Below are 72,089 nucleotides of genomic sequence, written 5' to 3'. Positions count from 1 at the left end.
AATTCCCTAAGCCAACTAAAACAAATACCTGACATAAGAATGGAGCTAGTTCCACAGTGATTTCTACAGATCCCAAATTTATATTTGAACACTACAACCTGACAAACTCCTAAAGGTGTAAACCAGTGAGCTGAATAAAAGCTGGATTCTACAGCGAGAGCACGTGTATGCATTGTGTTAACCAGTTGTGTAAGTGCTCACCTCAGTGGAGACAGTCAGTTCCCTTGCCTTGTTCAGAAACTAAACTGTTGAAACTCTTTAGTTTTTATCTGCTGTATACGCACATGGAATATGTAGGGCTTAAATACGGAGGAATGACTGATTGGTCAAGGTTAACAGAGGACATTGGTTCAAATCTCAGCAGTGTCTCAAAAACAGTTTTTACGTATATTAAAATCTGAAAACTAAGGTATTTGGTGCTTTCAGAAATATCTAGATAGTCATTCCCGTATGAAGCTCAAGTAAACAGTTTACTTGTGATGTGCACACAGGGATGGGATGGCATGAAAATCTTTATCCCTAATTTAAGAGTTGGAGAACAGTCACACAACAGTTCTGCTACATAGTCATGGTTGACAAATCTCTTGACCCTTTAAAAGTCAGTATTTTCAGTCTTCTTTAGAGTGTCATTTGGAAAGACCGGTTAGGGGTTTTGGGAAAGTAGAGGATCTGTGATCATGGCAGGGACAACTGTTAATTGACTTATCCCAATAGCACGACTTCTGATGCCAAACAGATTCATCAATGTTCCCTCATCTGGGTCTTTGGTGTTTTGCCAGTCTTGTCACGTCAGATTCTCATGTGTGTTCCCTCTAGTTAGAAAGTTTCATAAATCATTACTGTGTTACTTCTCAAAGGAATAGGAAAAGTCATTCAAACCACCCATGGAAGAACTGTTTTTGAAGAGAGGTGGTCAGGAAATGTCTCTGCACACAAAAAAAAGTCTGAAATAAATGATATATCATGATAGCTTTAACCAGTGTTTGTCTGTTGTTTTCTCTTCTGTGCTGGCCCATTTCCTTTTGGGGCTCAGTGGAAGAAGCTGTGTTGTATGGGATACTCAGCACTGAGACAGTTCTGCTTTTCCTAAGGCTTAAAACAATCCAAGAAGAAGAGAAAACCCATTTTTAATTTCCTGAATCTGTGTGGGCGATCTGCACCCTAGGGGTATTGGACCATCTTCGGGAAAGCCAGCCTGGGTGTTTGAGAGGGCTGTAGGTTGCAGTTCTGAGGAACAGTGAGAGGGAGGTTTGCTTATCTGCACATTGCCCAAGGAGCGCATTATGCCAATGGTATGCATAAATTTGCTTTGCAGATTGTACACTTCTCATAATCTGTTGCAATTTCATGTCTCTTCAGGGGTTTTATGTGGTAGGGTTTTTTTATTTTATGGTTTTTGCAAGTTGAATGATACTGGTGGTTGCATGTATAATATTTACAATGTTTCCATGCTACAGATGTTTGAGATGGGGTGAGACTGGGAAAAGAGAGGAGATGGGCAGTTTACCAACTAGAAGAGCAATAACCATACTCTTGGTGCTCTGGGGAGGTTGTCTCAACGTCACGTAGGACTTGCTGTTGCTGAAGGAAGTTGTGAAGGCAGCCTGAAGACCATACAGCAGTAATACTCTGTATAGCAGTTTGAAAAGGCAGTAGCTTCTTTTCTGGTCCTTAAACTTTCAAGGGCTGTAACTGCAACAACTGAGTAAGGAGGGATTATACCCCATTAGTCAAGAGACCTGAATGAATAAATTTGATTTTCCATTAAACCACAATCTAAGTTTAGTTTACCTCCCCAGAGCATCAGAAAGATGTCAGAATGTGAGCTTTATAGAAGCTTAAGAAAATCTTCATCAAATAAGCCCTCATCTGCTTGTATGTTCAACAAGAGGACTTTAAAACATTAGATTATAATCTCCCTTATACTTCACAAAGTGCATAAATGCTGGTAATATTTTTCAAGTGCCTAGAAAGAACTCATGATGACATGTCCATGTTAATTGTGTCTTGAATTTAGGACAATTTTTACTAGTTACTAATCTACCATAGGAGGTATGAGAAGAGAAACATAAGATATTATATTTACAAATTGTGTAAGTTGACATGGGCTGCTGATATTTATCAAGACTTTTTCAGAAAGTCAGATTCATCATCATTATTTTTGGGAGTAAGTCCTTAATTAGAAGCTAGGGATCTCACGTCTTTAGAATAGGCCTGACGTAAGAAACATTAGCCTTATTGTACAAATAAAATCTGTACTACATAGATGAATTATTTTGTTTATCACCAATGTACATTTTAAGAACTGCATATAGCAAAACCATGCTTTTTTAGTATCAGGATAGGTGTATCTTAGGCAGTGACTAGGATTTAATGAGTTCTGTCAGGGTAAGAAGGACAAGCGGAATGGCTTTGTGTCCTGAGCTTTAAAGTTTGCTCAGTGTTCTTAAAATACATTAATGACACCAAAATCATATTTTATATTTTCAAGAATCATATATGTGAACTATCCTGTGCTTTTACTGTAACTGGTAATGCAGACGTCTTGGTATAAATCTGGCTTCTCAAGTTGAATGTACTGAAAATTCTGGAGAAGAATATTGATTCCTTTGTGTTAATAAACTTTCTGTGTTTTTTTTAATCAAATTCTTAAGGCCTCGGTGTTTCTCTTTCTACTTGCGTCCTCCTTTCCAGCAAAATCTGTCTTGAAAGCTCCTGTATGTGTCCATTACTAATTGCTGACTTCTGTCTAACCAGTGGAAAGATGTAATACTTCTTTCTGATAGACTTAAATAGGCGTAGTTTATGATGGACAAAGTAGGATATGGTCTGTTATTCTTTTCTAAGCACTTGAACTTTATTAAAAGATTTTTTTTTTTCTTTTGGCAGTTTATATAAATGGACTTGGGCTATTTAGTTTAGCTTTTGGGAAGGAAGTAAGGCTCTAATGAATTAGTTCACTGTCCACTGTAATGGAACCTTTCTTCAAGAAGAAAAGTAAGCTTCTTGCCAGCCATTCAGGATTCCCCCTTGTTCTGGTGGCAGAACAAGAATAACCCCTTGAGCAAAATGTAAGTGTTTCAGGATGATCGGAATTTACAGCATTAGAACGCTGCCAAAAAAGCAACTTCTAGCTGAGGCTATATTTGCCTAAATTGAAAAGTTTGCAAAGATCGTAATTGACTTTTTTCTTCATATGTTTCTATGCTTCCCATGACTTCATTGTCATATGCCTGCGGTGACTTCTTCCTGCTATTGCTCATGGTGACAGTAATGAATCTGAAGTATTTATAATTATCAAAAGATATTAAGACAGAGATTTTAACTACGGTTATTGGAGGAGGAAAATTTTGTAGCTTCAGGCAGGTGGAAAGATGTTCCTGGATGCTCGATTTTTATTTTTCTTCAGGCCCTTCTCTGCCCACTGACTTGGGAGTTAAGTTGTTAGCAGCAGTATTTCATTAGGTTAAAATCTTGAAAACTTAAGTATTTTTGGTATTTTGCTGTTGTCGTAGCTGCGTTACAAATACAGCTGCATGACGTATGGTGGCATCACAAAAGTAGTCCAAGTCTGATTAAACCAGTAACTGCCCTTTCCAAAATAAATTCTGTTCCTTCTCGGTGTTCAAGGGAATTAGGCTAAGTGAATTCCACTTGTTCTACTGTACTTAAAAGAATGATGAGTCTCTCTGCAGGGTGACAGGGGTTAGTACTGTGCTGAGGACAACTTGCTTCTCTCAGGGGGAGCTTCTTGCTGGAAACCTGAACCGAGATCCTATCTTCTTGTACAAGTAGGACTCCCAGGAAATAAGAAAACTTGAGACAACTTACACTCTGGCACAAATGATGCAAAATTACCTAAATAAAACTAATTACATCAGCAAGCATGCTCTTCCAATCCAAGCGAAACTCTTGGATTGCATTTTGCTGTCAAAAATGTTGTGGCATTACTTCAGAACATTAAATAAACCACTACCTGTTTAAAATCTTGAATTTGCGTGTTTGAAGGCTGTCCCTTACAGAGCATTTAAACTGCACCTGCAGGCCATACACATATGGGAATACTTACCTGCAGAAGCTTGCATTCAAACAGTATGTGTGCACCGGTAGTTATAGTTGGTATGTGAGTCTGCATGTTTTATAGCCTGCAGTCATGTTTTGTGTAATCTTCGCCCCCAAATTATAAAAACCTAGCAGACTTATAATAAGTCGAAAATGGAGGTTGGTCAGTGTCTGTTCCTAGACAGGTATGGTTGGGTTTCTTTTTTTTTTTGTTTGTGAGCAATGCATGTATCTCCTATTTGAGAAACTAATTTCTCAGTATTCTATTAGAAGATGTTGTGTTCATCCATTTTTGATCTATATATTCAGAAAAGCACTGTAGTTTAACTCACCTTTGAAGGACTTTTAATTCAGCTGTTAATCATCAAATGGGATCCTAAGAGTCTTTTGTGCTGTGTTATCACACAGTTAATTAAAATATGACATCTAACTGTTTCTGCATTCAAAGAGCATAAAAGTAACAAAAATAATTTAGAAGAAAATCCCAGAAAGTTTTTGCCACATTCCATTTGTCTCAGGGCCAATAACCTTGTTTGGAGATTGAAAACCCTATTGAAAAGCAAATTACTGAAATAACAAATACCAAACACTTTGTATTCCAGAAGGCAATAACATTTTTTAAATAGCCCTGCTGAATAAATGCTCCTCCCAAATTTGTGCGCTACATACTACAAGTCCTTAAGCAGTGGTGATTATCCTCTCTGATACCAGCCTTAGCTTTTATTTAATATTCTTGAGGTTTTCTCATTGTGAGTGTAAACTATGTATTGTGTGTGCAATGTTTTGTTTTAACCCTGACATGTCTTCCTAATATACACATGTGCACAGTTTTTAGTTTGAGGCTTTTGGTTTGTTTCGGGAAAAACTTCTGTCGAAGGACAATGCAGTTATAATTTTGTGTTCAGAATTGAGGGACTGGTTCCATCAGGTTGTCAGCTTTGAGAATTACGGTCTGAAATACAGAGTAGGTTTGTTCTAACTCACAATGTATGCAGATAAAAGTAAATGAATTGAGCTGTTTGCATTGCTAAGACTAAGAACCTGTGGATCGGGTGGTCTATGGTGACACTCCTTGGGAAGAAATAGCTCTGAGCTGTTGCCCATCCTCTGTACTGCTTCTGGGTTTGTGAATGAAAGCACGGCGGCAGGAAGAGGTAGTGCTCTTATGGGGCAGAAAGCAAGAATTTGAAGACTAGATATGCAATAGAAAGGTAGATTAGGGAGGCGATTGGGGGTTGAGGGCCTGGTTTGAGGAGGTGGGGCTATAGAAGATGGTGGGAGATGCAGCTTGGACTGGTCTTTTATTCCAGGTTAAACTTCTTAAGCAGGGAAAAAAAAGTCATTTGTGTCTACCTTTATATTCATCATGACCTCATATTTAGGTAAAGACTTTACACAGGAATATACTGACCATTTTAACTTGTTGATGTGCTACTTGCTAGCAGTGCTTACTAATACACAAGAAATTAAATTAGCAATGAAACACGGCAGTAGCCGTTCCAGGCTTCATTCAAGCAGCATGACTGTATCCAAGCTGGCCAACTCCAAGGGAGATTCTAGCAGCTGGAAATGACTAGAGTATAATGATTCCATCCTAGGAAACAAGGGAATTAACACAGCTCTGCACATCTTGAAGTTCCCTTTAAATCAAGGGATTTAATACAAAACTATTTAAGCTCTCTGGTTCCATATGCTTTGCATTTTTATTGGTGTAAAGCTGTGCAAACAGGACCATCAAACCTGTGCCATAAAAGCTAATGGCTGTGGGAAATGAGTCTCTTCTAATGATAATCAGAGTAAATTGTCCTCTATGGTTTTATTTCCAAGAGACAGAATAGGTTGGTTTCAGAAGCCAAATAGTCTTCAACTCATTGTTTGCAGGCATGGATTGCATCAACAAAATTTAACCATCTCCCATAAAAGCAGGAAGTTTCATAGAAAGGAGAGGCTACAAGTAAAGTTGGCCAAGAAACAAAAATTGTGTTGTGAAAAATTTCAAGGTTACATTGCTTGTTTTCATTCTGTATTGCGGCTTGGGAACAAAGTCAGTCTGGAGTAGTCAATAGCTCTGTCTCCCACAGTCAAGGTCATGTTTGAGGCTGTGGTTTGAATGTTGTGTTTGTGAGTCCTAACTGCTATACCAGTAGCTATATTGGGTAGTACCATTTCCAAAATGCCACTATATGCGTCTTTCTGACAAAAAAAAAAAATCCTCTAAATGGATATATATACATGAAAAACTTGAGTTTATATGCATCTGTGTGAGGCTTCTGTCCTCCAAGTTTTCCTCTTGAATGATGTGCAACAGCCATATAAGTGATGGAACTTTTCAGAGAGATGAGGCTAAGACAGGCACATGCAGGCTCAGAGAGGTGTCAGGAGTACCTCCCTGAAGCCTAGTGTCTGTATCATTCCCGAATTATGGAAGTGTCCATACATGCTTGGGAACTCTATCTCCATGTGCCATTACACAGGAGACTTCTGATACATTTGCTGTCCTCCAGCATCAGCTATGGCTGTCCTTTATCTGCCAGAGCTTTCCTAATGCTGTGTTGACAGAGGTGTCCCCCTTTTCCTCCTCTCCCTTTGCCTTTGCCTTGTTCAGCTGATATCCAGCATCAGTTCTCTTGACTGGCGCCACTCAGAGCTTGCACAATGTGCAAAAAAGGAAGATCTTGGATGTTTTGCTGCATAGTTTGCAAAGGCATGAACTCTCATACAATGAGGCAGACTGCTGCATTACGTTGCATTTTGATGGCTTTTTATATCATTTGTGTCGCTCTCAGTAATGCCGCCCATGTTCATAGGGTGCTGTGTTCATATGGTAATGCAGATTAATTGGGGAACCCCAAAAGTATCAGGGGGATATTGGCAGAGGTAGGAATGGGAGCCCATATCAGTCGTCAGGACTTGTTCGCTAGTGATGCTTCACTGCATTTATCCAAATGTACATGTACGCTTCTTATTTATGTCTCATTTATATCTCTTATCTTCTCTATAACCACATTATGGTTTATCTCTTCCAGTATACTCTATTTTAATTTTTAGGAACACTGTAACACTTGATTTTTTTTTTTTTTTTTTTTGAATGACTAGTAGAAAAAGAAGGTCTAGGGTGTTTTTCGGTTGGGGTTTTTTTTTTGTTTGCTTGTTTCTTTTAATGGAAAGGTGTTTTTACTCACTTGCCATGTTTACAGAAGTATTTTTCCTTTTACTGACTTGCCAAGTATACAGAAGTATTTTTCCAGGGCTCAGGATTTAACAGTGCCAGTCATGTTTTGCACCTTTCTTTTACACATCTTCTTTTTCTTAGCAAACACATGTGTCTCTTACATGCCGAGTTTTAGTTTACTGCTGCTTCTCTTGCTGGTAAAGGATTTTTTCAAATCAGTGTGCAGCTTAGCTCCTGTCTGAATAGTGAAACTAAAGTGGACAACCATTAATAGAGAAGTGAAACCAATTAACAAACCCAGTAGGTAATAGAAAAAAGGGAGAGGGGAAAAAAGTTGTCTGGTATTTTTGCACAAGTAATCTTAGGGATTTGTTATAAAGCATAATAGATGTACAGTTTTCAAGTTGAAATCTCCTTTTCTGGGCAAGGGTGAGGACCTTTTAAAGCTGAATCCGAGGTGTACCTTGCAACCCTCTTGGAAAAACTGGTGGTGACAAAGTGTGTTTTTAAAGCATGGCATTGTGCACAAAGGGTAGAGAGAATTATTGCTTGTTTGGAAAAACGGGGGAAAAAACCCTAATTCCAGGATTAGGTTTTAGGATTGGCAGTTAAAGCACAGGCACTCATTTTTTCCTTGTAATCTGAGCGAGTAAGTGTCAGACACAATAATCATGGAAAAAATTCCCCTTCTGTAACATTTTTACAATACTTTTCATTGTATCTGCACATTCAGCCAAAGTGGATTGAGAAGCTGTGTGTTCGCTGGGACAGTTACTGCCTGTCCCCTCTGCAGGAGCCCCCTTTAGCTCCTGAAAGAAGTCAGAAAGGTGATGATAACTGCAGTAGACGGCATAAAAGCTGCAACTTTCCTCAGAAGTGGTGCTACACGCAAGTTGTTGAAGGCCACACTGTCTGTGGAGAGGGACAGGCTGGCTGATTGCTGCCCTAGAACAAGATTGGATACAGAATTTAAGGGAAAAAAGCTCTGTAGAGGCTAGATAATTTCCTATCTTCTTGCTTTAACTAGTATTCAACAGTCTGAGGACCATGATCAGGGAGTATAAGCTGCTAGTTATATTTTGGCTTTCTCTTTTAAGAAAGCAAATGGTACACCTTCCAAAAACAGCACAAACGTGTACCAACAGTGAAGTTGATATAAATCCGAATTCTTGGCTGTATTTGAACAAAGTGCTGTCTCTTTGAAAACCTGTTTAACATCCCCTCTCAAATGCCAGTGTGCGTTACTGTTATTCCATCTCTGAGATAAATACCCTGTTCACGATAAAGTTATTTTCATGATAGGGAGGCAGGGTATGATTGTAACATATATGATATTTGTCTTTCCTTGATCCCTCTTGTTGCTGAGAGTTTAGGCTTGCCACACCTGGGATCACTGTAAATAGCTGCAGTCGTTGGAGCACGGTTGTATTTTGTGGAGGAGCTGGAGAAGTGCAGTTTAACCTGCTGCACTCACTTTTTATTATATGCATATGCCTGTGCAGTTCCCAGCACAAAATTTGGCCCTTGTTGAAAATACCTTTTGGCATACATCAGTTATAACTAAGCCAGTAGAAACTTGCCCTTAGCTTTGGCTGAACAGTAACTGAGTCTTGTCTGGACTCTGTTTTTGGTGAAGTGGCAGGAAAAATCTCAGTTCTTTTTTCAGCCAACTCATAAAAAAAAATGTTTCTTGCTTTAGCATATGATTTCTAGAAGAAACTGAGAAGTTTATACTAAATCAGTTATGGTTTTAGAGTAGGCTTATAACTAAATAATAAATATTTGGTGAATAAAAGCATGTCCATAAATGTTACTGCTATAAGGGACTATGTACTTAGGAACTACAGTAGTGATGTAGCCAGAATGTGTCTCAGGCATTAATAAACCTTTTTCAAGTTTCCCTTTAGTCCAATAAAATCAGGTTTTTGAGCCAATGGTACCAAGGTTGTCAATTGCCAGCCTGTGACTTCATGTTGTGAAAATGGGGCTTTTGAGACTGGAGAGTTATCAGCAAAGAGGTTTGCATCCAGCAACACTGTATATCTCATTTGTTAAAGCATTTCATCTGCCATGATCACATTGAAGATCCAAACTGGATTTTAAGATCTTCTGCCTTAGCAGTTTAGAAAGACACATTCCTCGCCACTCCCATATTTTACCACATGGGTTGTATTAATAAATTGAATCAAGCTTCAATAAATTCAGTACCTAAACTAACCATACAGAAAAAAAATTTGGGACAATTATTTTTCAGTCAGTTTTCCGGTGCATCTGGAAATATGGTACAGTTGTTCCAGTCATAGACACATACTATTTTTTTTTTTTTTAGCAAGTGCACGTTACAATAAGACATGAATGTTTTGTTACATGGTCAATGGCATTTAATTTTGGGAAATGTGTGTTATGCAGATAGGATACACATTTTAAGAAAAGAGTCTCAGAAATTACTGCAGGAAGTTAATTAGGCCAAACTCATTATTTGGTTTACTTTGGTTAACTGATTACAATGACCAGGAATTAATTTGGCTTATTCCTTGTCTGTATAGCTAGGTATATGAGCTAGATAGATGAGAGACCTCATTTCTTCCTGTCAACTATTTATTTTTATCAGAATAGCTCTGTCTCTTATGATGGATGTTACTTGATTGGTAACTTCAGAGTTCACATCATCTCCTCCCTGTTTTGTCCCATGGTGGTCTTTACCCACTGTTAGCTGCACATCAGCAATTCTTATCTTTCCTTGTCCTTTGACACTTTTACTGAATCCATCACTTTACTCTCTTTTTCTTGTAATGTCTTTCATCTCTGCTGTCTTTGGTATCCCGTTGAAGATGGGAGTGATGTTTCTGTGCCAAGAACAATTGCATTCCTTTTATTTTTACTCCTTCAACAACTTTTCATCCCGTGTCTTTGCGCTTAACCAATACTGTCTAGAAAGGGATCTGTGGCAAGCTCTACAACCCTGTGCATGTCGGTACCTACCTGGAATCCTCACCCTCGTTCTCCTCTCCGGCAGTTTGCGGTGACTTTTCCTATGGCCTCCAGGTCTGCTCTTTCAGACTGCAGAACATGAAGTGCTGTTGCCATCTTCTTATAAATGCAAAGAAGTTTTATTGTGTCAGTGCCGAATGAGCTTGCTCTCATTTCACATCCAAGTCAAACTTGCTGTGTTTGTTTTTATAACAAACAAACAAAAACCTTTTGGATTTTGTCTTGTTCTTTTCTCTCTCCTTAGCGACTCCTCCTTTATTTATCCGTGCCCACCTCTCCCACCCTTTAATCAGTTTTCCCTCTGTTCCAGCACCTTCCTGGGCTGCTTTTCAGCTTATTGTTTCTATTGTATCTGTAAGAGAGTTTCTCTCCTTTTCATATACGTTTCTTTTCTCACATTGCCTGCATGGAAAAAATTGTCAACAGCAGTTTATATGAAATAGACATATAGGTCTGACCTTTGAAATTAATGAAATTGCCACTAACCTATATATTATCAGTATAATGCTGCAATTGTGCTGTACTAGGCTTTTCTATCTTGTTAGTACTGATAATGGTATATATGTTGTTGATACTAATAACTTGCAAGCTGTGATTAGTTCCTTGGATCATCAGTTATTTAAAGTGACCTATTGAGGACCAGCTGCTCATGTGATATGGGCTCTCATCTTTGAATCCGTAGCTGAAATCAGTTAAATAAAGATTAAAAAGATATTTTAGTACGTGTTTTCCTAATACAACTTTTTACTGTGAGAAGTTGCTCTTATTACTCTTAAGAGAGAGATGGTTTGCATTATTGCAGGTTGGAAAGAAATAATCTGAGAGACAGTACGTGTAGCCAAAACTTTGGATGAAAACCAAACTTTCTTCAAACTGTTTTGGTATAGTGCTATGCACGTTATCATGATGGACCAATTAAGAGATGTAGCCTTTCCAATATGCAGCAATTCATTTTACTTTGTTTCCAGTATATTTTATAATCATATAATATGCCATGCTGAATATGCCACTAAGCAGTGTTGTTAAACAGCACTACTACTGTGCTGTGCACTGAAGAGTCATATTATGTGCCTGCCTCATAGCTCTTGGCAGGCGAATTCTGTCTCGTGTAGAGGCACACTGCTCTGCAAGAGCCTTGTGCTGAACGTGCTGGAAGGATACGCTAATGCTGACGTTCAAGTTGAGCTGACCTAGTCCCTTGAAAAGGCTATCTCTTCTTCTCAATTCCGACTGCCAAAGTTTCGTAGCAAAGAGTAGAAACTTAAGCAGTGACCTATAAAACAAGTGAAAAGGGTATAAAGGGCTTTGCTGATAGACCTGTTAGTAGACACAATTTTTGCAGTTGTTAGTACAGAATGATGTGTCTTCAATCTGTGACACACGTAATGTTGGATAAATTTGTATTCGCTTCTGAAAAAAAAAAAAATCTGCCTCTTCTGCAAAACTATTCATCCCAGAAAGTGCAGAGGGGGAATATTTATAGAAGGTGAGAAAATATTTTAGGTTCCTTGCAGAGTGAATAATGAATAACTCAGTCAAGTGTAAATGACTTAAAAGGAAAATTTCTATGAAGAGATAAGCTACCTGGTAAATTTTTTCTGTTAGGCAGTAAATCAGCAAGCCAAAGATAAACTTTCACTTCAAAATTATTCTAAATCAGGATCTTAAAAATTTGGCCTTGAGAATGGAGTTTATTCAATCTGTACATATCGTTCTAGACTGTAGGTAAAAAAAATGCTGCAAGTATTCCCTCACCGGGCTGCCTTTGTTCTGTTTTACTTCTGTTTGGATACGTTGTCATCACTCTTAATCTGGTGAAGTAATTTTTGAAATCTTGGTTTAAAATTAGGTATTTTACAATTCCCACATATTGTCATAAATCATAAATGTTTGGTTTTATATTTCGTTGCAGCGGAAAACAGATGTGCCACTTCAAATGCAGTAACATGCACAAAGTGTCTTGCTTTGGGTCCAGAGTGTGGATGGTGTGCTCAAGAGGTATGGCATTTTGCTTATTTACTTTTCACTTTATATTTTAGCTGCTTCTGATCTTTGTAAAGATAAAAGACTTCTAAACTGTGAAAATTATAGTGAGAAATAGCAAGAAAATCTTTAAATGACCTCTGGAGACAGAACCTGAGAAATCATGTGAAATATATTTTGTTTCCAAAGGAGAAAATACAATCTTTTATTTGGAAAATTGCAGTAATTTTAAATAAAGTGAGAACTTTTTAATGCATTCCATCTGCTTTGTAGACAGCTTTGGCAGACTTATAGTAGCCTTGAGAGTTCAACAGTTTTTGGCTTCAAAAGCAAAATTACTTATCAGTAATTTATATTAAGTCCTCATTATATATCTGAGCAAGTCTATACATATATGCCTATTGCATTTAGCAAAAGGTTTTACTAACAGCAGAGTTAACTTTGACTTCACCATATATTATGACCCTGTCACAAATGGAAAAAATGATACTTTTCTTATTTTGACACTTGAAACTATCAGTTCTGAGACTTATCACAGAAGATAGATCTTAGGTAGCAAGAATTATTCTGAAATGGTTATTGCTTTGCGAACTGTAAGAATATGGGAATTTCTGATTTTGTTTGACAGAAAAAAACCAGTTGATTACATGATTTCGAGTAAGGCTGGACCGTTTTAAGCACTTCAGAAGAGCAAGGTTTTTAAGAATATCAGTGGCAATTACAAACTCATATGCTCATGAAGGTGACATGCAAATTATCTGTAGTAGCTTTCATTAGCAGAGAAGGTGGATGAATTCCTAGGGTGTGCCTGGAAGAGATAAGGAGTGTAAGGCACTGGTATAACTTTATCCGAGATACTGTATCTTGGAATGATTAACTTAGTCTGAAACAAGTATAAGGAAAAGTAATGCAATAGAGGCATGGAGGGCTTGTTTTCCAAGAGGAGCCTTAGGGCACATGTAGATGGCACAATGGATTACAGTGTGGAGTGGTCCATTATCGTGGCCTGATGTCCTGTCTTACAAAGGGCACAGTTTTATCCTGCTACATCTGTATTTGTCACGGAACAGCACTTCTTAGCTTTCCAGTGCTATGGAGCTGCACTAGGTCTCCTAACTAGGTGCTCAGATTTGACCAGGTTTCACTTCTGCCCTGCTACTCTTGCTTCACTTCCCATGTCAATCCCGAGAGCTGTTCCTGGAAGCCAAGGGTTTGTCAAACCCTCTTAGACCATGCTTTGATAGCTGGTTCACCTATGCACCGTCCATGGTTGTGGAATGGCAAAACCCATATTAATGCAGATAGAAATTTCCCAGAGTAAAGTTACAGGAGCAGTTTTCAGCTTAGCATGCCTGCTTCATCTAAATAATGTTTTAAATGAGAAAATCAGCCCTGAGAAACACTTGAGATGCTTTGACTTTATACCTCCACACAGCAAATTTCAGAAAATGCTACATATCTATCAGTCATTAATGGTAACAATGAGAGTATCCAAGTTCTTTATACATTTAAAAATCTACCTTTTTGAAATGTATATACATCAAAAAGGGTATATAAATAGCAGTAACCTAAAAGTAGTCTCTGTTGTCTACATTAAAGAAGGTTATGGAAAAAATACCTCAGAGGTAGACTACAAAAACGAGTTGGAACTTGGAAAACAAGATACATGACTTGAGTCTCATTCTTCAGGGGCTTTCTCTGGTCTTTGCAGGGTATGGATGACTATTCTCTAATACACAGTTGGCTGTATGCAATTTTTGTTTATTTTCTCCATCTGCCTCTGAAATATCAGAGATTGTCCATTGTTTGGTCTCCAGCTGTGGCTGGGATGGACCAATGCTTTGAAAGAGTACAAAGGATCTTGTCTTCTTTTTCCTTGCATGATCAGGATCATGTTAATCTTCAGATTTGTGGTCAGGAAGGAATTTTGCGTTGGATCATCTTGGCACAATTTTGGCAACTTTGCCCTTTCGCTGCAACAAAGGATGTGCTGCTTCTGAGAGCATCCTACTGCTAATCACTTTTCTGTTGTTACAGGGGCTTTTTTATGTTGGTGGCATCTTAAACTGTCCAGTCTTGTGCTACATAGCTTCCTCTTTCTGGGGATTGAAATGATATAGACCAGCTGGTCTTTGGATTTGGTGTAGCGTAGGGGGTAAAACTTAAACATCTGTGATAGACAAATTCAGGTTAGATAAATCTAAAGCTGACTTCTGCTGCTACTTTTAAATATTAGCATAAGTAACATTACCAGTGGATTCCTCTGAAAACTAACCTGTTTTGATGTTGTGTGAATAACACTTTCTTGGTATAACTAACTCATAGCATAGCACAGAACTTTTTTAGTGAACATAGTGGCAGCACATAGTTTCCTTTTTATCCAAAGTCAGCTTGTTCTGATTGTGCAAGATCTCTTTCTCATACAAAAGTTTTGTCCTTTGTAGAAAAAAGTCATTGTGGCAATTAGGTTTAACTTCTAATTTAAATATTTTGTCATTGTCCTTATTAAAAACATATGGCTTCCATGAACTCGTTCTACAATTCATGCAATTATAGTACATATTTTATTGTTTCAATGCTATTATTTTGTTTTTCTCTTTCCTTTGAAGATATTACAGTTGTTTTTTTCAGCTCAGATTGTTTTGTACTTTTTGTCTCTTATAAAACAGGATTTCATGGCCGACGCAACACAGAAGGGACGCTGTGACACTGTTTTAAACTTAATGAAAAGAGGCTGCCAATCAGATTTTATAGAAAATCCCACAGTTCACGTCACAATACCCAGTGACCATGAAACAAATACACAAGTGACACCAGGAAAAGTTTCAGTCCAACTGCGTCCAGGTTGGGTTGTCTCTAACACATTGATATTATAGTCAATTTAAACTAAGTACAGTAATATTAAGTACAAATATTTTGTGAAGAAGCATCTGGAATAATTATTTTGAAGAATGATGCTATAACATTATATTGTAGGACTATGATGGTGTTGCTCCCATATTCAAGTATTGTCTTCAGCAAGAAGTGTTTTCTGTCAAACACAGCTGAACATCAGAATAATACAAGTAATAAGTGGAAAAGGGATTTTAGGTAGTCTTTTCTGTTGTGGTTTCTTGATTCTTTTTCTTTAGCCACTTACACAAATAGTTTTCCCTTACATGCGTATAAACTGTATTCCTTACTGAAAGTAAATTGGGTTAGAATTCCTAAATTCATCATTTGTTAAGCTTCTTGATTATTTGGTTACTTTTAAGTGCATTGACTAGACAACTATGAAGACACCAAAGCCAATATAGAAGAAAGGACTGGATTCCTAAAGGAGACTTAGGTATTCGCTGCCTAACATTTCATTTATAAAATGTGAGACACCTGGCTCTAATAGAATCTACAAGTCCCTTTATGGATCTGAGATTTTCTAGTATATCTCTATTTGCCCTCAGCTGAACTCGAGTTAAATCAATGTATGTTCTCTAAAAGAGCTGTAGCCAACAGCAGAAGTGGAAGGTGATATAAAGGGATGCAGGGCATGTTTCATATAATAAAATTTAATTTCTTTCTTTCTTTTGCAAACGATAGTTGGAGAAAGAAATATGTCATTTAAGAGGGATGAATCTTTTGTAGAAAAACATTAAATGAATAGGAAAAGTCTGAGTTATCGTAGTATCTTGCTGATCTTCACTGTGTAAAAGATAATTTTCTGTCAATTACAAGGGAAAAAGGAAGGATCTGCATGAGTGTAAAGCACAGCTCTGGTTTTCCATCTTGATAATAATAAAACTAAGCAAGGAACATCAGCACTTCCTCTCCTTTCCCCACTCTCCTTCCAAAGAAATGACTGATACTCTGTTTTGTACAGAGAAATGGTCTCAGGATCTGAGCTAGCTCTAGAAGTGTGTGTAATCACATTTATTTCCAAAGGCATACTGAATTCATAGAAGACACTTAGCTTTCTAAAATTTGGTTTAATGAACCTTTTTGCCAGTAAATAGTGAAATTAAGTTTGGGGTTCCATATGCTTTGCTGAAGCTCTTGCATTAGGGAGGCAGAAGACTGAAATTCTGAAGACTCCAGAAGAATAACTTTTGATATAAAGACATCCTGCCCGAATTTTATTCCCCAGGGAAATACACAGATATACAGCTATAGTTGTGCCTCAAAACAGAAATTTGATACAGTATAATCATGCAGAAAAAGATGTTTTTGTTTTGATACTGGGTTTTTTTTGTCACTGTTTACATATACCCAACTGTCAGGATTTATGTGGGAAAAAATAAAAGCTGCACTCAGCATCTCACTATATGCAAACTGGAGACCTGCAAGGGTCATTTACAAAAAGTAATTCAATTTACATTGGCAAAGAGGAAATGCTTAAGTTACAACACACAATGAATTTTTTCATGCAAGACCTGATACAGACAAATCCTGAAATTTTCAGGTGGATTATGTTCAAAGACCATTGGAAGAAAGTACTTTGCATGTTTAACTTCTCTGGGTCCGATCTTTGTTACATATACTTTAATTATGCTATCTGGCAGTGTCATATGCACTAGTAAATGTCATGAATAGATAAGTCACATTTCAGGTGGTTTTTTTACTGAATCTGTTTCTAAGTGTGTTTAGATAGCTTTTATTGAAAACCTGCATAATTCTTCTATAATGTCTCCCTCCCTCCTGTCCTTTGCTGCATCTTCATGGCATAATACTGAATTACATTCTGCACTCATCACGTGAAGATCCTACTCCCTCATTTCTTCTGTGAGCTCACACTTTGGGTGAACAATTTGAAGTCATGCATTGCTCTACCTACGTTGCCCATACTCCAGTCACTTCACTCTTTTTGCTGGCATTACAGCATGTTAGGCAAGCAAAAATATGGGGACTACTTTTAGTGGCTTCCAAAGCATTCACATTTTTACTACATACAAGAGCATGATGTGGTTCTGCAGGAGAGACAGACATTTATCATCCTGAAATAAAAGAAGACTTCTGTTCTGTATACACCAAAAGATGGATTATTTTTAACATTAAAACCTCTTTTTTAAAAAAATATTTTGATCCTACTGTGTTTTCTCATCGAATCTTTGGAAGTAGATTGGTATAAACTTGAAGCATAATTTGCTTGAGTTTTTCAGGCTGTGCTGCCTTTATGGTACACATGTCGTTTTAGACTCATATGACAAACTATTTGCAGGATATGCTTACATACTTAGAAGTGTCAACCCTGAAGTGACTGACCACAATTTGTATGCAGATCTGTGTCTTTTGTGAGTCATAACTGCTTTTTGGTATAATGTCATAACCAGGAATTTAAAAGAAAATGGGGAGGAGTCAGATTTTCACAATAAATCGCACAGTGCTCCTGCAAGAAAAAAAAGCAAGGTGTTCTACAAAGAGCCCCTTTATGGCTTATTTTTGAACAATGCTTCAAAGTTTCATTTACTCTTGGGAGGTTTTCTTGTTTGTTTGTTTTTCTATTTGCTGACACAAACAACTTTGTGCTGAGGTTGCTGCAAAAATAAATGTATTTTTAAGAGTGTCCATTCAAAGATAGTAAATAAACTTATTTGTTTCCTTTGAATCAGGAAGTGAAGCAAACTTTATGTTAAAAGTTCGTCCTCTAGAGAAATACCCTGTGGATCTTTATTATTTAGTTGATGTCTCAGCCTCTATGCACAACAATATAGAAAAACTAAATTCCGTTGGATTTGCTTTATCTAAAAAGATGGCGAATATTTCTCTTGATTTTCGACTTGGATTTGGATCCTATGTGGATAAAACTGTGTCACCTTATATTAGCATTCATCCAGGTAGAATCCATAACCAATGCAGGTATGTAGTCTTTGTATATTTACTGTAAATTATTTAATTACACAAATAAGCATTATATATATTTATTTTTAAAACTCTTTAGAATCTGCCTTTTTTTCATTATACCTTGGTTCTCCAGCAAAGTTCCTGAGAAAATGCTGAAAATTATTATACAATGATTACTTCTGAAATATCTGGTGTGTAATTTCAGAAAAACTGTTTCTGTATCAGAAAAAATGTGCAATATTTTCTTTAGCAAAACAAGCCAAACAACATGCTGCTTTGGTATATTTGAATATGTTTTGCATTTAATTTTATAGTCAACTGATGTGTTCTTAGTTGTTTTGGATATATGTTGCCTAGATTCATCACAAAGTTTTGTGCTTTTTGACCTAGGACTTCTCTTCTGGTGTATGGTTGTGTATTCATTATCTCTTTTCATAAAACTCTACTTTTGTCGATGTGATACAGTTTCTTTCAGTTCATTTAATGAACAAAAGCGATCCTCTGATCTAATTCCACAGTCACAATATGAATGAACTCCCATTTTAAATAAGAAAGGTGTTCTGGCTTGCATTTCTTTTTTCATGCCATGTCTTTTATACCTTGCGTTCAATGCTTACGTAAAGTGAGGGATCGTTTCCAAAACCTTCTGGAGAACAAGATTATTCATAATCAATTCAAGTCTGTATAAACTGTAATACTTGGAAAAGTGAATATTAACTATTCATAGCTTCTTGCTCATTATTATCTTTCCTGGGAAGACATGATCCAAAGTTCTGTGAAGTCCATATGTATCTTTTTTGATTTGGGGGATTTTTGAATTAGGCACTAGTAGTGGAATTCATTAGATAGATATAAATGTCTATGTCTGAAGTACTTCTCTGTATAGTCAGTGGATATCAGTTAGCACTGCCAGGACACGATTCATTTTGCCTAAAAGTAGACATCTGCAGAGGTATTAATCCTTACAGTGCCAGTTTCTCTTCATCGACTGTAAATTGAGTCCAGGGCAGGCAGGTTATAGTCCAGATGCCTACACTGTATGTGACAGAAGGTAAGTGAGACAATTCAGACATCTCTGAATCAGATGAGCACCTCAGCTTGTGCCATAAATTCCACTGCCCTAAATGGGTCACAGAGCAGTGACCTGTACAAGTGCTATGACATTAGCTCGCTTATGTCAGATTTCATCCTTTCTCCCCTTGTATATAATTTCAAAAAGTATTTACAACTACGATGATACAGTAAATGGAGTTCCCCATCCATTTAATGAGGTAGCTGTCACTAATCTCAACATTGGTTTTATGTACATTTACTTACTAATAGTGGATGTAGGAACTTAAATTTTATTTTAGTTTTGATCCAGTAGCCCTTGTGTCAAGCTATTAAAGGATCTTAATGCTGCGGTGTAATAGCCCTTTCTCAGGATAATGAAAAGCAAAGCTGTACCTCTCCATAGACGTTCCAAAAGGGATGATATACTCTCTGAGTTCATACCATTGCTCACATCATGTTTCTTCTCGTTCTGTACAGAAACAGTACATATGTACTGTTATTATATGAATGAAATTATTTTATATACATTTCCCTGACATACCAAAAAAAATCTGTTGTTCATAGTAAATTCAAACTAATCCCCATGGAACTTAATCTCACTTGAAGTTATTTTTCTTTCTTTAAGTATTTCTTTTACTGTGCATATATACATCTTCATTAGTAACAGGATTTTATGGGTTGATAGGAAATATTTACATCTCCTTCAAATGGAAAATATGGAATGTTTGTTTTGTTCTGTTTTTATACAGTGATTATAATTTAGATTGTATGCCTCCTCATGGTTATATTCACGTGCTATCCCTGACTGACAATATAGCAGAATTCAGAAATGCAGTGAATAAACAGAAGATTTCTGGGAATATTGATACACCTGAAGGGGGTTTTGATGCGATGCTCCAAGCAGCTGTGTGCCAGGTAAGGAGCTTATTAATAAAAGATTAAATGGTAATTCAGACACAGATATATATATATTGGTACAAGAGTGCTCAGTGTTCCTGAATTCAAAATGTCAGTTCTAGGACTGATAATAGTAAGATTTCTTCCTCCTTTTCCATTATTTCCCCTTTAGCTATACATTTCTGTTTCCCATTGAAACTGATAAAGGAAAGCATAAGGAAATATTTTTCAGTATTGGTTAATGATGTTGTTTAACCAGCCTAACCAACATAAGATGGACAATGAAAGCAACTGCTTCTTGCTTGAACAGGCACATGTATTAATTTCAGCCAATTACAAAATTCGTTTCAAAGATTATTGAAGCCCTCCTTGTGTTCCTAAGTGAAGACATACCATTTGACATTTCTTCTGCTTAAGAATGCGTTTGAAAACTAAAGGATCAGTTACATATCTGCTCATATAGATAAGGAAAACAAATGCACTTCAGTGTTATCTCATCTTTTGAATAATTTTAAAACAATACAAATTAACTAAAAAATAACTTTTGTATATTGATAAAATTTCATCACCATCTCTCCCATGCAGAAAAGGATGGCAAAGATCTGCATCAGTAGTTCCCAAGCTATAAGCATATTAAATAATAAGAATTTGTTTGCTCTAAAGGGCTCTTTTGCATGTTGTTTTTCTTTTATGCATACTAGTGCAATAGAAATTTTGAAAGTTGGTTGATTCATGGGTTTGCTAATGCTCTATAAGATACTCTTTCTGGTGCTCTTAAAGAAAGTAATTCAACTCCTGTCCAAATCACAGGCTTGGTGTGTTTCTCGTCTCTTGGGATGATGTCAGGACAATTCTTTTATCTTGTCCATCTTCACATACTCTTTTGGAGCACTAGAATGAATCAAGGCCAAAAAGGAATCCAAACTGTTTTAAAAATTAATACTTTGGCCCCAATTTTATTTTCATATTTTGATGAGCTGTAAAACAGGTAAATGAAAGCCACTCTTCACAGACAGTGATCACAGCTGTTATAAAAAATTATTCTGAAGCTTTGGAAAAATTCCTTAAAATCAGTGTTTCTCGTTGGACACATTCCACACTTATGACACGTGAGCTCTAGAATAACATATGCTTCCAAAAACAATAGAATGGAAACATTCATGAGAATGGGGAGGCTTTCCTGCTAACTGAATTGTGAACCAAAATGGATGAGAACAATGTGCAATTCATAACTACCATCATGAAATATAATTTATGTTAATGTGCACTCATTTTGCCTACAATGGAACTTTATAACTTGCTCCATCTTGTTTTAACCAATACATCCCTGTTGCAAGCGCTAGCAGGTTAGGACATGAAGCTTCTTTAAAATTTTGGTTGCTGTGACGTATGTAGGTAGGAGTCTTGAGATGACAAAGTGAAATGATGGAGTCTTAGGAGCAAGAAGTTTCTATGGTGCTGGAGGAGAATTTGAGATTATTTAAGATATAACCTATTGATAAGTAAAACTTGAAATACCCCTTCTTTAGGGGAATGCTGTCTAGGATTGTCTGAGGGAGGCTGATGTTTAACGTGTAAGCTGGAAAAGACATCACACCCCTCTGTACTTATTATCCCTACTGTTACGAGATACTCCTTCCCCAGTCAGAGCTGGCAGGGAATGAACCTGAGAAGGGAGCTAAATCCCTCTGTGCAAAGCAAGGAAAGGAAAGGTAGAGAGTAAGTCATGAAGCCTGGCTGAATACATGGACTGTATTGCAGATACACATTTCACGTGAAATGAAGGATACAAGGGAAATGGTAGAGATGAGACAGCGTTGTACGGAGGAGCAGCAAGGAAGGAGGAAAAAGGAAGAAAAATGGAATTAATGAAGAAGAAGATGGAATAATCGAGAGAGGGAATAATGAAAAAGAATATGAGGTGATTCATCTGCACCTCTAAAGTTTGATTTAAAGCAGCCATTTATTCCTTGCAGGGAAATAAATGTTATGGAAATATAAATTGGCACCTAACCCTGTTTAGATATAAGCTTGCCCTGCTACCTCCTTCACATCACTGAATTCCTAAAACACACTAAATTCGCCCTTGTGGATGCCACTTTGCTATTAATCCCTTAGGATGGTGGATAGATGTAATATTTTGCTGCATAATATAGAATTTCTCAATTTGCAGGTGCATGAAGACACTCAAACTTTAGTTTCTTGGCTCATCATATGCCTGGAAAGCTGTGTAGGAAAAGGAAATTATAGAATGATGAGAATATAAAGTAAATAAATATAAAGTAAAAATAGAAGAGGGCACCAAGTACCAATATGAATGAATGCATAGTTGTTGGTTGTAATGCTTTCTGAATCCCAGAGAATTACACAAATGCTATGCATTTGCATTTTTATGTAATAGTGACACACACAATGTGGCAGCTGCTATCCAAGCCCACTATATAATGCATAACTTGTATATATTTTAGATCTTTCTTCAAAAAGCAAAGAAAGTGTAAGTGGTTCTCTGACTCGCAATAGTACTTTTCAGATGTAGGGCATGATATATGTTTCCGCACAAAATGCTTTAAATAGCCTGGTTTAAACTCAGTGCTGCTAAGCAGTGTAACATCTGAAATGACTTTCACATTCATTTTTGACGTTGTTATTTATTATTTTAGAAAATAGGTAGTTACTGCTTTCTTATGCTTAATTTTGTTTTCTTTTTAGAGCCATATTGGATGGCGCAAAGAAGCAAAGCGACTGCTTCTTGTGATGACAGATCAAACTTCCCATCTGGCCCTTGATAGTAAATTAGCGGGGATTGTAATTCCCCATGATGGAAACTGTCATTTGAAAGATAATGTGTACATCAAAGCTACGAGTATGGTAAGGTATATGTCATACATTCTGCCTGCAGAGAAGCAGTGTAAAACTGCATAAATGAGGTTTTTAGGTTGCTGCAAAAGCATTGCTTTTAATTCATTTATTAGAATAGTATTTTCACAGGTAGGCAAGATGTGAAATGAAGAATCAGTCACCGGGAAGTATTGACATTGTTTTCGTCTGGGATAAAGTATTTAGGAGTCTGAGACACAGCAGAGGAGAATATGTTACTGGGTTTGGTGTGGTTTTTTATTACCATTTCATAATGAAGAGCAATTCTTACATGCATATGTAAGAATTGCATGATCGTGCTGATGAGATAAAGGTAGTGGTCACGCTTGATGGTCAGGAGATGCATAGTTGCATTGATTGAAAGGACTTGGTAAGAGTAAAACAGAAGACGTACAACAGCAATGACGTAATTCAACCATGATGGACTAGAAAATATTCTTGTGCCGCAAAGCTTTGCTGTGGTAATGTAGCGTTAAATACATTTGAATCTCACGGTATAAAACCAATGTGTGGTAATACATACCTGTGCAAAAAGTTGCAAATCCGCTCTAGCAAAATAAACGCCTTCAGCAGGTATTTTTAGCTTTCAGAATGATTTCTTCAAGAATAAGTGATTGAAGACGCATTTTTATTGTTTTGGCTATTTCCTTAAATAAATATGAATCATTTATTTAAGAAACATGAATCACACTTAATTGCCATGTAATCACCAGAAAACAGAAATGCGAACTGTGATATCGTTAGAGCACATTACAGTTTTATTCTCAGTGCTAGCTGCACTTAGTTAAAGTATATAGTCTGTGTTCAGCCCAAACCAGCAATGTGTTAATGAAGGCAACGAGAGCTACGTGTAAGTCGTGAATTTAATCCCAGCAACTGGTGTTTACAAGGATGGTGGGGCAGCAGGAAGCAGCCGCCGTGTGGTGTGTGATCATGAAATATGGGAGGTTTCTGGGAATCGGTGGGTGTTCGGGACCTTGCTGAGCAGAGGAGGGAGCTGAGCGTGTGCTAACAGGAAGGTTGTTTGGTTTTCCGATTATCTGATGTTCTTGCATTCATATACTCCCTCTGTAACCTCTTGGATATTCCCTCACAGATGTCAGGCTTATTTATTTCCCTCTAGCCAGTCTGTTCAGTTTCAGTATTTCTACAGTGTCCCTGGGATAAAAACAACCCCTTCCTTTATTCTACTTAAAGCAAATAATCCTGAACTTTCCTTTCCCAAAGCAGGGCATACTTACAAGTTATGGTGTCCCTATCTCTATTTTTCTTTCTTTTTTTTTTCCTAATTTCAGTGCTATAAATGCTCTGCTTATTAACAATTGCTGAAGGTACAAATCTTATTCTGGTGTTCAGGATTCCTTTGGTAATAAAGATATTGTCTGTCTCAGAAAAAAATACAACAACTGTATTTATTTTCTGTTCAACTTGAGAAATTAACTTCTGTTTCAGCTGGAAAACCTCACCGATATAAAATACAGGCAAAATTAATTCTCTTTCTAAGGAACTATGACAGATTGATGGCTGACTGAAGAAAGTGTTTTCTGGATTCTGGGCTGAAAGATCATGATTTTACTGTCCCGTACAGAATAAGAAAGCTCCATGATTATTGCTATTGATGCCATTTGTGAAATGAGGTAGTCTTTTTAGCCACCCAAATGAAATGACCTTGAAAGATGCTTAGATCTGTGGTGGCACGTTTTGGCCCATGTGTTTTCTGGCTGTTAGTCCATATCTTTTTCAACCACGAGCTAATTCTTGCATGCCCACGTGTAATAGTGGGCATGTACTTAGTAATAGAAAAGGGGTAGAATGGAAATCTTTCTCAGTATTAGATATTTTCTGGAGCAGATTTGACACGATAACACAATAGTCTCTGTAAGGGTAGGTGTACTGGTTTCCTGCTTTTTTTTCTTCTCAGTGGTATATAGCCTGTGATTATTTTAGTCATAGAGATCCATAAAGAAACTTCAAATGAACAATTAAAATCAGGGAGGGGAAGAAAGACTATTTGGTATTTAAATGAAATGTCATGAAAGGCTGTCAGCTTTTTAAAAAATACGTCATGAAACGTTTTTGCTTTTTTTTCCTTATCAATGCAATTTTGTTGTGCTGTGCAAAATTAAAGAGCCGTCTGTAATCACATTGTTTTCCTACTTTGATTCTTAGCTTCTGGTAGTCTTGAGAAGATTGCATTTTGGCTTATTCTTATTTCCTCCTTGTGCCAGTTAATGGGACTTTGCTTTATTTATTTGCATAAGCTTAACCTTTACATTAGAAGTGTTTCCAGTTAGTCACTTTTCTGCCTGTTTCTTTCCAACTTTTGCTAAGCAGTCATGCAGAGGTCAGCAAAAAAGCATAAGACAGGAAAGAAATCTAGTCCATTTTAATTAGATCTGTGCTTGGTTAACTCCCTTTCTGAAATACTTAACATCTATATTAGCTGTCTTCTCAGCTTAACACAGTAGGTTAAAATAATAAAATGAATGATGTAATTGGAACAAGAAGGATGATCTAAAATGAAAGTACATTCACCTGAGTAGTAGTGGGAAGAGATAAGATAAAAATATATAAAATACAGCAAGGTTTTTACAACAAGCAAAATGAGGCTCCACGAGTGACCAACAGTTCCTTATGTCATCTCTTCACATGCTTAAAATGAAAAAGATAGTGTGGGTCTGTTGATGCTTTTTTTTAAAAGTCTTTTCTAATAAAAAGAAAATTTTTCTTTCTAATCTGAAGTGAGACTTTAATGTAGTACCAACCAAGCTGGACACTCCAGTGAGTTAGAGCTGACAAGTATACTTGTAAGCAGACTAGTAGTTTGGGGAACTAGCACCTGCAACACTTGCATGTCTATGCAGGTCATCTCTTGACTTCAGTAGCTTTCATCTGAATAAGTTTTTGTTTCATGAGGGCTTGGAAACCCATTTCTGATACCACTGATCCCAGAGTTTTGTCATTAGTTGCAGAGATGTTGAAGGGCCACTTTGCTGGAATTTGGACATGTCTATGTCATGTGTTAAGCAGGAAGACTGACTTATTTGACCACCATCTCATGATCCCTCAACACTGTCCCCATCTTTCACACATTTGCAGGAGGTATTTGCAGAACGTCTGGCTTCTCTCGCTTGTGTCCTGGGACCGCTTGGTGTGTCTGTGATCTGCCAGACAGTTGCATGCAGCCTGTAGGGTTGTGCAACACAATGGAGGCCCCACCACTGTGGTCTGTGGTCATGGAGAGGCAGGAGGCTGTAGCACTGTGTTGCAGGCTATTGAGAATGGCAACAAAGCCGCTGCTGCTGCAGTTCGCCCACAACTGCTGCGTAGTGGGAATGCACGCTCACCGAACCCTCGCGTATGGCACACTCCTCAGCTGCAGCTGTAAGAAGGCCCATTTATTGCTACCTTTCATCACTTATCTTAAGGAATATGATCTCTTACCAAAGGGTAGAAAAGTTGAGAGAGGCATGGACCCTGGCTAAGATCAAACTGCAGCAAGAAACTCCTTTGTTCTTTCTATACGAGGCTCTTTATAATGGTGCAATATGATGGAAAATGGATTTTGCCCCCTTGCATAACTTTCTCTCAGCTGGCTTGGCAGTCAGATTGCTGTTAGGAGAGCAGTTGACTTGCAGGGTGCCTTGAGTAACAAGTGGCACTCTGAGGAGAAATGAATTGTGCTGGGAAACAGAGTGTGTTTGTGCAAGAGAGAGACAATATAGGGCAGATGGTGAAAAATATCAGGAAGAGAAAGACAGCGGAAGTATATGGGGGAAAGAGGTATAAGTGGAGGTGTCCGGATGAAATCTCTGTAAGCAGAAGCACAAGCCAAGGCCCCAGTCACTTCTCTATGTTCAGTCATGAATTTTAAAAGTGTTGAATTTACTTCTTGATGAGTATTCACAGATGTATGGCAAATAAGCGGTGACTTTCAGATGCAGTTTGTTTTAGAGTGCTGGAGCTGGAGGGATCTCACCTAGCCCAGGTGTACAAAGCCCACTGGCACCACACAGACACCCTTGTGCTTCCCCAGATCTTGGATGAAGGGATAGCAGCGCACCTCTTGTTCTCGAATCCATGTCAGATCTCTCAATGAGAAGTGTAGAAGGGCAGGTCACTGGCACAGGACGTGCTGTCATAGGTCACCAAAACAGAGCAATGTCATTACTGGGGAGAGACGTGGAACTCATGCTACCTTCTTCAAGCACAAGCGTGGTTAAGAAAATGTAGCGGGTTGTCACGGTGAGGACTAGAGGCATCACTCCTAAGGCAGGTCTTGGATATACAGAGAAGGAGAAAGCTGTCAGCCATAAGTAAGGTATGTACAAAATACTGACATTGCTAGAACCTGAGCTGGTGGCTGCATTTAGCCGATGTGTCTGATCCCTGGTGCGAAAATACATTTCTGAGAAACAAACTTTTAATTACTCACCTTGGTGTTCCCAAAAGCAGACCTCATCTCAGTGCCCTCATGTTGTACTTTCTCCCTGACTGTTGCACAAAAACCCACCTGTCGTTCTCAGGAATCTTGTTATTCTTCTAGATGGACCATGGACAACATCATGTCCATATTTCTTAAGCATCAGACTCAAACCAACAAAATAGTACTGAGTTAGTCCTCCCACTGTGCAGCACCCCTGCATAGCTGGCAACAGATAAGCCTGTCCATAGTCTGGCTGATGCCCTGATGAATTTTTTTGTCATGATCTGTTTATTTGGTTGGTCCCACCTTCTTTTGGATGTAGGCCTAGCGTTTCTCTGGACATTTAGGAATAAGAATTGGGGTGGTTTTGGAATCCTGTATTGTGTCATATGTGAAATACAAGGTTTTTCCCTACTAATCTGCAGTCTTCTCTTTTCTGTTGTATCTTGCAGGAGCATCCATCTCTTGGGCAGCTTTCTGAAAAATTGATTGACAATAACATCAATGTTATTTTTGCAGTTCAAGGAAGTCAGTTCCATTGGTATAAAGTAGGTTAGAAACCTGATTTCTTTTTCCAATTTTGAAAGCACAATATTGATATCAAAAATTAAAACTGTGCATAAATGATTGTATTTTTTATAGGATCTGTTACCTCTGTTGCCTGGTACTGTTGCAAGACAGATAGAATCACAAGCAGCAAATCTCAATGATTTGGTGGTAGAAGCCTATCAGGTATGATGAGAGTGACAATGTTGTATGCCGTATTTGTACAGGGATTTTTCACCTTTCATAGCCTAAAGTTGGAATTTCCAGGATCTTTGCTTCTATCTGAAGTCCACGAGGATAAGTTCCCTACTTATAGGGATTTGGGAGAGAACAATGGAAATGGCTTTGTGAATTCTTGCCTGGAGTTCTCAACTGAAAGTAATAGTACAGGAAAGAGAAAGTAGTAGTATGGGAAAGAGCATAAAGTCATTTTCCACAAATGATTGACAAGGAATGACAGCTTGAAAGTGGAAATTGGTATCTTGATAGTGAATGAAAGATAGCCTGGTAAGAGGGGGCATAAACAGCTTTGAAAATGAAGCCAAGTAGTATACATTTGATGTACTAGAGCACAGGGAGCCCATAGAGCAGCATCAAAATGAACGTGATGGGTTAGATGGTTGAATGCTGTTAAGGTGTGCAAGTTACACAAACATGCAAGTTCCAAAAATTGAAAAATCACTTACAAAGCTATATGCAAGGTATCAACATGTATCACATTATTTTTAATTAGTTGGACATGGGAAGCTGAAATTATCCATTGTACTAGGTTAACCATCTAAATCAGGCTATTTGCTTTCGGCAAATTGGCTATAATGAAGAGCCAAGTCCCATGTCCGTTCCTAGTCAATAGAGTGGGTTTGTGCACGTTTTTCTCACTGTCATGTTGGGAACATTGTGCAGAAGGCAAAGACATTCAAAAGCAGAGGAGGTTAGGTGTAATCAAATTGCAGGGAAGTTCTCACTGATATTGTACTTTCTCTTATGAAATCGAGAAATCTCATTTTGAATATGGAGGTTTGCAGGAAATTGCTGGAAAAAAATTTTGAAGATCATAGTCCTTTTGTATGCCACTTTTACACTGTCCATCCTAAATTGTATCCCGGTTTTTAGAGCACAGGGCAGGGCAAACATTCAAGGAGAGGAAACAAAAATTTACAAAATAATTATTTAGTTGAATGGAAGATTCTGTGGGACTTTCCTGCTCCAGCCACCCCCAGTTTGCTCTTGCCTTATTTTCATTTTTTAGACAGTATCTTCTGTCCCATCCTAAACTTCATTGGATTTGATACTTTGAGATTTTTGTCATAGTTTTAGGGGCTTGTAATATACAAACACACGGTGAACAGGGCTTGAATGTTTTGCTTCCTTGAAAGCAAAAGTACTTAGATAAGAAAATAAATTTAGTGTTGATGTTTGATGACAGTGGGCCTTTTGCACTCTTGTTCTGGGCAGGGAAATCTTAGGCTTAGTTGTGGAAAACCCTGGCTGAAAATCCCTGGCTAAAAAGCCAAAGATGAGTCACTAATTTTCAAAAAGTTACTAAGTTAAACATGTGTTCAGATTCATGTAATTAAATTTCCATTTGTAGGAGTAAAAATATCCCACTAAACTAATTTTTTGAATAGTAATATGCCAGGAATTTTAATAATCTCTTTGTGCAATTTTCAGCTCATAGTTTTGTACAGAGCTTTAATAAATTTTTAAAAGGTCAAGAAGCAATATTCCTTCTTGGAAGGAAGTAGGATTTTAGAGCATGCAGTAAATACAAGTTACAAAGTAGCTGGCTTTTTCGTTATTTTATATTGTAAAAAGCCCTAATGGAAATCAAGCAGTTCTTGACTTATATAGTCCTAGCTGATCCAAATAAACCAGTAAGAATAGCCTTTAGATCACCTTAAGGTTTCTTCAGAGTAAACTTCCAAGACAAATGCAAAATATCAGAAGTTTATAAAGTGTCAAATCAATTAGGAACCTTTTCTGCTGGATAACAATAGTTGTATGTATGTTTACTGTTTTATTTTAAATGTGTGGCTAAAAGGCAGTGTAGTCTCTCAAACAATAAGCAGTTTTTGTTGTTCACGGTTATTAGAATAGATTTTCAAATTGCCAAAAATACAGTCTCAAAACCATTTTAGAAAAGCTGAAAATGTTTTTATCTGGAAAATGTAATCCTCTTTATCAGAATTACCAGCTCACTGGTTGTGTATATTTGGAATGTAATCGGGTCTTTATATGGGAAACAATGCTTTAATTCATTCCTTTATTCACACAGACAAGCTTTCTTCATTTTTAGTCAGGCATAGTAGCCATACTTGGTGTTAGTCACTAATGCACATTATATGTTGAGATGCAATGTGACTAAAACTTGTTTTCTGGTTACAGAAACTAATCTCTGAAGTGAAAATTCAGGTGGATAACCAGATCCAAGGTCTTCATTTCAATATCACTGCAATCTGTCCTGATGGAAGTAAAAAAACTGGCATGGAAGGATGTAAAAATGTGGGATATAATGAAGAAGTATGTTGATAGTTCTTGTTCTTCAAGGAACTGGAATACTTATTTTTCTGTTTGGTTGGGTTTCAATGGTGTGAAATCCTCTAGGGATTTACTTAAACTGAAAATGGATTTATGTGATTAATGATCACAGACTCTCTATTATTCTCTGGTTTTATTTTTCCTGAATCTTATTTTAATTCTCACTAATCTCATGGAACTAAGGCTCAAAGCTTTTCCTGAAAGCTAATGTCCATTAAAACTCTCCTCCTTTATCCTCCACTGGGCACAATGGCCATGTTCATTGTGATGAAATCTGTACGTAAAGAGGTTGAAAATTAATCACCCGGTGGAAAAGAATCACTGGAATTTGTGTTCCTTGGGTCTGTACGAGACGCCACCTTTCCCTCTCCTTGCTCTAGTAGTCTTCATGCACACTCAGGGTTGTGGATAATTAGTTTATTTTATAAATCAAATTAATAAAATGATTTATCCCCATTTGGATCGGTGCCACCTACTGAATGAAACAGATTGTAAAACTGGAGCATCATGCACCATGAAAATGCAGGGAAAGATGCCTGGCTAATATAAAGAAATAGTTTTCTTCCCAGAACAACCTCTCTGTGCCTTGATATACTTATTTAATTGCTCGGACTAGTAGAGTAATTCATTTAGCTTGCCAGGAAGAGGTCTCTCTTTCTGGAGAGCAGGGTCAAGGAGTTCTTTCCTTCTTGACATGTACGTACATCTCAGCTGGTGTGATTTTACTTGTGTCTGTGTGTAGAAGTAGCAAAACAAATCAGTAGATTAAATGTGTGAATTTTAAATATGTTCATTTAGATGCATTTTATGCTCTTCTGAATTTTGTCTGCATGACTTGCTGCTGATTAGCTTCTACAGTTTAAGGGAGATTTGCTATGTTTTTCTTCTTAACTCGTATCTTCTTCAGTGTTGTTCCTTGTGCGTGTCATAAGAAATAGGGCTGGAATTCGTTTGTTTAACGAAAAGAAAAATATTTATATCTGTTTCTTTTTAATAAAAAGCCAAGCCAGTTGATTGTAAAAGATTGCATGTGGTCCTAAACCTCTACTACTGTTGAAAATGAGCCATCCTCAAGAGATTAATTTATTTTAACCGTAAATCCTCCTTTCAGTGTTTGTTTACAGGCAAAATGCTTTTCCTTAATTCTCACATTCCTTTCATTGTCTAATCCTTCTTCCTTCCTTTTCTTACCAAAACACAAAGTGTATTATATTCTGGAAGAATCCTATGGCCTCTTCAGGGTGCAAAACTAACTTTGGCTATTAGCGAGTGTCAGTGTTCACGGTGTTGTATTTAGTTGCAGTATGTTTAATCTTTCTGCTGCTGTGTTCAGACCCATCAAATTTCACAACTCAGATGCAAGACACGATTTGCCCTTCCCTCCCGTCTCCCTGCCATTCCTCCAGTAGTGTGTTGTACATGAAGATGATGTTTTCTAGCAGGGCTCTGTGTTGAATAAAAAGCACATTCTCTAGCTGCAGCCTGTCCTCCCCATGTGATACGCACCTGCCGTATAAATTAATTAGTGCATAGCCACACTTTTGCCCCGTAACCGAAGGGAAGAAGACTCATGCAAGGAGAGTGTAGGCAACTGAGGGGTTATGTGCATAGTGGCGCATTTAAGAAACAAGAAGAAGAAAAGCAAAGAGCGAGACAAAGCCTGTGTGCCCTGTCAATACAACATTAAGAAGCGCATGCTTCTGCACAGCATTCTTCTCCTGTTGTCCGTGTAGGCAGCCGCAGCCCCACTCGCCACAAAGCCACCATTGTCCCCAAGGGCTCGGCTGTTCTCGTGTCGGGGTGCAGCGGGAGGGGGAGGCAGCAATGAGAAATGAATGGTCTTGGTCTTTGTGGGTAGTTTCAACCTCGTATGTAACCAGTTTCTTAGGTTTTCTCTTCTTTTTGATTTGGAAATCTTTGTAAAGGTATTTGCTTCTCTTGGGCTCCTTTCTCGCCTTTTCCTCTTGGTTATATTTCCTCTGTGAGGAGGCGAGGAAGAGTTGTTTGCCATCAGCAGGCTAAATAGCCTTAGTGATAATACCCTGTCAGAAGCCTACTGGTCAAAAAAACCCCAAAAAACAATCGTGAAATACAAGATTGCTATCCAGTGAAAGTATCACAGATGTCAGAGCTGTCAAAGAGTTTTGGTATTGATTGATGCAAACTGTATGGCAGTCACCTAATCACCAAAATGATCCAGGGTCCATGAGCCAGGACTCTGGAAAGCCACAGAGGCTGCTGCTGCAGTGGGCACTACTTGGGTGAGGACCTGGGGCATGGTGGTGATGGCCATGACATGGCCAGGAGCTAGGCACTAGGTCCACTCTGAAGCAGCACTTGGTCTGCCCAGGACCACACCGAGAGCAGCAAGACTCTCTTGCTCCATCCCTGTCTTAGGAATTGGGAAAAAATAAGCTGATGCTAAGGTGTGAGACATTTCTGTGTTTTAGTAGGAGTAGATAGGGCCATCCAAAAAAACTGTGTGGTTTCTATTTGCACAGACCATTTCTGCAGCAAGAACATTCATTATATGTTCTTTTTATGAAAAATATCTCTGCTTCTGTTTGTGTATTGTCTTGCTCAATCTAGTCCCAATCCTCATTTCGGTATTTCTACAATATAACAGAAAGTACACATTGAATAAGGTCAGGAGGATGATGATGGTAATTCTATTACTATTTAACTTGTCTTAAACTTGTCTTCTGCAACTATGCTTTCTTAACATGAAAAGTAGACTGCTGTCAATCTTCTATTGTTAGGATTTTAACTGTATTTGTGATGCCTAACGTTACTAATATATCATATTTGACAAATGGCCATTGTGTATTTTGTTATTATTAGCTAGTGCACATTCATATATAATGTAAGATTCTGTTTTACTTACGTGTTAAAAATTTTAAGCAATTTATAGGAAATAATAATGATGTAAAATCTGTCTTTATTTCTTCTTAGGTACTTTTCAATGTATCAGTTACAATGAAAGGGTGTGATACAACTGGAGGAAGAAAATATGCGATACTTAAGCCAATTGGTTTCAATGAAACCGCCATCGTTAATGTGCAGAAAAGCTGTGCCTGTCAGTATGCAGACAGTGCAAGGCACAAAAGAGTATGGGCTGATGACAGTTCTTCTGATGGCGAACAGTCCCATTGCAGTGACAATAATTGTAGCCCTAACAGAGATGCATTTCCTTCTGAGAGGTGCAGACGACACCAGGACCAGCCCATCTGTAGTGGTCAAGGAAATTGCATAGATGGAAAATGTTTCTGCTACAAAAACAAGCTAGGCAATGTGTATGGCAAGTACTGTGAAATGGATGATTTTTCCTGCCCGTATCACCAGGGAAACTTATGTTCTGGTAAGCTGCAGAGTTTATGTCTGTGTTTTGGTTTTGTTTGGGGTCGGGTTTGGTTTGGTTTGGCTTCTGAAGCTTATATAGGTGATGCAGCTGAAAACAATGCTACAAGGCTGTCAAGTACAAGAATTGTGTATGCAAAATTAGTGTGTGAAATGTCCTGAACAGCCTGGCAGGAATTCACGCTCCTGGGCTTTCTTCACCACAGAGGAATGCACTGTCTTCTAAACTTCAGCACTGCTTTTTAGGGTATTTATTGAGTATTTTTTCTAAGTTTAGCTATTTTTAGATTTACATCTCAAACTTTTTCAGAGGTAATGATACTGATATCTTGGATAAAACAGTAACATTATTCCAAAAAGTAAGTTGATACATTTCAGTCTAATGGGAATATGAGATACTAAGAGATTAGGAGGAATCATAACTTCCAGATGAGGTTCTGATTTTCTAACACCCTAAATCAGTTTTGTCAGAGTTACACTTGATTTTAAATACTGATATATATGCTAACACTGTTCAGAACACCTGCTCCAAAAAGGAGAGTGGAAGTGAAACATAAACAGAGAGTTGTTAGAAATTCTTATTCTTTTTGTGGCCTACATTATGTTTTTTAAAGAAGGCATGCAAATGAAAATTGCATATGAACAAAATATAAAACACGTACTTCTAAGTTAGAGTTATTAAGGAAAAATGGGATTGAACCAGTATCATTACTGTATCTCTACCAGAATATTTTTTTTCCCCTCAGAAGTAATTAAATATTTTAAAATCCGTACTGCTGTCATGCATCCTTTCATTTCACTGTATACTGACCAATGAGTGAATTGAGGGACCAATTTTTTCGACCGCAGTTGGATAAATTTAGAGTAATTCTATGGACTTTAGTAGAGTTATTTTGGTTTTGCTCTGCTGGTGACTGTGAACTTTACATAAAATGAAGAGAAATAACGTTACCTAATCCTTTAAATACTTCATTCCAATACAAAGAATTACAGTTCATCTTCTCACTCTTCTTCCCTCCCCCCAACCAACTTTGCAAATTTACTATTTCTTAACCTAAGCAGACCTTTCAAAATTATAAGCTCCTAAAGCCTGAGATGTGGTGCCCTGGTCAGCAGAGGAGACTGGGAGATCTTTGTCTAAGAGGTGTTGGAGATAGATTGTCATATGTGATGGAGGGTACCTGCCCTAGGGTACCACAAAGGGAACCTGCCGCCTGGGGCCATGGCTGAGCAGTGTGCCTCTTCGTGGGATATTTTCCAGTGCAGAGCCCTGCTCTGAGATGTCCTATGATCCCCTTCCCCCCTCCATTTTGCCCAGCCCACACGAAAAAAGGGGCAGCCTATACCTTGGCTTCACTCCCGATGGGGATCCCATCTGTTAGACGGGACTGTCTCCCTGCAGCTGCTCTGTGGATCCCTGGAGCACAAGAGGGCCATCGCAGTTTGTGTGAAACTTAGGTACTGCCGAGGCACGGTTGAGGAGACCTCATGAGATTTGCCTGTGCTTTATGCGCTCTCTATTTCTATATTTCCTAAAGGTGCTTTCCCACTCTGTAAAAATGTGGCTAAACATTATCGGCATGTACAGTTGTACAGCTGCCTAAATGTGCTACAACATGGAAAACACATGGATTTTGCCCTAAAGCTCCCACTGCTTTGCCTGGAAAATCGTAAAGGCCAGCAGAGGTTCTCCACTTGAGGCTGAGCATTTTAAGTTCTTATTAAACAACCACAGTTCATAAGCACAGCATACTCATCTGTCCAGCTCAGTCATCTGTCCTTTAGAAAGGCAGAAAAGCAGTGCTATCATGCGTGCTTCTGAAAAGAAAAGAAAAAAACCAACCTGGCATGTGCACATGAACTTGATACTCCTTCTTCCACTGAATCTTGCTGTTTATTTGAATTGAATGCTTTCTTGCTAAAGAGAAGTTTGTTTAGTTTGCCTGAAGGCTGTTTTCCTGGTAGTTGTGTAACTTTTAATCCCCACTGCTTTGATCCAAGGCAACAGGGAAAACTCTAGTAAAATGTTTTAGGATGACATCAAGGTAGCAGCTTTTGCTCAACTTAACAAACAGCAGCCGTAAATATGTATCATGCTGGTAATTTCAGCCCAAATAGTTAACTTAAAAACTAATTAGCAAGCCAAGGTCTAAATTAGTTCTGTTTAATGTAAAGCATCAGCAATACAAATGTATGCATATAAAAATGGACTTTCTGTGTTTTCATAAAAGCATATGACTCAAGGCTATCTAATGTTGTAGGTAATGGTGAATGTGAAGCTGGTAAATGCAAATGCTTTGCTGGCTGGGAAGGTGACCATTGCCAGTGCTCGTTACAATCAGCAAAGCACTGCCTGAATTCAAAGGGCCAGATTTGCAGTGGAAGAGGAAAATGTGTATGTGGAAAGTGTGAGTGCACAGATCCAAGAAGCTTTGGCCGTTTGTGTGAATATTGCCCTACTTGTAACAAAGCCTGTGAAGAAAACTGGTACGTTTCTTGTGCTAGACTTGACTTTTTAACTCTGTAGTGTTGAAACAAGGAGAAATATTTCTGCTTGGCTAGATGTGTGCTATATTTCTTAGATATTTAGACTGTAGGAAATGGAAACAATTCATACTTGAGACTTTTATCTATGTAGCTGAGGGGCTCACACTAGCAATTAAGAGAATTGCATGTCCATGTCTGTGTTCACTTGTGTCCAACTTTCAGCTTTCTGAAGTCAAAGGAGGTGTGTCCTATGAGTATCTTTTTTTTTCATATATTTATTAAAAGATGGTTCTTCATATGAAATCTTCTGGGTAGGAAATAAAGCCATAAATTTGGAGTTTTAAAAATGGACAGTAGGTCCTACTCTTGAATGCCACCATGTCCAATAATATTCTCCAAATTTGTTTTTGCACACTCCTTGTGCTTCTCAGTTGAAAGAAGGAGATGTGGAACAAGAGTGGTACCTGCACACTATCACTGCCATCGGTCAGCAGAGCAGAGCTGATCTTACCCAGAGAACAACATTCTTTGTTACTCAGTTTTAAACCACTTAGTCTTTGCTGTGCTAGTTTTAAAGCATGCCATTTTTCCTTACCCATGTAAAGGAAGGGACAGTGTGGAGATCGAAATGAGCAGCCCAAGGAGGAGAGAAGCTAGACCAAGCTGTCAGTCGCACCCTGGCTGGTGCTGGCTTAAAGAGTCAAGGAAGCCCTGTCGTTGGGCACGGCTCTTCTGCATCCTCCCGTCAGCACATGTAATCTTCTGCATCCCACTGTGGCCGAGAGGGTGAGAGATCAGCCTTTAGTTGGAAAGGGAACTGTCATGAAAGCAGAATTGTTGTTCATTCGTATTCATTTGAATTATAGCTCATCTGGTGAATATACTGGAGAGACAAGCTGGGCTACGTCTGAAAAGGTGACTGCTAAGACTTCACTAGATAAAATGCAGTAAGCCTTGCTGGCTTACACTTGTTCACAGTTGCTGCGAAATGCGTGCCTTTAATAAATTCAGAAGATGGCATAGCTTCGTTAAAAATTCAGTCAGGGCTTTTTCAGGATCACTTGTGATGTCCATCTTCTGGAAGGCTATAAAGTGAAGATGGCAAGACTGACAGCGCTGCCTCCCACTGTGCTGCTGACCCTCTGAACTGCCCAGCAGTGGGACCTCATGTGGCTTTGTCTTCACATAGCATCCAAAAAATTAATAACAATGTTTCCTACACCTATCTCTTCCCTTCAGTTCCAGCGTGTATCCCAATGAGATTGTTAGGTAAGAAAGACTAGGACTGAACTAGAGGCTGACAGCTGAACCCCGTGCTGCACCCTTCGCTACACCCCCTGAAAAGCACACATCACAAAATGCAGAGCAGGGGCTGGATGAAGGTGGCTCGAAGCCAAATAAATGTTTTACTTTACGACTTCTGACTAGTTTATTCTGAGAAGCATCATAGGGATAAAATGCTGAGAGAGGCATCACATTTCAGAAAAAAAAAAAAAAATGTCGCAATGTTTTTACTAACAACAGGAAAGCATTATGTGCTAGCGATACGTCAGGCTGTCGATACAATCTCTTTAAGGGGAGTGCAGAGAAAGACATAGGTTTTTAATTACATTTTTATTTTACAGGAATTGTGTTCAGTGCCATCATTCTAACAATGCGTCTCAAGCTAAACTTGAGCAGTGCACAACCTCTTGTGCTTACCTGCTGCATTATATTGACCAAACTTCAGGTATGTGACATTTTCTAGGTAGTTTTAATAAGAGATGAAAATCTGTTCAGATTAGTAATTGAATTCACCACTGTTACAATGTCTTTCAAAAGTGTGTCATATTATTACAATAACAAAGAAAGAAAGCAGGAAAAAGAGAAAAATCACTCATAGCTTCAGGGAAAATAAAAGATAAATAATAACAGGAAATGTGATTGGCAAGCATTGCTAAATCAGATTTCCCAGCTCCTTGAAAAGTCACATCTAATAATAATGAATCCTGCCTCAGCAATGCTTAAAGAAATATTTACAAAATCTGTTATGGCATCTGTATGTTTTATTACTTTGGATATGCTTACATTGTTTGACATTACCAGAAACGAGGAAGAATGAAGTAGAACGCTTACCTCACGTTCAGTAATGTTTAAATATTCCTTTCACGTATAAAAAACTGCCCAGTTTTAAGGGCTGTGGAAGAATACATTTTTTTTAATAAAATCTCGTAAAGCTTAATCAGTCCACGCTGCAACAAAAGTGCAGGTAAATGGTTACCTTTTGTCACTTCACATTTTTGTACGTCTTTTTATCTTACAGTTGTTCATAAATGAGAAAACTAACTGTGAATACTTTTCTCATAACTTTAGTATTAATTAAAGGAAGCTTGCTGTGTGAGAGAGGTTTACCAGTGAGGAGAGCACTGGACAAAGATTCAAGAAACCACATTTTCTTTCATATTTTGGCAATGATCAGCACTGTAATCTTATGAAGATTAAACTGTCTTGGCCCCATACATCTCTAACTATTCATCCTCTCTATTTCAGCTACAAACTCACCGGCTTACCGAGAATTTATGGTGGCCAACACGATGAAGCCTGAATCTTAGTTCTGTAGATTAAAGGAATAATAGTTTCACCATTTTTCTACAGTGGATGTTAACTGGAATTGCCTTTTGTGATATGCCCTGCTTTAAAAGTTGCATATGGCAACTTTTCCCCTTAACTTCCTTAAAGTTATTTTCCTTTAACTTTTATCAGGTTCGTGTTACATTTATGCGACATTACTATGCAGTGGTAGATAAGACTGTGTTTGAGGGATGTGCCTATTCCATACATTAGGCTTTACACTTGTGTTTTCCTTTCGTTGCAGAATGTTTCTCTGGACGAAGCTACTTTAGAGTCTTTTCCATAATCTTTATAGTTACCTTTCTGATCGGGTTGCTTGTTGTCCTTATCATCAGGCAGATAATTCTGCAGGGGAGTAGCAATAAAGTTAAATCTTCAGCTGATTACAGAGTATCTGCAACAAAGAAGGTAATTGATTTCAGAGCCATCATATTCAGTAATCTTTTTCTTGCACATAAAAGTTAGCTAACTGTTGATAAAAATTGTATCTTCTCCTTCAAGGATAAGATGTTTTTGCCTACTGTTTGTACAAGAACAGTAACATACAGACGTGACAAACCAGAGGAAATAAATATCGACATCAGCAAGTTACGATTAAACGAAACTTTCAAGTGTGATTTCTGAAGACGGTGTGTTTTCTGCAAATGTCTATTTCCGACATGCTCGACTTTTAAAAAGTTACCTTTTGTACTCTGTCAGAGTCTTGACTGTTGCCGTATGGTTTTGTGGTGTGCGTTTCGTTGAATACTGTAACAAAGTGGCGTGTAAGCATATTCACGTAATGTGACTATGTTTGAAACTATAGCTGCTGTATTTTTTTTATTTTTGAAAGAGAATTGTGCGTTACTACTGTTCAGGAACATTAGTGTTGATGTAGCACTTTAGCGTATTCTAATTTATTTAGTTATGGCCTAGAATGTAGATACGAACTGGTCTGACAAAGCACTGATCTCGCCCTACATGTAGCTAGTACTGATGTGCTCTGTGGGAATGGACAAAAGCTGTGACTGAAATATTAACATTGCTGTATATTATAGCAATAGATAAAACTATTCAAATGCTCTTAAATAGAGTAAACGGTACTTTTATAGTTCTCTCAGTTGATTAAATTCCACTGATTTGTCTGCTTTAACCTCTTAGCTTCTCCTCATTACTTAATAAAAATGACTGGATTAAATGAGTGCTTACTTACTGGTGTGGATATATAGTTGTGTGTGTATACACACACATGCATGCACACACACACAGATAAATTTTATATATATAGTTTTTTATATGTTATGATGTCACTTAAAGATAATTTATATCTGATAAAGAGTAATTTTTAGCTTTTTTACTTGTTTCAACATAAAAATTTATATATGAATTTTAAGGTATTTGGAAACTGAGTGGCTACAGAAAACAGGAGAGTTCCTCTGTCCAACAGCATAGTCTACATGATGATCACTGCCGGCTGACTTCACCTTTGGAGTCAGCAGCATCAACTCCATTGCAAGCAGATAAATTACAGCAGAGCTGTGTTTGGTTTGCTAGCTACATGTCAGTGTTTTGCCAAATAAGGGCTTTGTTCTTTTTGTATGATGTCAGACATAAGTCTGATTTTACACACATGCTCTTTTTTCCTATGTAAATTAGTCGACAGGATTAGATTTCGTGAATCCTTACAGAACCACTTCAAGTTTTGTGACTGTGCATTGAGAAATGTGTCCGGTGTGATGTGGAAAAGAACATGCAAATTGGAACAAGGTGAGGAAAACAGGAGTCTTTTTCTCAAGAGAACACATTCACTGACTTCATAAATGTGGGATCAAATTCTGCCTTCAGAAATGGGCAAAATCTTTGAAACACAGCGGGACCAATATGAGCTTATCTGAGAGCAGAATTTGAGCTACAAGGTCAAGCAGAAGCATTTTCTTACCCCTGAACCCGGCTATAGTGGTAGAAGACGTGTTATTATTATATGCTAGTTGGAAGAGTCAGCTAACAGTCTGATTTACTAACTTTATGCTGCCGAAACCCTATGAAAATCTGATCAACCTCAAATGCACTAAAATCTTGCTGGTAAAAAAAAAATCGTCTCAGAAGAGAGTATGCAGTGTATCATTTTAGCAACATTAATTACTGATAACTAAATATTGGTCTGTACTGGTCATAGATAAGAGTTACAGAAACAAGGCAGGACCGCTTTATATGCAGCTTTTAGAAATTAGTATATGTTCTGTATTTCCTATTCTGTATTTCTTCTGCAAATTCCCACTGAAATCTGAAGAGTATACATGTGAAAGGAAGGCAGGATGCAGAACAAATGACAAGTATTATGTGAGTGTTCACAATTAATTTATTGGATCGTGGATCAAGTGAGGGATCAAGAAAAATAATATACAGACAGTGGGCTTTCCATTAAATTGTCATAAAAGCTTTAGATTTTAGGGCTTGTTTTAAAAAAAAAAGAGTAAACTGGACTATTAAATGTTTCTAAAGCAGTCTTCAAAGTAGTGCCTGAGCTTTCTACCGTACAGGTGAAAGTGTCTCATTTAAAGAAAAGGGGGGTTCCTTACACTGACCCTGATTTTAGTGATAACTTAAGTAATATCTTAATTATAGATTAATTCTGTAATCTATCAAGTATACCTTAAACTTTCATTTTCTTTTAAAACACATAGAACCATTTTCCTCCTATGTAAATTAACAGATTCCAAACCATTGGTTTCAGTGGGATTAAGATAAAAGATCAATAAATGTTTACCTGCTGTTGGCCTTGTCACAGTTCATTAGTATTTTTAAGTGAGTAGGAAACAAAGTCTCTGGGTATCTGTTAACTTAACAAAACAAAACAAATTTAAAAGCTCAGCAGAGAATATCTGGGTATATTACAAAAGATGTGATTATGTTCTTTAAACAGTGTGATAATTTTTTTTTTTTTTTTTTTTAGCAAAAAAGTTTCCTCAGATGTATTTCCCATAATGGCCCTGAAAGCGTTTACTGAAGAGATAGCTAATGTTTTTTCTTTAGAAATTACTTTTCACTGTTAGGGGGAGTTAAATTATGTGGGTAGAGGACAATGGAGCTGGGTTCTTTGTGGGAGAAAGATTTGAGCTGTAACACCCATCTTCCACACACATCACACTGCTACTCCTTTTCTTCTGCAGCGCTGCCTGTGAAGGGGCACAGCCAGTATTTCCTTATCAGACACCTGCCTGAATATTTAAAATGCTTTGATCAAATAGAGCAGGCTCACAGGACAAATTGCACTGTAAGCTGCTTGCTGTCCTGAGGTTAAAAAAAAGTGTATTAAAAAAAAAAGTTTGTTACGAAAAAAAAAATAAGGAAAAAAAAGCTTTTTTGCTGTATTGTGGAGGAGACTAGTGAAAAAGAATAAGCTGCTGCTAATGTGACAGGTCAAGGCTTTTAGAAGGCCCATGGGGAGCTTATACAGAGCAGGATCCTTGGGAGGAGGCTTTGTTTCTAGGGATGGAATCTATCCATGAGAAACTCTGGCTTTGCTTGGTACTTGTTTCCCTCTGCCTTTGACCATGTTTTTCAGAAGAGCTGCTGCAGGAGATGAATAGCCCAACAAAAGCCTCACTATTTAGGGAGCTGTGTTCCCTCAGCACATGACCTTAAATGAGAAAGCAGCCTGTAATTCACAAGGAATTTCCTCAGCAATTGCAGAAGGACTCTGCTTCCTATAGTGCTTAATATGGGAGATATTAAAGACAAATTAGTTCATATTAGTTTTCAATGTATTGTGCGTCAAAGATGCTCGTAAAAATAGGGGAAAAAATATCTAGCCTCAGAATAGAACGTTCCAAACTTCTTAAATAAAACTTCTTATACTAGGCTTCTTCAAAAAATGAAAAAAAGTCAAATAATTCGACTGCATGCCCATACCCAAAAATCTACCCGCAGATACTGTTGCATCTCATCATTGGTTTGGGGAGTTGGTTTTAGATTTGCTCCCACAAACAGAGCATGTGCATGACTTTTCACAGCAGATTTGTTAATGTTAAAAACCGTATGTATGATTTTCAAATTCTAATCTCACTTTTTTTACCTTTAACTGGTTAGTTGTCAAACATTTCAGAAATGACATGTTTGTGCAATTAAAAAGCATGCCTTTTACTTCAGATTTTTTTAAAGACTCTAAAATGAAGAAATACTATGAATTGATTATTTCCAAGCATCGTGAGTACATTAATAACATTGCTACAGAAGCGTGTGGGAAAATAGCTGTTTCATCCAGAAAACGTGCACATGGTATGCGAGGAATTTTCATTGTGCCCAGCTGAAATTCCCTTACGTTCACAAGGAATGTTGAAAGTGAACCTTAAAAAGGAAGGACGTTTGTATAGACATAGTTTACATTTTATCCATTATTTTCAACTGGATTTATTTTTTCCTCTCTATGGTGTCATGAAAACTTGCTATGTAAAGTATTCTTCAGACTGCAGTAGAAAAAATTATTTTCCCAGTCTGATCATATATAATATGTTTCCTGCTCAGTGTGCATACCTAAATGTACATGCGTTGCAAACTGTGGGAGTGGACGTGTGAAGCAGCTTCAGGCAACCTTTAGTCCTAAAGTAGCCACAAGGCCTGGTGGTGCCCAAGGCAGAGAGGTGCACAGGTACTGCTGCCTCTGCAGGGACTTGTAGAGGTATGGCATCCTCAGCAGGTGCAATGCATCCTACAATTCCCAGAACTGGGAATGATCCTACAGCATCCCTACAGAGGTGGTGCTCTGAGACCACACTTCCCCATTTGTCAGGGCAGGAAGGCTCTTCAAAGTAGGTTGGCTTGGCAGAGGTGGTACAGTTTCTGTCCTAGGGGCTTGGCCACACACTGCGCTGCAGGCTTTTTGCATCTTTGCTCACCAAAAAATGCTTGCATGTAACATAGCAAGGGACCGCCTGTGCCAGTATGTACTGTAAACCTGGATGCTGCAGACCTCCATTAAAGCTTCTGGGAAGTCTTTGGGCATCTGCCCATTGACTTCCCACCAGCCCCAGGATCTCCACCAGCCAGCCTTAAGGAATGTAAGCTGTAGCTGGGAAAGGGCTCTTCGCATAGAGGCACTCGTGCTGAGTCAGTGCTGGGTGACAGTCTGCTCTGACTATGAGCGAAGCGCAGTGCCAGCGTTCTGGCTGTCCATTTGCAGGAAATATTTATTTGCTAAGCAGAAAGGGAGCAGTAGTTAAGAAGAACACTACTTTTTAATGATCATCTTGACACTGCTCCGATGCACAGACATCTCATGGATCTTACAGAGAATTGAAATTCATGGGGAGGGAAAAAAGGTTAAAATTAGCCAGCGTGAATGGATTTCTATAGCAAGCCAAATCAGTGGGGTTTCACTGAGTGCAAGCCAGCTCAGAATGGTTGGCCTTTCTGGGGGAAGCGGGGGAACGGAAAAAGAAAAAAAAATAAAATTAGGAGATTCTTAAGCTTTAGCAATGCTGCTCTGGATTGCATGTTCTCTTTGTTTCCTTTTCTGCACACACTCTTAAAAAAAAGGTACCTACTTATTAAAAAAAAAAAAAAATTAAAATGTCTGGCATTTGTTAAAATAATGGCTTCTACCCAAATCCTAACATTTCATCCTGATACCTATATTGTGTTTGGGCTGTTTCAGTTGTATTTTGAAGGGAGATGTTGAAAGATGAAAGGTTCTTTTGGGAAGGCATTAGTGTTGGATGAATTCACTGTGCTAACATCTTCTTCACTTTCACCTACTACTGCTTCAAAAAATAAAGCTACTTTAAAGTGTCTTATTTAGCAATGGCGCGACAGCTATTAATAATAGTACAGTTTTTAACTTTCTATTTAACATATACTACCTTTTGTAAAAGAAGTATATACAGATAAATAATGTTTCTCTAGATTTTATGCATAGAGAATGTTAGTAAAGGAAGAGGTTTTAAATAAATTTATAACTTCTTACTGTTCATTTTACATGTTAAATGATACTTTTAAATCACTACTTTTGTTTGTCTGGAAATATACTGAATATTTTATTATTTAAAATAGTATACTTTTATAGCTGTTTATTAATTTCGGTTGACTACTAACTTCTATTTTGATATTTATTAATGAGTTGACACTGTAGTATATTGAGATGTTTATTTTTCTATCAGAGCTGTAACAACTATGACATAGCATTATTTTAATGCAACATCATTGTACTTGCTCTCTAAAAAATAAAATAAATATTTAATCCATATGGATTTTTCATATTTTTAATGTTTAATATGTCTGTGATAAGTTAAGAGATGCTCACCTCCTTTTAAAAATATAAAGCACTTCCATTAAGGTGCACAAGTGTCTGCAAAGGGAAGCATGTGATTACAGTCATTTTTAAGCGGAATAATACTGTGTCAGGAGGGATAAAATACGAAGAATACCATGTTTATCAGATGTAGGCAAACAGATGAATGCACGTTCAGGATGAACTTTGAGGAGGTGGGAAGGAACACGAGAGCAATTAGCAGTTTGGAGTTTGGAGCTGGTTTACCTTGCCCAACTCAACTGAAACATGAATGCACCAGGAGGTGTTAGCACTTTGTAGGGAACAAGAAGATACTTCTTGTAGAAATACAATCTATAGATTGATAGGTGGTTACTATAGCCTTTGTTCTGCTTTGCTCTCTTGGGTGGTAGAGGAGCTGGTTTTCTGGGAATGGGTAAATCTCTCCGCAGGTGCCTCATCTATGCCACTCACTGCAGGCTTAGGTTGCTTTATGAGTCCTGGGGAAAACGCATCACTAGATTGGGAAGGTGACACATCTTACCTGTTCTTGAGCAGAATCAGTAACAGCATTTGCTTTGCACAATGCCACGAAATTTCTCATGAAAAGGACTTCAGATGAGCCGTGTGTAAGGACATTCAAAATTTGTGCTGTAAGACCATGATGCCTCAGTAAGAGACAGCTGTGGCACTAAGACACCTGACAGACATCACTGGTAAAACTAGCTGTTTGTGCTTCTAACATGATCCGGTTTTTGCTCTGGGGATGAGAGAGCGAGCTAGAATCAAGTGACAACTTATACATGCTCGGTCATCACGTCACTTAGTGTCCAGGACTTAAAAATAGAATAGAAAAACCTGGGAAAAGGTGTACAGCAAAACTAGAAAGGAAAATAAGTAAGTATCACAAGGACAATCGGTTCATCTTTGTTGCTTCTTCTATCAAAGCAAGGAACATAATCCCAATATATGCCTGATGAGATTGAGGCTGAGAAATTTGCTTTCACAGAGGGAGGAGCCATCAGCCTTCACTGACACACAGAGCAAGCACACGCAACCAGTCCTACAAACTGAGAAATACACATTTTCCTTGAAAGCTCTTTATTGAGGGAACGTAAATGATGTCACCAACTCAGAGTAAACATAAACCTAGATCTGAATTTCAGACATAAAATTTAAGCATATAACTTGAGCTACAGACATAGGGCTTAATTTTGCCATTTGATAGTAATCTTGAAACTAAGGTTAGTGTTAACACTTAAGTCTCCTATAGACAGTGATCCTGATACCAAGCTGTGTTGCATACCCTATATGTTGTGGAATGATGGTAAGTGATCTGTATGAAGTCTTTCTTTCTTCCTATGTCCTGAAATCCAGCAATTAAATCATGCCTATATATCTTAAAATGTCCAGATAATGACAGACAAGGTTTTTGACACAGTGGCATTGTATTTAGCCAATTCTTATTCACATCCACGAAGTTGTCAGTGAGGGTACAACACTAATGTGGCTCTAGTGTAACGCAACTGCTATTTTGTTGCAGATACCGTTGACAAGGAAAAGGCTTGCTGCTCAGTCTCTCCAAAGAGGAAAGAAGCCTAAGTTACAGCCTCTAAAGCCGGAGGAGGAAAGAGATCCTGATTTCAGCCACTTTTTTGACACCAGTCATGTAGGTGCACGCTATTACAGAATTTCTCTCCCTGCATGATTCCCTTGCGGTAGGTGCAGAGTTTGATCCAATATACAGAGAGGATGGGAGGAGAACAGTTCAGCATTAGGGACAGTTGGTTTGAGTGAAGATCTGAATATGCATGACGACAACCAGGAGGCAATAATTAGAATTAAGAATAAAAACTTTGTTAACAGACTGATTTTAACTAGTAAGGAGTTAATCTGAAAAGTGGGTGGTTTCTTCTGCTTTCAGGTCTACAACAAAGAGAAGAACCTTGGAAATACATTCCTTCTACCCTGGGTTTAAAACCAAACAGTTTAAATGTATTGTATGAATTAAATAAAAAGTCTAGTTTTACAGAAACCCAAATGGTCTGAAGCTGTGTTTAGAGCACAGGTACTGTCAGTGTGGTGCGGGGGCTTCTGGCTGCTCATCTTCTGCTTGGGAGTCTTGGGGTGGTCCAAGTTGGGTTGGACTGTACAGAACTCATGTCACGTAGACATAGGCTGCCAGTCTGATTTATTAGCACTAAAGAGGCCCCGACATTATCATCTCCTGGCCCCTCATCCCAGGGAAACAGTGGTGGGTGGCAGAACGCAGTGTCTTTCTTTTTGCAAACCATTCTATCATCCACTTGGCCCAGAGCGTAATGTGGTCTCTGATTATTTTCTTGGCCTTGAACTGCATGAATCATGAAGGACAGTTACTATTTAATAAAGATGATGTGTATGCAAGCTGATAAAACTAAATGATTAACCACAAAAGCATAACATTGCCAAATTATGTCACATATGCTTATTGAAATCGGTGCATATGATGTATTTCTTTCAGCTTTGCAGCTTGCCAAGTCCCCCTTTTGGGGCCTTAAGCCTCATCCTAAATCTCTTGTTTATGCCTTGGCAATCTGGAGAGCCCAGGACCTGTTCCTGAGTGGGGTTCCTCTGCTCTCAAAGCTGCTCACAGGAGCAGCAGCCTCTCCCAAAAACCCCCTTCTGACTCTTTAGCCTTTGACAATAGCCTTAACACATCCATTCTGAAAGCATCACCGAGGCTGTAAGAGACGTGGCTGAACTGCTGAGGAGACAGGGGACATGTCAGTGGATGGGTTTTCCACAGAGTTTTTTAGACACACCTTTGCTTTACTCTGCTTTAGACAAAACAGGAATTTTAAAGACTTCTACAACTCAGACGTGGTGCTCTCTACCTAGATTATCTTTGTCTTCAGCAGTGTTTAAGGTGTACAGCTTGTGGTTTGGCTTCTGTCCTTGAATCGTTCTGCAGCTGTGCCCAGGATCCTGTGCAAAAAAAAAAAAAAGCCAGCTGAAATAAATACTTCCCGTCTTTCTCAGCTTCTTGTGCATCTCTCCATATTTGAATTGGGCTACCAGAGAAAATTTTCCTTACTGTGCCTTCTTTGAAAATTGCAGACACTGAATCAGGGACTTCATCAGCGAACAGCTGATGAGGAGAGCTTTTTTATTTTGGGGGCAGACAGGAACACGTTAAAGTCTGTATTGGGAAGCTAAACAGAGCATCGCTGAACCTGGTCAGATGCAGTCACGTTTCTCTGCTTCTTTCCAATGTTAAGAAGTCAGGGCTATTTCTTGGTGAACTAGCCAGTCCTCAGATACCTGCAGGGATTCTCCTGCTGGAACCTTTAAATTCACAGCTTCTAAACCCAAAGACACATTTCCCTTCCAGTACCACCGTTCTGATGACAATTTTTATTATTTGTAAGTATTTCTTCTTGTATACCTTTATGTGTGTGTCTGCATATTCCATCCAAATTAACTTTTCTTCAGCATCAGGAAGTCCATCTCTGATTGCTAAATAGCTTCTCAGACTGTACTATATAAATACATGTACTATATACAGATATAGTCTCACATACCTGTTTTGTACATATTTAAAATGGCATTCCTCCCCTAATATCTTATGCATAGCAGGATCTTCCTTTAAAAATTCCTATACATATCCCAGTTTCTGTTAATGGCGAGACTGCTATCATGTTGAAACTGTGACTTGAATTGTTCCCCGATGTTCACCTCCTTCAGTCTTTGTGCTTTTATGTTTTTTGGCTGCTGCCTTGCACATTAAACCTAAATCATCAAAGACAAACACAGCACCTTACACAGGGATTCTTGGTTCACGAATAGGTTCTAATCATGATGTTAAAAATAATAAATGAATATTTCTTTAGCCAATTTATGCCTCATGCCTTTGAAAGTGAGATCTTGCTTTTTAAAAAGGAAAGAATGTTTGGGTCAAGAGAAAGAAAAGATAATGTGTCAGATTATTTTGCAAACCAAAAAAGTGGCATTCTCAGAAGGAAGATTTATTGTCATATGACAGACTGAGAGTGTTTCGTGCTGCCTAAAATGAAACCCAAGTAGATTAATTTCCATACCAAAAAAAAAAAAACCAAAACATAACTTTGGTTTCAACAATTTTGTTCAAGGTTCAATTCTGTGAAATTGCTGGGCCCTTGTGGTTCAGCTGAAGACCATGTGAGGAGTGAACATGCTGAGCATCTTTGAATATCAAGTCCATAAGGTCCCCTTTGAGATCAGATATATAGCAGATTAGGAATGTTAATGTAATGTGTGTTATATTCCTTCTTCAAAAAAGCCAGTGTCTTACAGGACCTGTTTGGCAAGCCAAAATATAAGAAGCTTTATTTATTGTCTTAGCTGATGTTCCCTCTTGGATAACAAAGAATTTATGCAAGCAGCTAGTATTACATTTTCTATTTATCCCCTTTTCACTCACCAGAAAAAATAGTTTGGATTTGAACCATCTGAAAATAATGCAATGTATATAATTCACTGTAAATTCCTGTATCACCCAGGAAAACAAATGGCTGTCAACATCACTTGAAATGTCTTGCAGGAAAGTGTGTTACTGAGTTTAATTGCTATCATTTAAGCTATTTGATATGTATAGTGACCTGGTTTATATGGAATTCAAGTGCTTTTGCCTTGCCAAATTTTACTCCCTACTTGGTCAGTGCCCAGTTACTACTGCTTCTGTAGGCCAGTGCAGGTGCTTGCCAACAAAGTGAAGTCTGCAATGTCCTTTGAACCAGCGAGATAAGGGAATTGTTATTCTCGAGCAAGCTTTGGCAAAGAAGACAGTATTATAATTTTGCTATGATTACAACATCTGGGTTATTGCAGTTTTATTGGATATAAAATTTATAGTCAATTGATACACAGCTACCTCTGAAGTCACCAGTATAGCATACCTGAAATCTTGCTAATTCTAAGGATTATTGTATGAGGGACTTGCTTAAAGAATCTTTTTATTTTGAAATTAGAATCTTTTTGAGATGTCTCTTGGAACGATATTTTTCAGATACTTCACTTCCCCAGGGTGCCTCCCTACAAGACATTAAAATAGGTTTTCATTTACAGTATTCACAAGGCAGGTGAGCAGCACTGTGCCTTCCTTACCTTAGGGATACAGAAGTGACGAGTGCTCTCTCAGCACCAGAACCATGTTCTGACTAGGGTACTTGTTTTTTATACCAGTCCCCCATGAGAATAGCCAGACTTTTTTAGACCTGGAATTCATCTTGCCTGGTGGACAACAGTGGAGACAAGCTGCCATGGGAAGCATAAGTGCACTCCAAGTGTATATTACTTCCCCAAGTTTCCCCCAGCCTCCAATAATTTTTCGGCTTAGGGAATTTCCTACACCTGATTAGTTTGTTTAATCAGTAACCCTCACTTTCAGGTATGTGCCATTGAACTTACTTTAAAAAAAAAAAATCCACCGAGGTTGGAAATGCTGCATGAAGAACTGCTTCCTTTTGTTTTGAACCCTGCACTTTGCTTGGTGGCCCATAGCTCCTGCATTCAAACAGAGCGGACATTGAGCCCCAGCCACTGTCTTCTGTAGAACTTGTCACATCTCCCCGAGTCACCTTTCCCAGACTGCAGAGTCCAAGCATACATGACCATTCTTTATAACGAAGCCTTTCCTTACCTTTCATCATCTTTGCTGCCCTTTTCTGATCCTCTCCTATCACTGGCATCCTCCTTTCCTTCCTTAAGGAGGAGGGAGTAGAGGCTATTTTCAAGATTCAAAATGTAGATGAACCACCTATTTACATAGGGACATACTGATGTGAGTCTTTTCCTATTCCTTTCATAATACTTCCTAACACTTGTATGACTTCATTTGATACAGAATTTTCATGTCTTTCTCCTTAACGGAGGTCTTATACTGAATTACCATCCTACCATGTTTAGCTCTGAAACCACTGAATGAAGGAAAGTTGATCAGTCACAGCTATCTTGAATGCAAATGCTAGCAGTTTGGTTCCCCGTTGGTTCAAGCAGAATCTCTCTCTCTTCTTCATAGCGTCTGCTTAGTCTGCAAGTAGCACCATTCCTAGTGAAGCAGAAATCTCCTCCAGGTACCACCCTCCTAGCATTACAGCTCTGCCTTTCTACTTCTCTCTGCAGTCCTGCACAGGGTACAGTGAATGTTTCAGAGAAAGTTCCCACCAAAATCCTGGTCTCCAGCTTTTTTTCAGAGCAAAAAAGTTTTTGCCTCCAGAATTTCCTACCTTCCCTCTTCTTTACGTGGTTAACGCTCACCTGAATACTACTGGCTGCAACCCACTGCCTCTGAGGTTTACCAGCTTTGCACTAAGTAGGCAAATTGTATGTTTGTCTGTATGTCTGAACCCCCGTACATCTGTCTGCTGGATGAGAGCATCTTCCCCCTCTTTCCTTCCTGCCACACATCCTAATTCCAGAAGGGCACTCGCATTAAGAGAGGGCACATCTATGTAATCCAGCTAAAAGAAACCTTTCACTGTAGTCATGTTTACTTTCACTTGCCAGTATGACATTCCTGGATATCTCCTCTGTCAGTCTAGGTCTCAGCAGAAGCAAATTGCTTTTTTTGAAGACTAAACTGTTCAGCAACCTCAGTGTGTCCTCAATGAACATCTCCATTAGCCCACTTTCCTCTGATATCCATACACTGATATCCATACACACATATGCTGGCTTCCCCACAGGGGAAGCACTCATATAAGTCTCCCTCTCTCCCTGCAGGAAAAGTACTTCTAGTGTTCTTCCTTCCTCTCACCTTTCTGAATAGGTGCAAGAGCAATTCCTAAAGCAGTCTCTTTTGCCAGCTGCTCCTTCTTCCATTAACCTCCCATAGCACAAAAACCAGAAAGCCACCAACCTCTTTTGCTCCTACCTCTCTCCAAGAGTGAAAAATCTTGTCCAGCCACTTACTTCTAGACTCCTACTCACTCCGTGCTAGAGCTGGCCTTAACACAGGAAGGCATCCTTGCCTTGCCTCTGGCTTTACATCTGTGGCTGGCTGGCCTCCTCCCACTCACCCCCCTCCAAACTCTTCCCAAACTGGGTTGCTGTCCTTGAATGTGGAAACAAATTTTATTTAAGGAGATGATAAGATTTACAACTGAAAGAATTGCAATACTTTTAATTTTCCTGTAACAGAACCAAGTTCTTTAGCTCCCAGCTCAGCCTATTACTTCTTTTCAGCTTTTCTACCTACAAGCCAGTCCACAACTTCCCACAATGAGGAAGGTACCTATAACATCACAACAATAGCTCAGCAAATCTGCTAAATTTCCTGGCTAAATTTCTCTGTCCATTCCCCATGCTTCAGAGCAGAGCTCTTTCAGTGTCTAAGCCTGGTTTCCTGTGCATTGATTCTGCATCCTTTGGGATCTATCCCTTCCTATGTTCAAAACTTCTACAAATTCATTTTGGGGGGAGAAGGGAGGAGGGAAACAAAAAAACCCAACCTTAATCTGTGGTTGGGTAACTTAGATTCAAATGCAGCACATGTTAGAGAAAGGGTCTAGAAATCTGAGGAGGTTTCAAGGTTTGGGGGCCAGAGTTAAGGGATTATGCCTGAGTCACATACAGGATGAAGTTTTTATATATGCGCCCTAAACTGTCCTGCTGTAAATTATGATCTGATAACCAAGTCATTTTGGTAAGTGAGGCTTCCTGAATTATAAGCCGATTTTTTAATTAGACACAACTATGGCAATGGGAAGGATTGTTTCTAAAACAAAAATTAAAATGAGACAGAAACAAGGGTGCATCTGAAAACAGTTAAAACAAGGATTATCATCTCCTCTACTGTAGTGACTATCACCTTAAGATGGTCTTTTGGGGGCAGGAAATCATTATTTCACTCCTAGGCTTTCTTCAAAGTTTAAAGTTCTGAACTTAAAAATTTTGGCAGAGATTCCTCCAACTTTTGGCACAGCACAGACCCAAATGCACTCCTACGTTTGTTGAATCCCAAGAAGTGGAAAATTAAAAAACAAGAAAAGACTACTGGGATAACTCTGAAAATAAGAGTCAGCGTGGCGGAAATCTATTAAGATATTTTCCACAGTATGAATCTCTAAGGCTTTTCCACATAGGGTGAGTATTTGGATTAAGGTAGACATCGTGACAGGCTGGAGGAATGGGCCGTCAGGAGCCTCATGAAATTCAGCACGGGCAAATGCCAAGTCCTGCACCTGGGGCAGACTAACCCCTTGCACCGATCCAGCCAGGGTCTGCCTGGCTGGGGAGAAGCTCTGCTGGAAAGGATCTGGGAGTCCTGGTGGACACAAGCTGAATGTGAGACAGCAGGGAGCCCTGGCACCAAAGCAAGCCAACAGCATCCTGGGCTGTATTAACAGGAGCGTAGCAAGTAAAATGATGGAAGTGATTGTCTCCCTTTACTTAGCGTTCATTAGACCACATCTAGATATTGCATCCATTTTTGAGGCCTCAGTACAAGACATTGAGCACCTTGAGCAAGTTCAGTGGAGGGCCACCGAGATGGTTGGGGTTGCAGCACTTGCCCAGTGAGAAGAGGCCAAAGGAGCTAGGCTTGTTCAGCCCGGAAAAGAGATGGCTTCAGGGGACCAAAGAGCAGCCTGCCAGGGCCTATGGGGAGGTTATCAAGAAGATGAAGCCAGCCTCTTCACCAAGGTCCATGGTGAGATAATGGACATAAGTTGAAACAGGAAATTGAGACTGGATATAAGGAAAAATGTTCATTCTAAGGGTAATTAAGCATTGGAAGAGTTACTCAGAGAAGCTGTGGGGTCTCCGTCTTTCAGTGTTTTCAAAACCCAGCTGGACAAAGTCCTGACCGGTCTGATGCAGTATTGACTCTCCTTTGAGCAGGAGGTTGGACTAGAGACCTCACAACCTGAATAGGTCTGTGAGTCTGAGATTAAATGTGGAGCCTGGCTAACTCCCAAGACATTGTTGTTCCCTTTCGTATTACATGCATTTACTTCAAGAGGTTTGCTGTATGCAGGTGGTAAGCAGTACTGCTAGCAATGATTTACTAAGAATCTACTGGGAAGGAAAAGCTGCAGTTTTCAAACTCCTTTACAAAGTAGACAGATCTTCTTCATTGAAGAAATAGCTACATAAGGAAACTCAATACAGTGAAATTTATAGCATATGTTGATTTTTGAATGTGTATTTCTCATCTGGCCATGGAAGAGTTTTGCCATCTAAAGCAAGGGACCATATTCTGCTCTGAGGCATATACAAATCCCCTTAGCTGCAATGGGAATAGCATATACATAGCTGAGGGCATGGTTTGGCCCATGGTCAATAGCCTCCTAAAAGCTTTTTTCCTACACTTTTTTTTCTTGCAGTATTCATCTTTTTCCTTTCCAAAGGTTCTGATGTCATTCCTGTTGCTGCAGTTATAGAGTTCAGTTTAGTGGGAACATCTTTGAAGTCTAATTAGAGTTCTTGAGAAAGACCACGGGTAATCTGAAATACAAATTCACAAGATTGCTTCAGGCCAAAAGTGTCATGCAGCAATATTAGACCAAATATTATGCAATTGTTCTGTAATTCATGCTCTCTTCCCACTCATGAGTTGGGTTTGAAAAGCATGTGGAATATATATGACATATCAGAGAAGTGCCAAATGTTCCTTATATAGTCCATTCTCACATTTCCTATGGAAAATGTCCCTTCTCACAATCTTCCCCTTCCCACATTAAGCTGAAGTTTGTCCATTACACCAGGATAACATTATCCATGTCCACGAAGTTGCAAAGCATAACTTGGTTCACTGCAATTTAGAAATACTCTGAAGAGTATTGTTAATTTATAGGGAATTTAAAGGGGATATATTGCACATGTATGAGAAACTTCACAACAGACTGACGTCCACCATATGTCAGCAAAGCATGGAGTACCAGCATAGAAAATTTTCTATACAGTGTAAACATTGGCTAGAAGTGGAGACTCCACAAGGCATATGAAAATAACAACACAGGACAAAATGTGCTTAGGCCTTATCTTGCCAGGGCCAGCTCCACAGAGAGGATAGCTCCTGTGACTTTCCCAAGGAGAGCCTCGCGTGTACACGAGATCTGTTCTGACTGCAGCGTCCAAGGCCAGGTACAGACTGCATCCATAGAGCTAGCAAGATAAAATATTATAAAATAAACACGGCTGGCAACTATGCCCATTTTCTAGATATGCATAAGTGATTATGCAGAATTATTCACATATGACTATAAAAATTTGAAAACTGAACCTTACAGCCTGAAACTGAACCAGTCCTGGCCTTGTCTGTTGGCCACAGTGTTTGCGGTGGGAGTGAAGTCGGGTCTGATTTGCCTTTGGAGGCAGGGACAGAGGGCAGGGAGAGGAGAGAATGAGATTACACATGCATGTGCCCGAGCTTTCCTTGGGTGGACCCTCACCAGGCGCACTGAGAAGTGCTGGGGAGTGGGGAGAGACGCTGTATCCCATCTCCTAGCGTCTCATCACTTCCCTCATGCCCAACAACCTACTGCCTCTGCTTTGCAGCGCAGAAGGGAACGCAGCATGGACTGCTTTTACACTACAGCAACATCTTGTTTACAACTGCAACATTTTCAGCCCAGAAGATCCTGAAGTGTATTTACAAACTCTAAGTTAAAATTTACTCATAATAACTTACTGTTAAGCCATATTCTGTCTTCAGTGGAATAATGACAGTGAAGCTTGTGTCAGGCTTGTCCCGAGACGCGACTGTCTCCGTGGGCTGAGCTCAGCCATGTTCATCTTGAAACACCACAGGCACCTAACGCAGCCTAACACTGCTGTGCTTGAGGAGGGGGTGCTATAAAGGAAGGCTCTCCTGGCTGAATTGCTGCAAATATTTAACTAGAAAGACTGTAATGCCACAAGGTGAAATATCGGTGACACATTGGCTTTAACAGTCCAGAAGCTGAGCAGAGAGCAAGGCACCTCAGTGCTGGTGGCAAGTGCTTGGCTCGTGTCTCCTCAGCACTGTCCCCACTGCTCTGCCAGGGAGGGGGACGCCCGTCCCAAACCCTCACTTTCCTTGGAGGTTTCTCACTGAGGCACCAAGCAGGCATGACCCTATTAAGATATTAGGAGATTGTAGCCCAGGGTTGTATGGCCACAAGTCATTACTAACACGTACTGACGAGACTAGGAAAAACCAGTTGAGTTTTCCACGTAAAAACCTTGAACCGATACAATAGAAATCATAAAATGGGTATGGGTGTTGCTTAAGGTCATACAGAAATGTATGTACCTTTTTTGTTTGGTTGGTTGGTTTTCCCCCTCTGGGCATCTATAATATTGCCTAAACTATTGGGATGCAGCAGTAACATTTCTCTTATTAAATTGGGATCCTAGGGGGAAAACTCTTCTCATAAATTTTTAAGGTGAAAACAACTGCAGTGATGGCTATAACTGATGGAGAGACTTAAGCCCTTAACTGCTGACTGAGAGTTTATAAAAAAATAGAGTTTGGCAGAGAAAAGTATGATTATGAGAAAGCTTAATCCACTGTCAAATATTTTATTGTATTTCAGAATCAAATTGCAGGCTCCAAGCTATTTTAAATATTAAACAGAGGAATATAAGAGAGAGATTCTATAAACAAGGCAAAATGTAATGCTACTCACGATAACTTTAGGAAGGCACTCTGATACTGCAGCAGTGAATGTAGATTGATTTCATAGGGGAAAAAAAGGAAAAGACATTAGATATATGTATATTTTTATTAATGTTTTCTTTTTGTGTCAGAAAATGGACTGATTGACAGTCTAAAGTGAAACTGCAGTAATGTTGATATTTCAAAGAAAAAAAAAAGAATTAAGATTCCTAAATCTGGTGTTAATTTCCCATTTTATGGAATAAAAATGTCAAGAATGAGGCTAAAGAAAAGTAGTATTGAGTTTAACTTAACTTTTGCATTTATGCCTTCTCTGATGTTTTGAGATTGCTTTTTAACTTAACAAGGAGAAAGATACAAGTCCTAGATTAAGACACAAACTGAGTATTTTCCAAAAATATGCATTATTAGCTTGATTTGTAAAGGATCGATCTCTATAGCGCCAATAAAATGTTCTTTAAAATAAATTCTAAACCAATGTATATTCATTTAATCTTTCTTGAAATTGAAGATATAATACAGTATATACCTGTAGGAATTGGAACTAGCAAAAAAAGAGTTGCAATTAACTTTGCAATGTTTAAAGTTAAAATAAACCAGACCTGCTTTCAGTTATTTTATGGGCTATATATTTATAGAAACACATGACATCAACTTACTGTCTTATATTTTCCCACATTTTCAAGCATGAGTGTAACAGCTGCATCTGACAAAACTTGGACAAGTACTCCTGGCTAATGGGTCAATGTATACTTCCTTGGGCAGGGTCTGCAGGAATGAGACTTAGAGAGGTGACCAATGACCCACATTTTTGTCAGCAGGTCATGATGATGGCAAACTGCATGGTTGCAGTCCATGATATTTCCTTTCTTTAATGAATATGAGGAAATTTAAGATCCCAGAAGATACCTGCAGGTGAGATGGTATTTCTTAAAAAAAAAAAAGAAAAAGAACACTTTTAACTTTTTTTTCTTGCAACTTAATCCTGCAGTAGGTTATGTACTAACCCGGCAATAATGGACACAAACCACTCCTGAGACCAGTGTTCTCCATATTGACAAAGTGCAGGTTCTGATGTTTGCGTTGTTCACTTTGCATCAGAATAGTAAAAGGGAAGGGCTAATTCTGGCAGGACTTAAATCAATAGCAGATCTCTTATGTCAATAACACTGTGCTTTCATCAAGTTTACAAGAAACTCAGTGTTGCAACCCAGGAAGGTAGCCACCTTAAGGACAGCTCATACTGGTTTTCTTTGCACTATTTTGTCACCGGTGTCAGAAGAGCCCTTTGTGCCTCCAGCCAGAATGTATGGCTTGTTCACGTGTAAACTGTGTAGCACAGACCTGTCATTTTGGCATTGCAGGAAAGGCGACAGCAGTGTGCCCTGAGTAAGGCTGTCTCCCCTCCTGGGGAGCTGCTTGGCTTGTTTCAGGTGGACATGTGCTGTTTAGGTGACCGGGAGAATGCGGCTTCAGAGCACAACATGAAAGACACCAGCTTGCCAGTACAGATGCACTCATAAACTTCCTATGGATGCCCTATTTACATCCCACAAAGCTATCACACATTTAAGTCTTCACGTGACAGAGTAGCACACCATGAAAAATATTAACTATCCCAAATATATTGCCCAACACTTCTGTTTTATAACATATTCCAGTTCTTAGTCCATAGTCACAGTCCTTTTCTTAGGCAGCGGTAAGAGACCTGCGGTGCATTTCTCATGGCCATGAAAGTTACATTCAACTGTTACTTTTTCAACAGGTAATAACTCTGATAGTTAAGGAAAAACAAACTATTAAAACATTAAAAAGCCAGATTCATCCAAGCATCACTCTAGTGTTACCCTAAATGCCATTTATAAAACTGGAGTTATGCCATAACGAATCAGACCTCAAAGCTATGCACTGTAAACAGATGGTTGTAACCAAATATAAGCTTTAATTCACACGAAGAGATCTGTTGTTGTTTGTGGGTTGCGGCATCAGTAAGGCTCTGAGAATAAATTAGGGGCCTACAGTATATTTATTCTATGGGCTCTATTCTCTTGACAATTGCTTTAAATTCTTTATGAGAAATAAGCACTGAATGTACAGAATGGAAGGCTTTCATCCACAAAGCTTTAATTTCAGAGACACCAAAAAACTGCTGATTTTGCCTGTGGATTCAATAGGTCCAAATAACTCCGCGTGTACCTTTAACTGCATTCAAAGTGGTGTTATTAGTTGTACTGCAGGAGCAGCCAAGATCCTGGTTACTCACCCGTGGTGGTGTGGGCAACACAAGCCCCATCCATCGAAGTCAGGATGATCTGTTTGGGATCCTGTGGACAAGAGGAGCATTAGTCTGGGTGCCCCAGAGTGACAGGGTGGGAACCCGCTCTCCATCATTTGGGTAGGGCCACGCAGACGGGCACAGATGCGTGCAGAGCAGCGGGGGGGCAGGAGGGTAGGAGGTTGGGTGGGATCCACCCAGCCATAAACCCCCCGGTCGGACCTCTCTGACCTATCATGCTTGCCTCCCCACTTTCTCTAGCAGCTGGTTGATAAACCAGGAGGGGGATGAGGGCATCATAGCAGTGCCGGGGGGCCGGGGCCAGAGAGGGCCAGCTCAGGAGGAGCTCCCTGGGGGAATCCCAGCCCCAGCTCAGGATTTGGGCACTGCGACCAGCGCCCCATCATCACGGCCCCTCTGCTCAGCAGCAGCAGCGCCCACACAAGTCAGCTGCTGCTGTCTTTATTAGTATATCATACTCCTCTTTGCTTCTTTTTCTGCATTCTAAATGCTCTGAGGAGAAAGAATTAGGATCCCTAACTCATATGGCTTCTACAGGAGAGCTGACTTGTGCGCTAGAGACTGGTGGTGTGCCAGGACTTCTCTTCTCCTTACAGAAAAGAGAGCTCTTCCTTTATGCTCATGCCTCTGGTTTGTGTAGGAGTCTTTGGTAATATTAAGTACAGGCTTTTTTCCAGTTTCATGCAGTGGTTTTAGGTCTCAGGGGTACTAGTCCTTTTCCCTGTCAAGGGGATCCCTCCTCCACACATGAACTGGTCAGCTATTCATACAAATACTGTTTATTCTTCTGTTTTTGAATTATGCCTATTAAAGAATTTGCTTTGCTGCGAGAGCGGCGTCCCTGGGATTTGGAACTGGCCGTGTGCCACTGTTTCCACATGCAAACCCTTGGAGCTTCTCTCAGCCTTTCCATCATGGCTTTGTGCTTCTACAGCCTTCACGGGTATCGTTACTTATTTATTTTTTGATGTGCGTCTGCAACTAGGCATCTGATTGTGCCTTTCAGACTTTAAAACAAGTAAAAAAGCATGAGTCGTGGATCCGATGAAGTCTGGTTGCTCTTCATCCACCAGAAGCCTCCCCATCTTTCCCTGATAACCCCAGCACCCTCTCTCACGTCCCTGTTTATTTGGTTGGCAGACCAGAGGTTGAAGCAACGCATGCGCCCATCGGCAGGCTGGGGTGCTGACAGGCGAGCAACAGCCAGCTTTCGGAAAGGGGACACTGCTGTTTCCATGTCTTGTGTCCCCAGGTACCATTTTATTCCCCCCAAAACTGGAAGAAATTTCTACATTTAAGACCTGTAGGCTGCTGTCATCTTTCAGAAGTTATTAAATGCAAGTGGCCAACTGAAAAATGATGTGATCATGCAAATCTCTCTTTCTCCTGCTTTTTTTTATTGTTATTTTTTAGAAAACCACAATAAAAGTTAAATCAGCAGTTCTTAAGCTTTTTTCTGTGGTTGTTTTGGGCAAACAATAGTGCCCACGCACTTCTCAGTTGTCACTGGGTTTATATCTCCCCAAGAAAAAACAGTCAAAATCACAGCTGAAAATGGAATTGGGGAGGAGAGGTCCCATACGAGCAATAAGCTGCCAGTAAAGCCTATCAAAAGGACGCTGCTGCTGTTGCTGTGTATTATTATTGTACTACCGAGGTTGAATATCAGCCTTACATGGCTACTTTTATCTTTAACTACTACTTGGGTAACTAGTAACGTATCTCACTGGAGGCAAACATAGTATGTCATAGCCTTCAGTGCTATGACTTATAGAAATCTTCCCCACTTTTCCTCAAGGGAGGAAAAAAGGTGTGGATCCAAAGAATGTCAGCAAGAAAAAAAATCAAGTAATTACAGTACTCTCGACACCATGAAACAGAGGCCTTGAAACAAAATAGGCAATGAGGTTCCAAAAATCTCAACTGGGAAATTAGGGACACTTCCGTAATTTCAATGTTTGGACCTATTAATTGTAGTTTATTTTTAAAACAATAAGTATTTGATCAGGAAACCTAATTTCATTTTGTTAGATCTTTATACTTCTACTTTTTCAGCCATTTTTCTTTTTTTCACAAATTTGAAGATAGTGGATCTGCATAAACAGGAGGGAAGGCAAAGTTCAATGTTGTGACAATTGCTCAAATAGTCATTTTTGTTGATCGATCTATTAAAGTAGTAGTGTTTGTGGGACATCATAAATTGCGCAATGACAAACTGTACTTCCTACTTGGTGTATGACTTTGGTTTTCTAGTTTGGTTTATTACACTGTAAATAACTACCTTGCATCTGGATTGATTTGTTTATTCACTTGCGTCTGAAGAAAAAACAACACAGTTTTGCAATAGTTAAATAGAGCAATTGTGCCATCCAGTGGCTAGCTAGGTTAACTCATTTCTTCTCCTTCCACATGATCATTTGGTATTTCTTCTGTCTTATTCAAAAAATATGCAATTATTGTAATGTTCAATGTTCATTCCATTGCTGCATCCCATTAATACATGTAATAAAAATGTTAATTCTATTCACACTTTTTTTCTAATATCCTACTCAAACTGAAGGCCCAAAAGCAAAGAAAGATGAGCCATATATCCTTCTGCATCAATTAGAGATGTTACAGGTTACTACACATCCTATCCTCAAATGTCATGGACGATTGACAACAGTGAGCCAAGAAAAACAGCTCTTGACTCAGCTTGTCTACTGTGCCCACGGATCATAGCAGAACCTTTGATGAAGTGTTCCCAATATAACTTTTTGTAATAACAACCACAATTGATTTTATAAATTGGTTCGTGAAACATCTCTGTGACTGTTTGAAAGAAAGAGTCAGAGGGGGCAGACAATATGACAAAATAATCCTGCAGTATGATTACATTCTTATATGATCAGTCTCACTCATTTCACCACCATAATTTCTAAAGCAACTCTCTGGAGCACAAGGTGAGATCTGGTCTTTGTTGCCTGAGTCTGTACTGAGCAGAATGGGAAACGTGGCCATGGGTCATGACTTGAAAAGGTCTCCTCATTTCCAAACCAAAGTCTACTGTGATCACTTCTGAGGAAGAAGGCCCTTCCCAATTGGAACGTTTTGTTGGTGAACCACAAGCCTGTTTTGGGGGAAAGCCTCATGGCGCAAATTAACTTTCTGGCATCCATGTGAAGCCTCCAATTTGGACAAAAGGAACACGTGGGGAAGAAAAAAACAAGCGGAAGGTGCTCAGTGGAGGGGAGATGCAAGAGGCTCAGACATACATAATGCTACACAGTTGCTCCAGTGTTGAAGAAGGGAAACGGATTCTGATGGGCTATTCTGGCTCCTTTTCCTACTCCTGTGTTTTGAGAACTTCCATTGCCCTGGAACAACAACCTTGTGCAGATGAAGTTGCACATCCTGGGGACTGTCACCTGAAGAAAAAGTGCATCGTTAAAATAGAGTGGGGGCCTCGTGCTGTGGGTACGGCTCACGAAGGGAAATCTCACAGTCCCAGCGTACAGTTACTGCTTGGTTCTCATCCAAGAGCCCTGCACTCTTGTGACCCTGGCAGCAAAGGAGAGGGGAATGCCCAGCTGCCTCTCTCTTAACAGATAGACTGTCTGTTTATTTTCACTTGGGCTTAATTGCAGCTTTTCAGCTTGTTGGGCTCTGCATGCAGTCCAGCTGCAGAGTCCTTCCAGGAGCAGCATAAACACACGTTGTGACCCTACTCCAGGTACAGCAGCCAATCCAGCCCCATTCTGGCACGTCCTCCCCATCTCGCTTCTCCACTACATTCCCAACATAGGTGTGACTCATATCTCAACACGATTCCTTGAAGATTAAGTATTTCCCAACGTATTTTCTTAAATGCAAGCAGCAACTTCCCCTATGCCAAGAAGGACTTCCAGGGAAATCTCTGCGTAATTGTGTCCTGCCTTTCGGAGACATGAATCACCGCAATCGGTACCTTATGTACTCTGCCACGCTGTGATATGAGAGACTGGTTAACACGCTGATAATCCTTTTGCTACAGAGACGACACAGGAAGGCTCTCCCACAAGGAAACTCTTCGATTGAAACAAAATTGTATCTTGGCTTGAAGTTTAGAAGATGGCTAGAGATTTAGAGAGTGTCTTGATTCCTAGAGGGCCAATCTAAAAGCAACTTAAAAAAACTTTTCTCCTGGCAAAACCCCAGCATTTTCAAGGCTTCTTAAAAATAAGGCAGCAAAATCACTGGTCACTTTTGCAAGTGAGTTGTTTGAGATACTTTGTCCCTGAGCACACAGCTCACATTTACAAAAGTGTTTGTTCACACCATACTGCCACACCTGGAAAGAACATTCACACTACTATTTTTATTTTAGGTATCACCAGTTCTCCAAAAATGTGGAGAGAGAGAGAGAGAGACATTATATATAATATATACTATATTATGTACAGGTTATTTATATTATGTTATGCTATGTCATGTTATGTTGTATCATATATTATCTTGTGTTATGTTATGTTATGTTATGTTTATTATATTGTATTATTTATAATATATACAAATCTATTTTCAGAATAGAGATTAATAACAACTAAATGCAGAAGTTTTCTGCTAGTTGATTTCTTTCTTTTCTAAATTGTTACAAAAAAATAATGCATTTCAAAAAAAATAACCCCAAACAAAAACCAAAGCCTAGCATTGAGAGGTCAGGAGGGATGGAGAAGCAAGACTTCCCAAGCCAAATTCTTCTCACCTCCTCAATAGCGAAAGTCTAAGGAGACCAAATGACAATTTTGAATATTTGTAGGGGGAAAAAAAAAATCCTCCCCAAGAGCAAGGCCCAGCCTCCTGAGGCAGATCAAGAATTCACTGTTCTGGGGCCCTTTGAAGAAGGAAAGTGCTGACAGTCATCACTATTTGGCTCCCACTGAGCGTGTGTCTGCCGGGCAGACCTCTGCTGCCCTCCTGCATGGATCCCATTGATCAAATCCAGCTGAAGTTGGGGCCAGGTGTGGATACAGATTTGTGGCTGAGATCAGCATTACTGTGATGACGATGGTTCAGATCAAAGGAGAAACACGTTCAGTTTGAGCCCTCTTGAAGAAACATTATTGAATTTTTACTGAAGAATTTTTACTGAATAGATGACCTAATGTGGTCTGGGAAAGCTTAATAGTTTCTTACAGCCTAAATGAATATTTTATGGGTTCATAGTAAACTGCACTCCTCATATTTAGCACCGAGAGAAGAAAGCAGTATTAGTGCTTTAACATGGCTAATATTCTTGCCATGTAGTTAATAATAAGTCAAATGAAAAGAAGTGCTGGTAGGGATATTTTTCCATTCTCACCATATTGCTAGGAGTGTTAGCGCAGCTTTCTGAGTCAAATCTGAGCAGGAAGGAGATAAGGCCATGATCATTAGCTCCAGCAAGTCTTCCTCTCAGAGGCTGTTACAGTAGCTTTCCAATTTGCATGAACTCCTGAGCATATAAGGGAGTTTGGAGTTTTCAAAACTTCCCCATGGTATCTATTAGCCAGGAGAAATTCAAAGCTGGTCCCTCAGTGACACTTGGTGGTTTTCAAAACCTTACTCCTCCATCCTCGAGCAGCTCATTCATCTAAGTTCCTTAACTGTGGTGAAGCCCCAGTGATTTCAAAGCAGCTGTGGTGAGACTTTTGCTATTTTTCACAGGAACATGCCACCTACACCCCAGAAACCCAGCGCTTTTCACCACAAGACCCCCATACACCCACCCAACCTTTGAGAAGGTTTGAGCCAAGGACTGCATCCACGGTAGCTTTCAGGTCAGATGAAAAACATGCACCCCTTCGGCTCCTGGCAGCGCCTCAGTTTCCCACGCCAAGGGAGCCCTCCACTGCAGGCTGGCACCAGCACGAGCATTAAGAGGTTGCCGGCATTGAGAACATGGGCTCTGAGCTGGGACTGGGGCCCTGAGCTGGTGTGGTCACTCATGGCTGTGGATTACGAGCAGATGAATCGCGTGCCTGGTGACGAGGAGGTGGAAGGGGAAGGAGGCACGCTAAACATCCTCCGCCTGGTAAACCCGCCCTGCTGGTGCAAAGACTGGACGTGCAAACAAGACGGCGGTCACTGGGCTGAGCTTTCAGCCCACTGGGGTATGTGTGGCTTCAGTTATCCCACTATGTTCGAATTCCCATGTGCTGGGTTTTCATGGTTCCCTAATTAAGTCCCTCCACTCCTTTCCCATTCATTTTTGCCTTTCTAAGCCTGGCTGCCCATGTCCCTTCTCCTCAGGGAGCTCCTGTTAAAGTTAAAGCTAATCTCTGATAGTTTTGATATGCCCTGGCCATCTTCCAGGGTCTGCTCCGTAAAAGCAGAAACACAATGATGAGTCAGGCTCATGCTTTTTAGGACTGTATGTTTGCCCCACCTACGGCTTATCTATAACAGAAGATAACAGCCAAACCTGACCTCTTCTTAGGACACATTTATTAGCACAGTGTTAAATGGTTGTTTTCATTTATCATAAAAAGCAATTGCCGTAATATCAAGTTTGTAAGGAAAACTTTGTCAAAAACAATCTTCAGAGATGATTCTCTGTCGTCTTCCAGCTATGAATTCTTCTGCAGTAGTAGTATTTGTGAGCTACCCTGACACAAATTGCTCTTGATAATTAATTTCTCTCACAGCCTGAGTGGTCACCACCCAGGGGAGGATGCCAAACCTCTTTTTGTGCTGTCTCATTAGTCACAAGTAATGAGCACATGTACAAATTGTAACTCTGATTCCTAAAATTTCAGACAGGGAGGCAGTGTCAGGAATAAACTACCAGAACTCAGCAACAAGTTCGCTTTTGGCTGCGCTGTTTCGTGTTCACATCCAGATCTACAGCTACTTGGTAAACTGTGTTCACTCATCTTTTCTCACCATCTACGGTTACGGTAAACAGACTTTTTCCTCCTTTTTAGTACTGTCATCTCATGTATCATTTTCCTGATGTGTTTTCCAGTGTACTTTTCATGTGTAATACTCTCTTGTCTTAGGAATTCATGTTCACTTTTAGAGAAATTATGGTTTTGCTGTAAAAGTCTTCAGTAATATGTTGCATTGAACGCTCAGGACCGAAAGTCAGCAGCTGCTGCCCGCGCCCGCTTTCAGTACTGGCACGGAGTCTCGTAGACGTGACAGTTCTCCGAATTCATTCGAACATTCCTGTTCTCCTAGGAGTATTTCTGTTGCTGTGATTGCTGATTTACATAATATAACTGTGAAGAGAAGCAGACTACCTGCAGGATAATTTGCCTGTAAGAGGCTACCTGACCTTAATTTTTCACGAAGCTGCTTTCAGAACTTCACATTCACTTGTTGTCTTCTTCCACATCTGCAGCATCACTAACCTTTTGGGGAGGAAGCAGAATGATTAAGTAGACAAGCTGTGGACTATTAAAACGTTGATAGTGTTGAAAGGTACAGGCTTTTGCCCACAGCATCTGGCGTTGGCCTTCCTATGACATGGGAAGGAGATTTTAAAGTGGTTTCCTCAAAACTATGCCTCTGCCCCGACCACCTCTGATGTGTACGTGTTGGCTCAAAGCTGGTTTTTGTACATACCTAACCATGATGGGTCATAAACGCACATTGTCTGGTTACAGGTGGTTACTAATAAGGTAACGGATTATAAATTGTTACAAGAGGCATGAACACTAATTGGAAGAGATGATCCTCAGTCAATGTTAATAACAATGGCACATGGTGTAACTTACAGATCAAAGTAGCTCCAGCACTGCTGTAGCTTTCATGGCTTCTAAAAAAAATTTCTCCTGTTGAAAGCTCCCAGGATTCATTTCTGCCTGATTTTGGTTCATTTGAAGAATAACTATTTATTTTGATGGGTTTGACTTCTCTTTTGTTCTTAGGGAGTTTGCTACCATTTCATACATCTTTTATGGCATAGCTTTATAGAAATACCTTTGTCCCATTTGGGGACAACTCGCTACAAGGTCCCCATGCTCAGATGAGCAAAGCGCAAGCAGGGCTTCTGTGGTCATCCAAGAAGAGCCCAGCTGCAGGACAGATGTGCGCTGCCATGCACCACCATGTGTGGAGCCAGGTGGCAGCTGTGCAAGGTGGATCACCAGTGGGGAAGAGAGGCCCCACGCCCCACAGAGAGTGTCACACCGTGTACAGAAACGTCACAGGGCTAAGGCTATGTCAATGCAGGGGCAGAGAGATGTGGAAACCAGGCCTTTTTCTTTAGGTACACTTTAAGTCACCGAAGTGCTTTAGTTTCGGTTAGTCCAAAATACTGAAAGTACCAGCATGGAGAAAATTCATCACCATGAATGATACAACATGAAGATAAAGGGCAAAAAGATGAAGTTTTTCTGAGATGAGGTCAGCAGAGTAAAAAGAGAAACAGGGCACAAAGGAGCAAGGTTAATACAAATTTTAGCTCACCTTACTGTAGGAATTCCTAGGTGAATTCATTTTTACCATGAATCAAAAATTAATTAAGACAAAAGGAGTTAAGTATTGAATGAGAGGCAGACATCTCCTGCAATCACACAGATATGCAGTCCTCTTTCTTGCAATTCCCTTCCCAAATCATTGGGAGCTCCCCTGCCCAGATAGACATTTCACCCTGATCCTGTAAATTAAAATTGGTCACAGGCAATTTGCTAAACCTGACCATCAGGCCAGCATTGGGATGGGAGAGCAAAGAACAGCATTATGGCTCAGTTTGCTTAAGACCTCTTGGAGTTGCTGCTGTGTCACTAGCACAAAATACATGTGCAGAAACAGGTTGAACAAAATTCGGCTGAAAGTTTGCTCCCTGCAAAAATTGACTGTGCAAGATCTAAGGTAGTTTTTAATTCCAAATTCCTTTTGTAAAACCATTGCCAGCTTTTTCTGAGATAAAATCACAGACTTAGGAACTTCTGGTGACTTAATTGGTTTTTCATTTACTTTTTTATTATTTTTTAACAGGCTGCCTTAGTTTCTTTCTAAAAACTAGAACAAAGGCTTTTGCTGAGTGTTTGTTGGCAGGATCTGGGAACTGGCGGCACCAGATCAAACGCTGCTGCTTAGCAATCCAGTTGTCTTTTGCTGAGGACAATGGAATTGCATTACTGTATTTTCTTCACTTCTGTTAAAGTGGCACAAAGACGCCCTAACCAACAGCCGGCTTTTTCATGTCAGATGCAATGCACGAAGCTGTATGACTTAAATAAATCTGTTAACACAAGGTAGGAAAAGGAAGTGCTTAATTTTAGGGAGACAAAATAAGGAAATTAGGGCAAAGCAGCAATGAAGTTGTGACACGGGATACCCAAGAACAAGCACGTGTCTAAGGTCAGCTGCAGGGACGTGGCTTTGCTGGCAGTGAGTAGATATATTCCTGCCTGCCTCAGGGAGGGTTAAATGCTGAGTGCAAGCAGATGTGGAGCTTATTCCCACGTCATTGCTGCTTCTTATTGCAGATATTTACAGAGTTGAAGGTAGTTTGTTTTGACCTGCCGTGCAAGAAGCCCTCCTCTCCTCCCCCACTGACACTGAATTTATGAGCTCTAAAGAAAAATACAGCCATTTATACCAGGTAATACAGTCTGTTGCTCCTGTACAAAACACACTTGCAGGTACCAATGACAATGTTGACAAATGTGTCTGCTCCCAAGTATAAGGTCAGGTTTTCAAATGTTCACCACCCAGAAGCTGTTCGTCAATGGGCACTTGAAAAAAAAATCTGTTTTCATCAAGAGCTCTTCTTCCTCACTGAGTGCCTTATTCAACAATGAATTGACTCCCAGCCTTGCTCTCCACAATTAGTGAATAAGTTGGTGAAAAGTTATTTTGGAAGGAACCCCAATGATGGAATTTTTCTACTTTTTTCCATTTGAATAAAGATCAATAACAGGTTTGGGGAAATAATTGGGGTTTAGGGCCAAAAAAAATTGATGTTCTTTCATCAAAACAACCCAGGAATTGAAAAAATATTTTGGGGGGAGAAGAAAATTTTGGATTTTTTTTCCCCAGACCAAAGTGTTAGAGTGCTATATTTGAGGAGAAAAAGGAACGGAGAAATCTATTTCTAAAAAGTCAGCAGAAAAAATGTAAGAAGTTGTAATTCAGAATTGAAGAAAATCAAAATATTCTACTTTTGAAATCCCAGTTTAAAATGTTCGGGGGTTTTTTTCTTTCGTTTTTTTTTTGTTGGCCAGAAGTACATGTAGGATTTGGTAAAAGCTTACAAACTGTTTTGGCCAGCAGGAAGCTGCACTTTTCCATGGAAGAGAAGGGGTTTTTTCAATTTGGATCCACTCTCAGTTGCGGGAGCTGCCCCAGCCAGCCCTGCCGGTAAGAGGAACATGTGAACTACGCCTCGCTGCTCCTCTTCAGTACTGTTATTTCCAGCTTTACCCCCAGGCTATCAGTACAGGCAGGCAGAGTCCTAGAGGCTATCATTTGCTTCCAACTTCTGCATTTGTATTTTAAGTTCAATCAGCAGATGAAGAGTCCGGAGAAGTGATGGGGCTCCAGCACCTCAGTGCCTCCCAACAAGGGTCCAAACCTCAGAGAGACGGTGCAAGGCTTGGTCCTCTCAGTGCTCGGCTGCACGATTTACTTTCTAACAGCTTCATCAAAGAGAACAAGTCCTGTAGTGGTTTGGAGCCACTGGAAGGCTTTGGGAAAACTCCAGGCTTCAAATGCCATGGATACTTGTTCAATACAAAAGTACAAATCACCAGAATGGGTGAAAAGTTTAATTTGTTTTTGTATTGTTCCTTTTCAAACATAGTCCCATTCATATTTTCAAGTCACGGTTTCTAGTTATTGCAGTGGGCTTATTCATGCAGCACTAGAAATTCTGACTGAAGATGTGTTTGTTCTCTAAATTTTCCCCAATATGTGGGCTGGACAATTTTCCCCTCTTAGAGCTTCCACTTTTTTTTCCCATTTTACTCATGCAACAAAAGCTAGGCTATTTCTGCATATACTCTGTACGCTTTTTCAGTGAATTACTTGATTAATTTTTACAGCCCAAAATCCAGTCAATGTGAAAAACAAGTTAATTCTGGTTTTTACGTAATACTTGATCTGCACATCTGAAGTTCTTAACTCAACATGAAAAGATAAGCCTTCTATTATGGCAAAACATCTTTTTTCCCCTTTACTTCTGGGGATACCCCAGAGACCTTGCAGTTGGTACTAGACAAACAGATCTGACCAAACAATAGCTTCTTTCTTTAAATTTGTCCATACTTTAATGACTAATTCAAACCAGCCTGTACTTTTCTTTCCTAATTAAGTGCTGTATCAGATCAGATAGCATGGAGTAAATATTATCTCTAGCTGAGCAAGGTATGAAAGCCATCAGATTGTAGTATTTTCTAATATTTTTTGGTCAATTTAATGAGCTTTCAAAAATGTAAGGAAAAATCTATGAAGTGCGTATTTGGAACGGCTCAAGCTACACAAACCAAGGTAAAACATCCCAAGCATCCTCCGCCTGCAATGGGAAATGTATAACCTGACAAGACTACTTGTATCAAAAGGCAGCCCCAACACAGCTGCCACATCAACCAGCTGCCACCACCCTTGAAGCTATCCAGCTTTCCTCGCTGCACACCAGCAGTGTTCCTCTCCTCTTCCCTTCAGCTGTAATGCCCACCTCTTCTGGTATTAGCTCCCTACATGCTCCCACATGGATTATGTGGTCTCCCTTTAAAAAAAAAAAAAGCCCCAAAAATAATTTACAGAAGCATCAGTCCAGATATGACAAAGTACTTAAGAAATTTTCATATATCCTCATTACCTAACTGAATATTTTCCACAGTACTAATAACCTCAGCCTCTTTCATTAGCACAGTATCCTTTAATACCCCTACTGCTGTCAGCTGGACCACTCTGCAGGTGCAAGTAGGTTCAACAATTTTTTCTCCAGTAATGTAGTAGACATTGGTATTTGGCTGAAATGTACAATGCCAGGGAATTTGTTACTCTGAGGCAATTTTAAAATTGTTTGTATGGTGATTTGGATGCAGTTGTCTCTTCAGATGCAACTTCAGTGTCAGGATTGCTAGACTGAGCTACCCAGGTGCTTTTAGTGAAGCACTTCCTGGCCCAGCCTTTGCAGGGTTGGCTTTCTCTTCCTCTCAGAAATACATAAGTAGAAGGCCAACTGTGACTATATAGGCTTGGATCATGTAAATTATGAAGGAAGACCCTTTTTTTTCTTTTTAAGAATATTCTGTATTTTACTGCTCCCCTTCACCTGATGTCAGGATAAAGAAAAATCCTTCCTAATTAATGTAATACGGAATTGTACCGTGATCTGCCGTGCAAGCTGGAAGGCACTTCTAACTGGACATATTCAGGTTGCAAACGGAGGCTATACTTTTCCAAAGCAATCTTCCTTTAGAGATTTAACTGTGCTCTGTGATTTAGAAATACTACAAGCATATTTTTTTCCAACTGCATTTCGGCTTTTCTACTTGCAGTCCCAGCTTGGTCCTTCAATTTTGAGATAAGCAGATATGAAAAATAACCTTTGCTAAGAAGAGAGTCCACTTGAGCAAACCTCCAAAAATGCTGGATACTGAGTTTGGGATAAACCCAAATACATTCTTTTATATCATCCATAAAAGTTCCATACTAGTTCCATTATCTGACATCTGAATGGTGCCTCAGAAAGAAATCAGCATTCCAGTGAAGGTAACAGCAGTAAATAGTTAACTTTCAGGAAAAGCACTATCTGCTTTAGCATTTCTGGGCCATTAGTTTTGATTTGTTTGGGGTTGGTTTTCTTTCCTTCTTTGGCCATGAAGGTTTTTATTAGTTTCCTGAAAGTGTGCCGTGTGTCTGCAAGTTCTCTGAATTGGCCATCTCCATTTCACGTGACTTACATGGTGGAGTCCGTTTTCCATGGTTTTTATCTCCTTTCAGGTATTGAACATATAATAAATACAAAGTTAGAAAGCCCTATGATTTTTGCAGTGCCAGTGAGGTCTCATGTGATTAACCTGCCGAGTAGGGCATGAAATGCTAAGAAACAAATGTTCCACAAGACAGGAACTGCACACAGTAAATGAAGCAAACCATGTTTTAATGCTTTATATGAATGGTTCTGCTTTGTTTTCCCAAGGGTAAATGAATATTTTA

At 39.2% G+C, this 72,089-nt stretch overlaps 1 protein-coding gene across 1 annotated transcript; it reads left to right on the top strand.

The window, feature by feature from the left end:
* Window positions 1-12,143: 12,143 nt before the first annotated feature.
* ITGB8 (integrin, beta 8) lies at window positions 12,144-39,751 on the top strand. Its single transcript, XM_009587417.1, has 13 exons — window positions 12,144-12,223; window positions 14,878-15,052; window positions 17,791-18,037; window positions 19,825-19,990; window positions 22,682-22,840; window positions 27,728-27,823; window positions 27,918-28,007; window positions 30,207-30,341; window positions 33,312-33,717; window positions 35,978-36,203; window positions 37,829-37,932; window positions 39,058-39,221; window positions 39,315-39,751. The coding sequence occupies exons 2-13, from the start codon at window positions 14,884-14,886 to the stop codon at window positions 39,435-39,437; spliced, it is 2,085 nt and encodes a 694-aa protein (XP_009585712.1). The 5' UTR covers window positions 12,144-12,223; window positions 14,878-14,883; the 3' UTR covers window positions 39,438-39,751.
* Window positions 39,752-72,089: the final 32,338 nt, after the last annotated feature.

The sequence above is a fragment of the Fulmarus glacialis genome, unplaced genomic scaffold (genome assembly GCF_000690835.1).
Source record: "Fulmarus glacialis isolate BGI_N327 unplaced genomic scaffold, ASM69083v1 scaffold9081, whole genome shotgun sequence".
Taxonomy (NCBI): domain Eukaryota; kingdom Metazoa; phylum Chordata; class Aves; order Procellariiformes; family Procellariidae; genus Fulmarus; species Fulmarus glacialis.
The sequence above is the reverse complement of the archived record's forward strand: the minus strand, read 5'-3'. Positions and strand labels throughout refer to the sequence as shown.

Coding starts and splice junctions, on each gene's coding strand:
- ITGB8 (XM_009587417.1), top strand. CDS start 14,884: ATGGCCGACGCAACACAGAAGGGACGCTGTGACACTGTTTTAAACTTA. Junction 22,841..27,727: donor ACATCAAAGCTACGAGTATG/GTAAGGTATATG, acceptor TGTATCTTGCAG/GAGCATCCATCTCTTGGGCA. Junction 33,718..35,977: donor CCAGGGAAACTTATGTTCTG/GTAAGCTGCAGA, acceptor CTAATGTTGTAG/GTAATGGTGAATGTGAAGCT.